Here is a 72,089-nt window from a genome sequence, read left to right as displayed (position 1 = left end):
CGGGCTGGCGACACGCACCACTGGTCTGGTGCGGGGAGCAGGTACGGGGCGTACCGGGCTGGCGACATGCACCACTGGTTTGGTGCGAGGAGCAGGGACGGGCCGTACTGGACTGGGAACACGCACCACTGGCTTGGTGCAGGGAGCAGGTACGGGGCGTACCGGGCTGGCGACACGCACCACTGGTTTGGTGCGAGGAGCAGGGACGGGCCGTACCGTACCGGACTGGGAACACGCACCACTGGCTTGGTGCGGCGAGCAGGTACGGGGTGTACCGGGCTGGCAACACGCACCACTGGTTTGGTGCGAGGAGCAGGGACGGGCCATACTGGACAGGGAAGACGCACCACTACCTTGGTGCGAGACTCAGGTACGGGCTGTACCGGACTGGACACACGCACCACTGGCTTGGTGCGAGGAGCAGGCACGGACCTTACCGGACTGGGAGCACGCACCACTGGTCTGGTGCGAGGAGCAGGGACGGGCCGTACTGGACTGGGAACACGCACCACTGGCTTGGTGCGGGGAGCAGGCACGGACCTTACTGGACTGGAAGCACGCACCACTGGCTTGGTGTGAGAAGCAGGCATGAGGCGTACCGGACTGGGAACCGGCGCTGGAGGTCTACGACTGTACCAGTCCTTTACTCTCCACGCCCAATCCTCCTCCAGTGAGGACTCCTCCTTGAGCCCCCACGAGTGCAGTGGTCGGGACTCTTCTCTATCGATCCCCGACCACCCTTTTGGCCCCCCCAATTTTTTTTCTTGGGGCTGTCTCTCGGGCTTCCTCCTCGGCCGGCGCCTTCTGTGTTGCCGTTGCTTCTCTCTAACCCGGGCTTCCTCTGTCTGTTCCCAAGGACGGCGATCCATCCCAGCCTGGATCTCATCCCATGTCCAAGATCCCTTACCATCCAGGATCTCCTCCCATGTCCAGGATGTCTGCTCCTGGCCACGCTACTTGGTCCTCGTTTGGTTGAATCTTCTGTCACGAACATTGAGAGACGGGTTGGACCAAGGTGCAGCGTGAAAAGCGTACATGTTTATTTTATAGAATAAACATACAAAAACAACAAAACGACGTGAAAGTCCTATGGACTATACAACAACCAGCCTAACAGGAACAAGATCCCACAACTAAGGTAGGCAAACAGGCTACTTAAGTATGATCCCCAATCAGAGACAACGAGGGACAGCTGTCTCTGATTGGGAATCACACCCGGCCAAACATAGAAATACAATTCCTAGATCATAAACATAGAATTTCCAGCATAGATTCTCACGCCCTGACCAAACCAACTAAAGACGACCGGCCTCTCAAGGCCAGGGCGTGACAGGAGGTAATTGAAATGTCGTCAGAAGGCTTTGATTTCACAGAAATCCAAAGATGGTGGATAGATGTTTCAAAGATGTTTCTTTGTCTTGATATCCATCCATGATTACTCAAGAGGCTACTGCACCAACTGACAATTATCAACCGTCAAAGCTCAGTCAACTCTAATAAACTTAGGTTGTTGCCATATGAAATGGTTGGCATTCTAGACAAGGTGTGTTATCACGGCACCAGCCAGACAGACACTACGTAATCTATTGCTCCAAGGCAAGCCACCAGGCCAGCGCATTACATGCTTAATGGTTAACTCCAAACAAGCATTTACAACATGCAATCTATTACAGGGCAGACTGTTGATCTAGCATAATGCACCCAACAGTATGTGACTTGGCTCGAAAGTCATCTTAATTCCCCTTTAATGATCTTTGATTATGACAGATGACATTACAGAGTTGGCTGCTGGCTATATGGGCGTCAGGGTATGGGCAATGTGAAGTTGAGCATAGGTTGGTCAACTATTTTCTACTCTAGTCCTTACAGTATAAGTAGGGCCAGGTGTTTTCCCTGTCCATGTGACCTGACCAGGAAAACTGTTTGAGTTGGAGGAAAATCCTAACCCTACTTATGAGCCTTCTAGCAGTATCCAGGCAGGTTCTATGTGGCAAAAGCATTAAGGCGTCTACCGGCCTTTAACTAACTAAGCACAGGCTTGACTTAACAGCTTCAGTGTCCCACTTTAGCTCAGGTGGTGAGATAAGATGAATCATGGCAGTGGCTTAAAGCCTGACTCCTCGAATAAAAGCCTTGAGAGACTGTGTGGGTGTCTCAAAAGCGTCAAGTGGCTTCCTTGATCCTTGTCTAATTTCCTTAATTTGGTGCACTAATGTGACAGGACTGGACAGGTGAAGGCCAATTCCCAGCAGAATTCAAATACATGCGTATTTAAATATTTGTATTTTAAATCAGGGGTTGGAACCGGTTCAGGAACAGAACCGAAAAACGACATTTTCCGAGGAACAGAATCAGAACCGGGAATGAAAGTCATCTATACTGTTCCAGAACAGAACTGTTATTTTTAAAAGCATGGGAACCGGTTAATAATATTATTTTACGTTACGGGCATTTTTTTCCAGTCCCACAAAAAACACAACAAAGTGCCTATGCAAAGCCTCACTCTGTCACTCAGAAACGTATTCCAGTGTCTGCCTGCCAGCTGAAAATCTTTGCCAGTATGTGTGCATGTGTAGACTACCTGCCCCTCCCCCTCCAAAGCATAGGCTACTGTAGCCTACTGACATTACAAGCGTGATTCAGAAATTAGGGAGATAGATTTTTTATTAGAATGGATTAACTTTTTCAATACAAGTGAAGGAAACTACATTTATCACGTTTCACATAGGATTTATTAACTACAAAAAGGTAAGATGTGTTTTTATTTTTATTCTAGAGCAACACACACAAGCTTGTTAGCTAGCTAGTTAGCTCTGGTCCAATGTTAAGCTAACTCTCGGAAGTTCAAAGACATTCAAAGCTCGTTCATAGAAGCCGCTTCTCCGTAGGTATAATTCTGTGGGCCTAATTCAGACAATGCATGTCATAACAAGATGCCCAGCACTTCAAGCCAATCCTCCTCCTCTCTCACTCTCTCCCCAGCTGCAAAATGTCAGTCGCATCACATGCCCTACATTTGTCTGTCCAATGCATGTAAACAACTATAGCCTGCCTTGCCCACTCCATAGCAAGCTGCTCTATCCGCACTGATTGGCGAAGCAATTTAATGTGTAAGGCCAAATAATCTACTTCTACTTTTATTTTAAGTATTACAAAATATTTTCAAATAATTTCCTATAAATACTATTTGAAACTATTTTCAAATACTAGTTTTCAAAAACATTTAAAGTACCCCTAGGAACAAACAGAAGTGGGTTCAAAAGTATAATGAGTATTTAAATATTTTTATTATAAAATACACTGTCTGTATTTGAGTATTTTCAAATACATGCCAATACTTTCCAAGTGTACACTACCAGTCAAAAGTTTGGACACACCTACTCATTCAAGGGTTTTTCTTTATTTTTACACTGTAGAATAATAGTGAAGACATCAAAACTATGAAATAACACATATGAAATCATGTACAGTGAGGGAAAAAAGTATTTGATCCCCTGCTGATTTTGTACATTTGCCCACTGACAAAGACATGATCAGTCTATTTCTTGTAGTTGGCCACCAGGTTTGCACACATCTCAGGAGGGATTTTGTCCCACTCCTCTTTGCAGATCTTCTCCAAGTCATTAAGGTTTCGAGCCTGACGTTTGGCAACTCGAACCTTCTGCTCCCTCCACAGATTTTCTATGGGATTAAGGTCTGGAGACTGGCTAGGCCACTCCAGGACCTTCATGTGCTTCCTCTTGAGCCACTCCTTTGTTGCCTTGGCCGTGTGTTTTGGGTCATTGTCTTGCTGGAATACCCATCCACGACCCATTTTCAATGCCCTGGCTGAGGGAAGGAGGTTCTCACCCAAGATTTGTCGGTACATGGCGCCGTCCATCGTCCCTTTGATGCGGTGAAGTTGTCCTGTCCCCTTAGCAGAAAAACACCCCCAAAGCATAATGTTTCCACCTCCATGTTTGACGGTGGGGATGGTGTTCTTGGGGTCATAGGCAGCATTCCTCCTCCTCCAAACACGGCGAGTTGAGTTGATGCCAAAGAGCTCGATTTTGGTCTCATCTGACCATAACACTTTCACCCAGTTCTCCTCTGAATCATTCAGATGTTCATTGGCAAACTTCAGAACGGCCCTGTATATGTGCTTTCTTGAGCAGGGGGACCTTGCGGGCGCTGCAGGATTTCAGTCCTTCACGGCGTAGTGTGTTACCAATTGTTTTCTTGGTGACTATGGTCCCAGCTGCCTTGAGATCATTGACAAGATCCTCCCGTGTAGTTCTGGGCTGATTCCTCACCGTTCTCATGATCATTGCAACTCCACAAGGTGAGATCTTGCATGGAGCCCCAGGCCGAGGGAGATTGACAGGTCTTTTGTGTTTCTTCCATTTGCGAATAATCGCACCAACTGTTGTCACCTTCTCACCAAGCTGCTTGGCGATGGTCTTGTAGCCCATTCCAGCCTTGTGTAGGTCTACAATCTTGTCCCTGACATCCTTGGAGAGCTCTTTGGTCTTGGCCATGGTGGAGAGTTTGGAATCTGATTGATTGATTGCTTCTGTGGACAGGTGTACTTTTATACAGGTAACAAACTGAGATTAGGAGCACTCCCTTTAAGAGTGTGCTCCTAATCTCAGCTCGGTACCTGTATAAAAGACACCTGGGAGCCAGAAATCTTTCTGATTGAGAGGGGGTCAAATACTTATTTCCCTCATTAAAATGCAAATCAATTTATAACATTTTTGACATGCGTTTTTCTGGATTTTGTTGTTGTTATTCTGTCTCTCACTGTTCAAATAAACCTACCATTAAAATTATAGACTGATCATTTCTTTGTCAGTGTCACGCCCTGACTCAGGGGACGTTGATTTGTTGAGTCAGGGTGTGTATATTCCGTGTTATGTTTAGTTCTAGATCGTTTAGATCTATGTTGGCCAGGGTGGTTCCCAATCAGAGGCAGCTGTAGCTCGTTGTCTCTGATTGGGGACCATACTTAGGCAGCCTGTTGGCACCAGTTAGTTTGTGGGATCTTGTTCTGTATAGGTTTGTAGTGTGTACCTTGAGACTTCACGTATCGTTTGTTTTGTTGTTTTGTCGTGTGTTCAGTACTTAAATAAACATGTACGCTTATCACGCTGCACCTTGGTTCAACCAGTCTTTAAACGATCGTGACAGAAGATCCCACCAAATGAGGACCAAGCAGCGTGTCCAGGAACAGACAGCCTGGACCTGGGAGGAGATCCTGGACGGGAAGGGATCCTGGACTTGGGAGGAGATTCAGGCCGGAATGGATCGCCGTCCTTGGAGGAGACTGTGGAGGCGCGCTATAGAGAGGAGCAGCGGCAACGCAGAAGGTGCCGGCCGAGGAGGAAGCCCGAGAGACAGCCCCAAGAAAATGTTTTGGGGGGGCTAAAAGGGTGGTTGGCGGAGCCTAGTGTTAGAGCAGAGCCAACTCCCCGTACTCATGCTAGGAAGTGTGTGACTGGGCAGGCTCCGTGTTATGCGGAGCCACGTACTGTGCCGCGAGTGTTCCGGCACAGTCCTGTACGTCCTGTGCGAGCACCACGCACGTGTTGTGCGAAGATGGGCATTCAGCCAGGACGGGGTGTAACAGCTCAACGCTTGTGGTCTCCAGTACGCCTCCTCGGTCCCGTATATCCTGCGCCGGTGCTACGTGCTGTATCGCCAGTACGAGTGCACAGCCCCGTACGTCCTGTGCTAATGCCTCACACATATTGTGTGGAAGTAGGCATTCAGCCAGGATGGGTTGTGTCAGCTCTCCGCTCCAGACCTCCAGTCCGCCTCCACAGTCCGGCCCGGCCCGTTCCTGCTCCCCGCACCAAGCCAGTGGTGCGTGTTCCCAGTCTGGCCCGGCCTGTTCCTGTCCCTCGCGCCAAGCCAGTGGTGCGCGTCGTCAGCCCGGTCCGGCCTGTTCCTGTCCCTCGCACCAAGCCAGTGGTGCGCGTCATCAGCCCGGTCCGGCCCGTTCCTGCTCCCCGCACCAAGCCAGTGGTGCGCGTCGTCAGCCCGGTCCGGCCCGTTCCTGCTCCCCGCACCAAGCCAGTGGTGTGCGTCATCAGCCCGGTCCGGCCCATTCCTGCTCCCCGCACCAAGCCAGTAGTGCGTGTGTTCAGTCCGGCACGGCCCGTGCCTGTTCCACCGGTGCCTGGTCCGGCACCGGTCAGCTGCTCCACTCCGGAGCCAGAGCAATCCGCTCCATCGGGGTCCGGTCCAACTCCAGTCAGCGGATCCACTCCGGAGCCAGAGCAATCCGCTCCACCGGGGTCCAGTCCAGCTCCGGTCAGCTGCTCCACTCCGGAGCCAGAGCAATCCACTCCACTGGGGTCCGGTCCAACTCCTGTCAGCGGATCCACTCCGGAGCCAGTGCAATCCGATCCACCGTCGGCGGGTCCAGCTCCAGTCAGCGGTGCCAGTCCAGACCCAGACGTCAGCCCCTCTCCAGGTTCGGGGTCTCCCACACCAGGGTCCAGACAGGGCTTGGTACTTCGTGGGAGGAAGGAGAGGGGAAGCAGCGCGCCGAGGTCCAGACCAGACCAGGGGCGCAACAGGGAGGTGGAGAGAAAGTGGTGGTCACGCCCGGAGCCGGATCCGCCTCCGAGGCGGAATGCCCACCCGGCCCCTACCCTGTTATGTTTTTGTGGCGCGGTCGGAGTCCGCACCTTTGGGGTGGGGTACTGTCACGCCCTGACTCAGGGGACGTTGATTTGTTGAGTCAGGGTGTGTATATTCCGTGTTATGTTGTGTTTTTCTATGTTTAGTTCTAGATCGTTTAGATCTATGTTGGCCAGGGTGGTTCCCAATCAGAGGCAGCTGTAGCTCGTTGTCTCTGATCGGGGACTATACTTAGGCAGCCTGTTGGCACCAGTTAGTTTGTGGGATCTTGTTCTGTATAGGTTTGTAGTGTGTACCTTGAGACTTCACGTATCGTTTGTTTTGTTGTTTTGTCGTGTGTTCAGTACTTAAATAAACATGTACGCTTATCACACTGCGCCTTGATTCAACCAGTCTTTAAACGATCGTGACAGTCAGTGGGCAAACGTACAAAATCAGCAGGGGATCAAATATTTTTTTCCCTCACTGTAGTAACCAAAAAAGTGTTAAACAAATCAAAATATATATTATATATATATTATATATAATATTTGAGATTCTTCAAATAGCCACCCTTTGCCTTGATGACAGCTTTGCACACTCTTGGCTGCTGTCCTAGCTTCAGGGGGAAGCTGGTTCCACCATTGGGTTGCCAGGACAGAGAAGAGCTTGGACTGGGATGAGCGGGAGTTGCACTCCCGTAGGGGTGGGAGGGCCAAGAGACCAGAGGAGGCAGAACGGAGTGCTCAGGTTGGGGTGTAGGGTTTGAGCATAGCCTGAAGGTAGGGAGGGGCAGGTCCTCTTGCTGCTCCGTAGGCAAGTACCATGGTCTTGTAGTGGATGCGAGCTTTGAATGGAAGCCAGTGGACTGTGCGGAGGAACGGGGTGACATGGGAGAACTTGGGAAGGTTGAACACCAGGCGGGCTGCAGCGTTCTGGATAAATTGCAGGGATTTGATGGCACAAGCGGGGAGCCCAGCCAACAGCGAGTTGCAGTAGTCCAGACGGGAGATGACAAGTGCCTGGATTAGGACCTGCGCCGCTTCCTGTGTGAGGTAGGGTCACACACTACGGATGTTGTAGAGCAGCTCCGTCTTGTCGAGGTTGAGCTTGAGGTGGTGGGTGCCGACATCCAAGCTGAGATATCTGCCAGGCAGATACTTACTTTAAAGTGTTTTTGAAAGTAATTGAAATACAATAGATAGTATTTGAACCCAGGTCTGATTCCTAGTAAGTTTCCACCATATTGCATTTCCCTGTCCTAGGCTCTTAGACCAACACGAAGGAAAGAAAGGAGATGAGGAGAGGAGGCCACTTTAGAGAATTAAGATGCACCCTGAGTGTGGCCGTGAGTGTCTGCACCTTGGTGGCTGTCTATATCTGAGCGTGGTGACAAGGAGGGGAGGCAAGGAGATTAGCTGCCTTCTTCGACTGGCAGTGATATAACAGTCTCTAATAATCCATTTCCTAGAAGAAGGAGATAGAAAAAGAAGGTTAGAGGCTTATAATCACTCTGACTGACAGGAGAGTAGATGATTAAGCCTGCCAGTGATACATGGAGCGATTGAATTATTTGTTTAAGAAAGGCTGTCTGTCAGGACGATTGAGGTCCTGTTCATTCTTCTGATCTAGGCTACATGTATGTGACTTATCTACTCCAATGCACATAGTTTCATTGATCTGACCAAAGACCGCAATGCATGTGTGAACTGTGAGCGACAGACAGAGCAAAGCATCAGAGAAAGATGTTGACGTCGTCCTGCCTCGATCCACACTCCAAGCTCACTTCAACGGGATTAAGTATGAAATCTGTGTCAGTTGGCATGTTAGGGTTGCAGTAGCTACATTCTAGGCTAACGAGGAGAGGGACTTTGTTCCGTAACGACTTCCCAGAGATCTGATTCTGAGAGTTTGCAATCCCACAGATATATCTGGCAAATATTAACAGAGTATTGTGTAATGCCAAAAGCCCCATCCATCCTCCTTCTATCAGGGCTTTTGAAGACAAGCAGTAGTCTGAATCTTTTACATATCCTAAACCCCCCAACGTAATGCTATTTTGTTCGTGTAACTATACTCAATGTATAGCCTGCTTTTGTGTCTCTATTATTGTTAAGAGAACGTTAAATTAACCTTTAAAGTTGACAGTGCAGTCAAAAACGTGATTTTCCTGTGTTTTATATTTATATTTCCACACTATGAGGTTGGAATAATACTGTGGAATTGTAAAAATTATGATAAATGCCCTTTTAGTGTAGGAGCTGTTTAAAAAGACTGCCTGAATTTCAGCCTGTTTTGGTGGGATGGAGTTTTGGCCTGCCTGGTGACATCACTAGGCGGTACATTAGTTAATAGACCAATAAGAAAGAGAGTTCCAAACCTCTCTGCCAATAACAGCTAGTTATCAGTTTTCCCATCTCCACTCAGATCACTCCCAGACAGTCCTAGCGAAGTTCTTGAGAAATTGCTCTTTGCTAAGAAGCTATTTTCTTTTTCTTTTTGACCATTTTAATTGAAAACAATCACTGTAAGGTACTTAATTGTTACCCAGAAATTATTGATATTGAGAAAGAAAACAGCTGCATTGGACCTTTAACGTAACCCTTTCTATGTTACATAAAACTGTAACCTTCTAAATGTATTCCAGTACGTTCAATATAGGTCACCAAACATGGTGCAATCAATATGGTGAAATGATTGGACACTTCCTCTAGTTTTAAGAGATAATGACCGCCTGAGACTCAACATAAAGTTATTTTCAAATATATGACAGGTTATAAGTTCAAAAAGTTGGCATTCTTAACTGGATGTACTTCAGCAATTTTTTATCTTCATGGATGAATTGCACCAATGTATCTTTCGCAACATGCCCTAACTAACCTCAGAGATGTAGTCCAGTTCATACTTCATCAATATACGTGTGGCAATAGATACTGGCAGCCCTCTAGCCCTAAGGAGGAACTGCCTGAGAAGTTCAAATTTACAAAACATTTTCAAGAAAGTACAGTAAAGTCTACATTATATGGGAAAATGTATTCACACACAATCGAGCCACACAGTATGTTCAGATGTGGGGATTAGGTGAAGCTTAAAGTAAGCATTTTTAATTGAATATTTTTTTAAACCCTAAATGTCAGTGCATATAGTACATAATGGGGGTCCCCTAAGATCCTCACTAAGCTATTTAAATCGAATCATTGTATGTTCAGGCAGGTTTCAAGTACTTGAAGAGTTTATTTCCAAAACAATATCCACAAATTTTTCACATTTATGTTTTTTCATCAGAAATGATTGCTTATGGGTACCTTCATGTGTGCGTAAAATATTACTGTCCTCAGATGTTTCATTCATGGATTAAAATGTTGTTTTTTCAAAACACTATATATCCATTGTTTAGCTGGAATAGAATGTTTGTATCCTGTATATTTGACTGTGATATGTGGTTGTCTCACCTAGCTATCTTAAGATGAATGCATTTACTGTAAGTCGCTTTGGATAAGAGTGTCACGCCCTGGCTCTGGGGACTCTTGTATGTTGAGCCAGGGTGTTAGTTTCTTTGTGTAGTGTCTATGTTTCGTTTTCTATGTTCTGTTCTAGGTTATGTGGTTCTATGTTGGCCGGGGTGGTTCTCAATCAGAGGCAACGAGAATCAGCTGTTGCTTGTTGTCTCTGATTGGGAACCATACTTAGGCAGCCTGTTGTGCACTTGTGTTTTGTGGGATCTTGTTCCGTGTAGGTTTGTGTTATTGACCGAGGACTTCACGTATCGTTTTGTTGTTTTGTATTTGTGTAAGTACCTATTAAAGTATGTACTCATATCACGCTGCGCCTTGGTCCACTCATTATGACGATCGTGACAAAGAGCATATTCTAAATTACTAAAATGTAAATGTTTTACATACAGATCTCATATTACTGTTTTTTCTTTCTTATTTGAATTAAATATTGATCATTTGTACAGTTCTTTATTAAAAATGTAGTTATTTGTTACATTTGACTATGTAAAACCTAGCAGTACTACTTATTTCTCTGAGAATGAGGCAGATGTATAGCATTTTGCAAAAAAACATGATTATTTGTCTCTCTGAAATGAAACTATCAATTGATAGAATTTAAACAAATACAGGTCTGTCATTGAACAACCCCATGCCATGATTAGATAGTGTAAAAACACACCAAATCTCTTTCATAATTTCTTTAAACAATAAAAGCTAATTTTCCAACATTTCTGAAAATGGATATGTAGCGTTTTGGAATGAAACTTTTGACTTACTCTCAAACACTCAAGCCTTCCTTGTTTTATGCCCACAGCCATAGAGATTAACATATGAATGAGTATGATAACAAATGGAGGCTCTTTCCATGATGAGCATGCTCAGGTACATGCTTTAGTTTTCACTAAATACAAATTCAAATCAGGGCTGGCATTAGATGGATATCACAGGATATAAAAGCATGCTGTTGAGACGTTATGCTTTTTAAATGGAAATGCAAACACTGACATGAAAACGTCCCTTAAATTGGACTGGAATGGGCCTATAACAGTTTTTTCCCCTACTATGAATGTGTGTATGTGCATGCATGCACGTGCACTTCCTTGTCTCAACGCATGTACCACTTCCGCCTACATACCAACCACAGTCAGAACACATAAATACACATCCCATCTCATTACAACAAGTACATAAAAAATACTTCACATGGGCCCACATCTCCTCTCTTTTTAACATGTACTTCGTAATACAAATCATTAAATGCGGCTGGCCTCATTTATAAGCTTAACCATTGTAAATCTCTGTCCTGAAAATGTCTCTGCAGATTAAGACCATTAATCAGAGATGTGGGAGCAGAGGAGACCATTAATGTCATCATCTGTGATCTAATGCCAGCAGAATCCACCTAAAGCAGCGTTATTACCTAGGGCCCAGCTGGGCGATAGTGCTGCTTTGCTGCAATGTCATTTTCTGCACTACATTTATGATCTCGGACCGTATATAGGCTACTGTATGAGACTCTTATCCAGGTGTTTCAATGTGAACTGTAAGATTCACTAGTAGATCTCGACTGCAAGACCAGGGTTGGAGACCCCTGCCCTCAGCTCTAACCAGCCTTCATACACCTAGTGCAGATCAAACTAATGGTGGCACAATCATTATGAACATTAGGTTGGAGTTGTTCATATAGGCAAATGTGTTTAGAACACCAATTTGAATTGAAGATGGGACACTACCTTGAACATATTAAGGCTGTTACTAATGGACACTCCCCCTTTGCCTTCTCATTTGGTTTAACGTTGATGCCATAATAGCTTTGTGCATATAGCTATCTTGGAGTTAGGAGTAGAACTAACATTGATAAGATTCCTTAATTAAAATGCAAATTATGTAAAATATTATTTCAGTATTATTAATTGGGTTTATGATTTACTACTTAAACAAGGTGTGACTAAATGCAGGCATAATCTAGTCTACTTCTGTCATGTCTGAAGATAAGCACTACATTTTACTATGGAAACATTTGCTCTATATATGTATTCTATTCGTATGTGTGAAAAAGATGCAGTCCGCTGAGGTGTGGCGAGGTTAAGGTCATGTGCTCTGTGGTTTTACATTTTCCGTTCCCCATGCTGACGCAAACAGCAGACACAGTGGTTGTCAGAGGATACGCTTGATCAACCTCATCTATATCCTACATCTCATAGCTACATCTGCATTCTGGCACTTTGGTTGAGAGGAAGTTCTAGAAGGTGTTCGAATTCTAACAAAATACCTTTCTTCATGTTTTAGAACTGATCATTCTAGAATTCTCCATCCTGGCGGTTCTAAATGCAGACTAAGGGCACTGTAATGGGCAGGAGGGTGGTTATTGTTTGCAATTCAAGGAACTGCAATGGGAAGAATCCGGTCTATATTTACTTTTGGTCCGCATTGCTAAAATGATCTACCTCTCTCACACGCCGGCTCTCTGCAGATGATCAATCAAGTTTGCTGGTATGGCCATAACCTCCAGTGAACTACAGTTGAAGTCGTAAGTTTACATACACTTAGATTGGAGTCATTAAAACTCGGTTCATCCTTGGGAGCAATTTCCAAATGCCTGAAGGTACCACGTTCATCTGCACAAACAATAGTATGCAAGTATAAACACCATGGGACCACACAGCCGTCATACCGCTCAGGAAGGAGACGCGTTCTGTCTCCTAGAGATGAACGTACTTTGGTGCGAAAAGTGCAAATCAATCCCAGAACAACAGCAAAGGACCTTGTGAAGATGCTGGAGGAAATAGGTACAAAAGTATCTATATATCCACAGTAAAACGAGTCCTATATCGACATAACCTGAAAGGCCTCTCAGCAAGGAAGAAGCCACTGCTCCAAAACCCATCATTATGTTTGGAAGAAAAAGGTGGTTGCTTGCAAGCCGAAGAACACCATCCCAACCGTGAAGCACAGGGGTGGCAGCATCATGCTGTGGGGGTGCTTTGCTGCAGGAGGGACTTCACAAAATAGATGGCATCATGAGGAAGGAAAATTATGTGGATATATTGAAGCAACATCTCAAGACATCAGTCAGAAAGTTAAAGCTTGGTTGCAAATGGGTCTTCCAAATGGACAATGAAAGTTGTGGCAAAATGGCTTAAGGACAACAAAGTCAAGGTATTGGAGTGGCCATCACAAAGCCCTGACCTCAATCCTATAGAAAATCGGTGGGCAGAACTGAAAAAGCGTGTGCGAGCAAGGAGGCCTACAAACCTGACTCAGTTACACCAGCTCTGTCAGGAGGAATGGGCCAAAATTCACCCAACTTATTGTGGGAAGCTTGTGGAAGGCTACCCGAAACGTTTGACCCAAGATAACAACTTAAAGGCAATGCTACCAAATACTAATTGAGTGTATGTAAACTTCTGACCCACTGGGAATGTGATGAAAGAAATAAAAGCTGAAAGAAATAATTCTCTCTACTATTATTCTGACTTTTCACATTCTTAAAATAAAGTGGTGATCCTAACTGACCTAAAACAGGGAATTTTTACTAGGATTAAATGTCAGGAATTGTGAGAAACTGAGTTTAAATGTATTTGGCTAAGGTGTATGTAAACTTCCGACTTCAACTGTATGTGCCTTTTGAGCTGGAGCAATGTTACATAACCCTGGACAAAGACTCATCGCTCCGAGTCAGTCATGTCTGGCACGGCCTGCTGGCACATCACTGGATGTCTTTGTAACACTTAAGACCTGTTAAAAGACTGTGATAAACTTGTTTCACACAATGGTGGATCGCAGCCAACCACTACTGGGTTGCAGCTTAAGATTGCGCTATTGATGGAACCAATAGTTTGTTAATATAAGGGGTGACAAGACTGTTTTGGTGGGTCAAGGCATTAATAAGTTAAGTAACCACAGCCTGGTTAAGGAACACTGTGCTTTTTGGGGAACATGACAAAAAAAGTCAAATCTGATAGATCCATTTAATTTAATAAAATGATGTCATTAACTGCAAGTAGAAATTAATTGGTGAAATGTAGGAACTGAAAGTCCATTCTAGAATTAAGTGATGAGTGATAAAATAGCTAAAACCACATACGCCTCTATAAATTCAGTCACAATGTGAATGTTCTCAGAGGGAACAAAGCGTTCTGACGCTCTCTGTTCTCATATTACCGGTGACATCAACACCATGCCATCTTGCCATACCCGGAATTTGCATAACCTCAAAGACACCCAACTGTACACAGAGTTCTGCAACTGAAAAGGAGCCTTCATTCTTTCTTCCTTTTTCTTTGAAGTCGTCTAGTTGTACTTTTCAGCTGGTAGGGGTCCATAGGTGTCACAATAATCTGGTAAAATTAGCAATTTACTTCAATAAAAACAGTTTCTTAAAAACACATTTTTATTTTCTTTTAACAAAGCCTAATACAGGTTTGAAGCAAAACTGGTGAACACTGGTCAATCTCAATCTCAACATCTCTGTCAGTCAACTCACAGATGAACGTGTCAACTGAAGTCATACAGTCATCGAGGGGTAAAAGAAAAGTCAAACCCTCAAAACAGTACAGTTTTTTTCCAAAGAACACAGAGCGTAGAGACGACACTTTGGACAAATGTGACACAAACAAGACCATGGCCACAGAGCCTGAGATCAAACTACAATTATACAACAAACTTGAAAAGGTACTGTATAGTACAATGGGTATTTGTCCCAGAGGTGACATAGTAGCTTGAATCCAAACTTGCTTTGTTTTAACTGGTTCTGTAGTTATTGTCCTCGAGTGAACCAATGTGAGTAAAGCAAAAGTTAACGACAATTATGTTAGATGGTTCCTCACCCTGAAAGTAGTCTATGGGCCAGGATGATACACTTTTTTTTATGTGTAAAAAGGAAAATTCTACATGATAACCGTTTTGGTCATACACTGAGGCAAGACTGCTAGACAGTGTGAAGAGCATCTCATAAACACTGCACAGACTATTTTGCTTACGCTTCGTCAAATTCCACTCCCATGGGGGCTCACAAAGGAAATGTGTCATACATGAAATGAAATGCATTGCTGTAAATAGGGATTTGAAATAGCTATTGACTCTCGACCAATCAGAATGACGCACATGCACATTGCAGCGCTAAACAGTGGACATGCTGCTTTTCTCCAGTAGTTTGGCTAAAAGCAGCAGCGAAAGAGAAGTGTATATTTAAACATCAACATTATTTTAAGGCGAGTAGGCCTACTTTTGAATATATATATATATATATATATTTACATTTTAGTCATTTAGCAGACGCTCTTATCCAGAGCGACTTACAGGAGCAAATAGGGTTAAGTGCCTTGCTCAAGGGCACCGACAGTTACTGGCACTACGCTCTTAACCACTAAGCTACCTGCCACCCATATATACACATACACACACACACACACACACACACACACACATACATATATATATATATACACACACACACACAACCAAAAGTATGTGGACATCTGCTCGTCGAACATCTCATTCCAAAATCATGAGCATTAATATGGAGTTGGTCCCCCCTTTGCTGCTATAACAGCCTCCACTCTTTTGGGAAGGCTTTCCACTAGATGTTGGAATGCTGCGGGGACTTGCATCCATTCAGCCACAAGAACATTAGTGAGGTCGGGCACTGATGTTGGGCGATTAAGGCTGGCTCGCAGTCGGCTTTCCAATTCATCCCAAAGGTGTTCAATAGGAAAGCAGTCAGGGCTCTATGCAGGCCAGTCAAGTTCTTCCACATCAATCTCAACAAACCATTTCTGTATGGCCCTCACTTTGTGCACAGGGGTATTGTCATGCTGAAACAGGAAAGGGCCTTTCCCAAACTGTTGCCACAAAGTTGGAAGCACAGAATCATCTAGAATGTCATTGTATGCTGTAGTGTTAAGATTTGCCTTCATTGGAACTAAGGGGCCTAGCTCGAAGCATGAAAAACAGCCTATTCCTCCTCCACCAAACTTTACAGTTGGCACTATGCATTGGGGCAGGTAGTGTTCTCCTGGCATCCGCCAAACCTAGATTCGTCCGTCGGACTGCCAGATTCATCACTCCAGAGAACACGTTTCCACTGCTCCAATATCGGCGAGCTTTACACCACTCCGATTGGCATTGCGCATGGTGATCTTAGGCTTGTGTGCGGCTGCTCGGCCATGGAAACCCATTTCATGAAGCTCCCGACGAACAGTTCTTGTGCTGACGTTGCTTCCAGAGGCAGTTTGGCACTCTGTAGTGAGTGTTGCAACTGAGGACAGGCAATTTTTACGCGCTTCAGCACTCGGCAGTCCCGTTCTGTGAACTTGTGTGGCCTACCACTTTGCAGCTGAGACATTGTTGCTAATAGACTTTTCCACTTCACAATAATAGAACTTACAGTTGACCGGGGCAGCTCTAGCATGGCAGAAATTTGATGAACTGACTTGTTGGAAAGGTGGCATCAATGACGGTGCCACGTTGAAAGTCACTGAGCTCTTCAGTAAGGCCATTTTACTGCCTATGTTTGTCTATGGAGATTGCATGGCTGTGTGCTTGGATGTTGTCTTTAGCTGATAGTGTAATTATTCAAGTTGAACATAATATGGGCCCTGTGTAGCTCAGTTGGTAGAGCATGGCGCTTGCAACGCCAGGGTTGTGGGTTCGTTTCCCACGGGGGGCCAGTATGAAAATGTATGCACTCACTAACTGCAAGTCGCTCTGGATAAGAGCGTCTGCTAAATGACTAAAATGTAAAAATGTAATATTTTATAATTAATATCAAATCTATTTATGTACATAAAAGTTACTATGTTTATAATTCTGGGGACTTAAAAAGAAATGTATCAAGATTATTATTTTTGTCATTTTAGGTCATACAATCTCTATCAATGTGAATTTCCACTGATACATGTTCACAGTGTAGTACAGATTAAAACCCTAATTTACACTCATGGACATTTGAATTTTTGAATAAAGGGGTGAAAAAACTAAAACTGCAGCAGTGACACTAATGTTTACTAGAGGGATGGCAGCAAAATGTTGGTACTTTCTCCAAGTAACAGAACCACTATGTATTGGCATACAATGTTGTACGATAATAAGCAATCACTAATCGAAATGAGTTGGTCCACTCCTATAAACACTCAAAAGATTTTCTGATACAGAAAAAAATACTATAGGGACAATGCATATGGGAAGATCAAATGTCTCCCAACTGATCTTTTTAATAACAATTTCCGTCATTTAAAAACACAGATTTGCTTCGATCTCCTTGTGAAGGGGAAAGGTTATATAACAAAATAAATCTATACTGTTGTTTCCATGGAGATGGTTGAAAAGTTGAGTACAACATGCACCATTATGATTGCAGTAATCAACAAATATTCCCATCATTCCATGCTAAGAGTGCTCATACTTAAGAGTCATAGTCTACGTCTCAAATGGCACACTATTCCCTGTATCCTCTAAGGAATAGGCTGCCACTTGGGATGCTACCATTGTTTGTTTTTCGACTAAGATCTAGAACATGTGGCTCTGTTAGAAATATTTATTGTGACTGAAGCAGCTGTCAAATACTCAAAAGGCTCTCTGCCTGAGAAGAACATCAGTTTCAAGTACTAATAAAATACTCATATTTTCATCAGTTGCTGATAAAGTAATTTGTAATAAAGTATATTTTCCTATTATTTACTTTCTTAAAAATCTGAAGCAGTTTTTATCTTGGCATTTTGACACAAAATATCCTCTTGGATATTTACATGGGAAAAATACACTTTTTCAAGCAAGCTTATATTATGGGTTTGCAACAGAATAAAAACACAACTTTGCAGAAATAAGGGAGACACAGAATTGCATAGCAGATTAGGATATAACTGAAAAGGAACTGAGCTTTTTTTGGTATGGTAGGTTTTCGTCGTACTGACATTCTCCTCTGTATATATACATAATTAAGTATTTCCATTTCAAGTCCATTTCATATTTTCACTCATCCACAGCAGAGAACAGTTGAGTCTCTGCACTTCTTAGCAAGGGAAAAGTCCGGAATTCTTGCCACCTTGTCCTCTCCTTTGCTCCTTTGATTCAACAAGTCCGTAGGAGTTTTTCATTAAAACAATTATACTTTGTCAAAAGTGCCATTTTGCTACATTTATCAGTTGATCCACGGTCTGTCACTGAACACTTAAACACACAGGTGTTTTAGACACCCCCAACACCAAACAGCTTTCAGATACTGTGAGTTTTGGTCACATGGACGCACACACACACACACACACACACACACACAGTAAAAACAAAAGGGGGAAAAGAGGAGGAGGAACGGTAGGAAAAAAATGATGCACTCAAGTTTTATCTGCGTTTTGACATTCCAGCTGGTAAAGCTTTGAAAAGATCAAGCACCATTAGGAAAAGGCCTCCAATGTCCTCCGCTCGGGGAGAGAGTTCAGCAGTTTCACCTTGACTCTGTGCTCCCACAATAAGCACGAGAGTAACAAGACTACATTCAGGCTCTCGCCACTGCTCACAGTCAGTTCACAGTCGCTGAAATGTTTTCAGGCTTCGTTTTGCGGTTGTCTTTAGTCCTTTCCTCTCTTAAAAAGGTATGTATGTTAGTAGGCAAGACACAGCCTAGCTTTTTTAAATCCTTGAGTCCAAAGTCCGAGCACAAGATATAGATGTTTCTGTCCGACTGAATGGCCGGTAGGGTCCTCACCGCCTCTGCTGTGTGTAGACGGGGTGCGCTAGTGTCACATTCAGAGAGTCATTGTGCTGGACCAGTGACGTGTGCTGGTAGTGGAGGACCAGTTCTTTGAGCGAGCTGTACAGGTTGTAAGGCTCAGCGAAGCCAAACCCTGAGGGCGTCTTGTTGATGACACAGTGCTTCACTTCACCTTCCACACTGGAGAGGAGAGACAGAGAGAAATGTCAAGTCATGTCCTGTTAGGTCAGGGTTGTACATTTTTGATCCAGCCCAGCACTAGGGTACACCTGACTCTACGACTCAACTAATCATCAAGCCCTTGGTCACGTGAGGTTCTACCCTACACTAGACTAGTCCATGGTTGAGCTGCAATGTCTACACTGAAGGCTACACCGGTCTACAGTGTCTGATGTGTGTTTGCAGTGCCAACGTCGATGTACTGAACAGTGTAGGAGCAGATAGCTGGAATACAGGTTGAGGTAAACAGAAACTGTGTAAAGCAGCACAGTCCCAACCTTCAAACCTGTACCCAAACGGTCTCTGAACTGTGTAAAGCAGCACAGTCCCAACCTTCAAACCTGTACCCAAACGGTCTCTGAACTGTGTTTGCAGTCCTTCCTAGGTAAATTATGTCAGTAACCAAAGCAGGTAATGTCAGTTCTGGACAAGGTAGATGTGTACACAACTGTACTATAATGAGCAAGTAGAATGAGTACAAGGTCTTTATACGTACACAACACTGCAGGCGTAGCACCCTGCCTTGCTGCTGTCTCGAACCAGGAATGTTCCGTCCCTCTTCCCCCGGAGAAGGGCCTCTGCCTGCAGCCGGTTGATGTTGCCCAGCTTCCAGGAGCGCTCGTCATGGTGGGGAAGGTCCTCATCGTCATCCACCACAGAGTATTGACTGAAGAACATAGATGGACGGAGGGAGGGAGTTAGATACTTAAGTTTGATATTCAATGGCAAACTTTTTCAGATGTTTCTACCCCATTTAAAAATGGTGCAATGTGATTCTCCTTTAGATACCAGGAACATAAAAAGGATGGAAGGCCAGTCTAGAATACTCACTCTTCTGTGTTCTCGTTTCTGATGTCCAGCCACTCGTTGAGCTTCTTCTGCCTGACTCCCTTCTGGGTCAACCACCTGCAACACAAGAACCATGACAACACCGATTAGAAACCCAGGGGTAGGGAGACCTTTACAAGATGTTCCCTCACAAGAACAAAGTTATTTGAATTTATTTGAGACTAGGAGGTGGATAGAGATGATACTTACATGAGATATTGATCCCTGGTCTTGCGGAGCTGGATGAGGTCGGGCTTAATGCTGTTCATCCGTTTGTCGATCTCTCGGTAGTCAGCAGCCTGCTTCTTTAAGTCCTCCTCCAGACGCCGCTTGCTGTCCACGATCTCACTGATACGAGACTTCAGCTTCTCATAGTTGCCCATGATCCTGAGAAAAACAATAATTCACATAGTTAAGAAACATTAAGAAATTGATCAGTTAAGAAAACGTTACCTTTTTATACGTTTTTTGGGGGTCTAGATCCAAGTTCTTACCTCTGGATCTCCTTGTCATTGCCTTCCCTCCTGAACTTCTCGATGTACTCCTTGCTGTACCGTTCTTGCGTTTGGCACTGCTCCTCGAAGATCTTGATGGTTTCGTTGAAGGCTTCGATTGCTGTCCTTTTCATTTGGATTTCCTGGGAAGTCCTGGTGTACTCCTCGTAGAGTCGGTCGTACTCTCGATTCTTCTCCTGGTACTGCTGATGGTACTCATGGAGCTTCTTCCCCACAGCATCGATGTTGTCCTCCTTCACCACCTGATCCTGAGGAGGAAAGGAGAAGAAATGGATTGGAACTTCAGATTTATGATGATGAATTTGCAAAGACCTTTTAGCTAGGATGTATTGTATGAAAAGTCCTAAACAAATAAAGTTGATGATTATGTTGATAGTTACCTGCTGGTGCTTGGAGACGGGAAACTGCAGCTTAACGTCTAGCTTGGGGTTGTACTGGGCCAGGGACTCGTTGCGGTAGTGGTTGATGAGCTCCACCACCGAGTTGAAGGTCAGGGGGTCAGAGAAGCCGTATTTCCCATCCCGGTGGAATATCTTGATCAGCTTATTGTTACCCCCTTTTCTGAAGATGGAAACCAATAGAGAACCAATTAAAAACTAAATTATCAACAAACACTTGTTATCAAGAATGCTGAGAAGAAGTCTTTAAGAGGAAGGGAAGGGGGAAGGGTAGTCTTACCTCAACGTGAGAGTGTAGTCGCCGTGCATCTTGGTGGAGGCGTCACGGACCAAGAACGTACCGTCGGCCGTGTCCCTCAGCTTCTCGTTGACCTCCTCGCGGGAGATGTCTCCCCAGTACCACTCGGCGTCCTGCAGTGCCATGTTGTTGTTCATACCGTTGTTAGTGACAGCAGGGGGCGTGGGTTTTGGTGGCTTGGGAGGTAGGGCTGTAGTGGACGAAAGGGGAGAGATGGTTGCTTAGTACATGAGATAGTGATACAGTCAAAAACCATAGTGCAATAAACACGATCATAAAGTTATCAGGAGGGATGTCAGAAAATCCTGGCGTAGTCTAAGAAAAAATATATAGGTATGTTTTATTGTCACATACACAGAATAAGTGCAGTAAAATGTGTGTTTTATAGGGTCAGCCATGGTAGTACAGCACCCCTGTATCAAATTAGGGTTAAGTGCCTTACTCTGTGTGGTCCTCTGTAGCTCAATTGGTAGAGCATGGCGCTTATAACGCCAGGGTAGTGGATTCGATCCCCGGGACCACCCATACGTAAAAATGTATGCACACATGACTGTAAATCGCTTTGGATAAAAGCGTCTGCTAAATGGCATATTATTATAAAGGCACAGACAGATTTTTCACCTTGACTGCTCGGGTATTCAAACCAGCGACCTGTCGGTTACTGGCCCAATGCACTAACTGCTAGGCTACCTGCTGCCCATTAGGCTATAATGTAATGCTTAGCCAGAGTATTCCAGGGGGAGCTGGAAGGGGGTGTTGAAATATCTATTACTCTATAGCTGCGAGTGGCAATATTATTCCATTTGCTTTTCAGATAATTCAATTGGCCCACAAATCTGTAGCGATACACATTCAACTGGATGTCTCTTTGCCTCGCGAGCAGGAGACCTGAACCCAATCAAACGTCTGCGGCAGTTAGCAGTATCCTCCCTCCATCATCCTCCCCACTATTCTCTCCACTTGAGAGAGCGAGAGAGTATGTGTCAGGGAAACTTGATTTCATTCAGGAAAAAGAAGCCCCTTCCCATCACTATCTCCAGTCTCCAGTGTTTGGACCTAACCATAAATAACGACTGGAAATCAACCCCATCTGTTGACCCAATTATACCATGCACAGATTATCTCTGCCTTTCTGCAGAATGGCCACACAATTTCAGACCTAAATGGAGCACAGCTGTGATCCAGCAGCTCAAATACAAATAGCGCTAAACCATTGGAGTATCATCCTGTAAGTCCTATAACTCAGCCACATATCTACCAATATAACTGTCTGTAGAGACAAAAATCAATGAACCCACTGAGATCCATTGACAAAAAAAATCATTGCGTGGCATTGAGCACATCCAGTCCCTTCTCTTCTAATGGCTTCTTCTCAGCAACAGCATTCTTCCTAATGCAGATTGCCAATCTGATTCCATGCTGCTAGCGTTGCTAGGGCTAGTGTCCATTGTCTCTGATGCTGATCCTTGCATAGCACCCCTTCGTAAATCATTCTGTGGAGATGGGCTCATCAAAAAGCCCTAATTTCTGCACTGGATTGGCTACTCACAAGTGACGTTAACCTGCCTCTCTCTCAGAGGAGCAGAGCTATTTTTAACACCGTCTCTCTCTCTCTCTCTCGGCTTTAGTATAGCAGGAGAGACACCGAACCATGGATATAATATAGATATTCATAACATGAGCCATATCTATGGAGATGGAATATTATATATAACAGTACATAAACATCAACACCGAACTGGTGGCAGCAGTGCCTAAAGCCACTGATCCCAAAGAGAGGAGCTCAGAAATAAAGCTTGGAGATGACCAGAGGGTATGGAAATGAAAGCAGCAGGTTTTGGGCTGACAGCCAAGGTGACATTTCACCACCACCACCAGAACACATCACATTGCCTTGTGAACTTCCTGAGCTGCTGCTAGCCCCTAGTCTCAGACTCATCTCCCGGTCATACTGAAACCAATGTCTCAGCATGCTACAAGACAGACTTGTCATGCAACATCCAACGTGACTGAGCGAGTCAGTTCGCCTACCTGGAAGGTCCATCTCTAGGTAAAAAAAAGGTTCTGAATCGGCGTCGAACTCGGGTCTCAGACACGAGTCCTCCAAGTCATCCATGCTTCAGAGATCACCTTGTTGCACATTTTAATGATAATAAAATATCGTAATACGCCCGGAAAGGAGCCCTGTTCTCTTTGTACGGGCACCTCGAAACCCATTTAAAAAAGCCATCATAAAGGGCAGTTTGCCTGCTTCCTTGCTCAGTAACGTGTTACATCACTTACCACAGCCAATCACACGGGGGGGGACTGTCACCGACCACTCCTGCATTTTTCATTTCCTGAGAGCGATGTCGTCATTTTGAAAGCTCACTTGCCTTTTTCTAGTTGCCGCTGCTATCCCTCAATGTCCACAGCCCATGCAGTGCAGATCACAGTATCTATATAGACTAGAACACGCGCAGGCTAAAATACCCCTATAACAACCTCTGTTCAGTACACAGCATCCTTTCCAAAGATAGATCTGACTATAGCTGCTGCGAAACCAAACCGTGCAACATCTTCTCTTAACTGTAGCACAATGTGAGAGGAAAAAACCTGCAGCCTCTCTCTTTCTTTTCTTCGCTTGCTCTGACTCTCAGCCCTCCCCTGCTGGTTGCTCGGCACCACCTCCCCTCACGTTGTGCGCTGGTTTAGTCCTGCCCACTGTTGGCACAGAGACAAAGCCAGCTCTGCATCACGTAGGCACAGTGGTGTAAAGTACTTAAGTAAAAATACTTTAAAGTACTACTTAACTAGTTTTTTGGGGTATCTGTACTTTACTATTTATATTTTTGACAACTTTTACTCCACTACATTCCTAAAGAAAATAATGTACTTTTTACTCCATACATTTTCCCTGACACCCAAAAGTACTCGTTACATTTTGAATGCTTAGCAGGACAGAAAAATATAGTCAAATTCATGCACTTATCAAGAGAACATCCCTGTTCATCCCTACTGCCTCTGATCTGGCGGACTCACTAAACACAAATGCTTTCTTTGTAAGTTTTGTCTGAGTGTTGGAGTGTGCCCCTGGTTATCTGTAATTATTTATATTTTTTTAGAAAATTGTGCCGTCTGGTTTGCTTAATATAAGGAATTTGAAATGATCTACTTTTGATACTTAAGTATATTTAAAACCAAATACTTTTACTCAAGTAGTATTTTACTGGGTGACTAACTTTTACTTGAGTCATTTTCTACGAAGGTATCTTTACTTTTACCCAAGTATGACAATTGGGTAATTTTTCCACCACTGCGTAGGCAGGCCGGGCAGAGCAGCTACTTCCTAAAGCCTGTGGCCCGGTCACAGTCTCCCTCCTACTGCCACCCGCCATCCGTAGGCTCCAAAATACACCAGCAATCCTCCAGGAGTGACACTCAGGAAATCCAGGCGGCCTTCTCTGCGCGGCTGAGGGACACTAAAATAGCCCCAGTTCTGGGTACGGGTTTAAAACTGGGGGCCAGGAGTGGAATGCGGTCATTGTCATCCCAGGACCGGCTTATGGGGAGGAAAAGGAGGAGGGAAGGGCATCTTTCCAAAGGTAGCTTGGTTATGATGAAATAGGCCACATTGACTGAAAGTCAATATACCTGATAAAAGCTTATCGGAGTGATGAGGACAGCTGAGCTTGGCTTTACCTCTTTAAGGACACGTGATCTCATTTCAACGATAGCTAGCTACGCACTAAATTCAAGTCATACACAAGTGTTTTTTTTGAGCTCGGTCGTAAACCAAATTCCATTTGGGGCCTCTAAAAATTGCCTCTCTGAAACGGTATAGTCTAAATGGAAAATTCTGCAATGTAGTCCTTAGATAAATCAGTGTGCCTTTCTGACCACACAGAAAGACAGTAATGTGATATATGGGGTCTGTAAGAACCAACAGCCAACACAGAGAGAGAGAGAGAGAGAGAGAGAGATCCTGTTCTCTTGACAGCTCTAGAAGACTGGCCATATATATATATATATATATATATATATATACATACATACACACACATACATCTGTCAGTCTCGTTCCTGTCCCATGTTGCCAAGTACAGTTATTCAAAAAAATATATAATCTGGCCTATTCATCTTTGTCTAAAGGTTTTGCTGAAGCCCTTGCATTAGCAATAAACCTTTAAGCTTTTAATGTATCCGATTTGTGAAGATTCAAGATCTCAAACTTACGTTGCAAGTTGTGCATGTTCTGGTAAAGGCACCAGTGGTGTCTCCGCTATGAGCTTTGTTTCATTCCCACCAAAACGATGTACAAAATCCAAACAGATAGAGCTCTAGATAGAACACTCAAGTCCTCCTGAAAAGTTCCATTCTGTGGCTTTATCCAGATTCTTTTACTTTAGTTCTCAGGGAGATGACGGCCTGTTCCGTGGTACTTAATGAAATCCTGGTAATCCGGTAACTCTTGGAGGCAGGTGCAGCATGCGACTGCTTGCTTGCCTGCTCTGCTTTCCTGACTGCCTGGCTTACTCCTTGGTCTGGCGCAGGTGGTGTGAGAGAGGGAGGGAAGCGTGCCTCTCTGTACGTCTCTCGCTCTACCTCACTCTCTCTCTCACCCCCCCAGTCTCCCACTCTCTCTCTCTACCCCCCCTTCCTTCTTTCTCGCTCTACCTCGTCTCTCTCTACCTACCCCCCTTCTCCCTCTCTCAATCCCCCCTCTCACTACCAACTCTCCCTCTCTACCCCGCCCTCCCTCTCTATACCCCTTCCATCTCTCTTCCCCCCTCCTCCCTCTCTCTATCCCCCTCCCTCTCGCTACCCCCCTCTCTCTACCCCCCCTCTCTCTATCCCCACCTCCCTCTCTCCCTACTTCCTCTCCCGCTATCTACCCCTCCTCTCTCTACACCCCTTCTCCTCTCTCAACCCCCCCCCTCACTCTCCCGACCTACCCCTCTCTCGTCCCGCGCCTCCCTCCCCCCCCCGGTTAATGATTAGCTGAGCTGCTGCCCCAGTGCTGGCCCTGAATGCCCACTCTGAAACCTGGCCATAGTGCCGACCGAGTGTGTGTGCGTGTCCCTCTCCCTCTCTGTGTTTGAAAGGAAGGGAGTAGGGAGAGTGTTCAGTCTTATGATTAACTCGCACAGGTTCAAATATTTGCTGAGCTGGGCACTTTGGTGCTGGGAGGGGTGTGTGGAGGGAGACAGGGGGAGGGAGGGGTTAAGAGTGGGAAGGGAGGGAGGGGTTAGAGGGGGAAGGGAGGGAGGGGTTAAGAGTGGGAAGGGAGGGAGGGGTTAGAGGGGGAGGATGGTGTCCCTAGGAAGTAGGAGCAGCCGCCGGGCTAACAAGAGGTGCTCTGTGGAACAGACAGTTTCCAGCCAACCAAATCTAAGTAGGCCTTTGGCTGGTTACTTAAAATAGGCCCCCAGTAACTGGGAGGAGGTGCACAGACACACAGACAGGTTATCATTCAGAGAAACACGCATGTGCAGACAGTATACATAAACACGCTTTCGATACAGACTCACGTGCTGTCAAAGACAGACACAGTCACACACAGGTGAAATTTGACGCAACTGACCGCCAAACGGCTCCCCTCCAAGTTCAACCTGCCTGGCGTGTGTGTGGATATGTGTGTACAAGTGTGTGTGTGTGTCTGTGCATGGAACATAGTATGTTTGTGTGTGTGAACGCACAAGTGTTCATTCGCACAAGAAGGGACCTGGCTGGTTCAGCAGAGAGAGAAGAGTCAAAGTGTGCGGTGTTGAGCTTGCCCTTGCCCGCCCGCCTCCCCCTGTCAGTCTGCCACCATCCCCGTCGGCCCATTGCTCCTGCAGGTGCGAACTCCTGACAGCTGAGAGTGGCCCATGCGAGGAGGACGTTATAAATAGTCCCAAACAGGTAATAAAACATTTCAACAGTCACAGCCAGGCACTGGGCCCCGGGCCTGCCCACCAAAAGCAGTTTTAACTAGCGACTGTAAAAACCCAACTGTGCCACGCAAACGGTCTGCACTCCCACACCATCCGGTCTGCTGGAGTCTAGAGAATGCTAGGCTAAGGCCACACTACTGGTTAGATGAACAATTAAATCACATTATATTGCTTAAATTTATTTTTATTAATACAATATAAGGTATTATTCCTTCATGACCTGAATTTATGAAATGTAAAAAATTCAGTTTGTGTATTTCCGGCCGCGGTACAACGTCTTACATAATTCATCAAGGGTAGCCTACTTCACTACACAGCACATTGGACGGAATCCACCTAGAGCCCTGTTACCTCAACTACTTTCACTTCGATCTCAACACGCCACTAATTTCCTGCTCAAAATAGGAAGAAGACTCTATCCTGGGCTACAAACCAAAAATGAAAAACCCATTTTACACAACACCGTTTTAGACCCCATCATTGAGAGACTACCATGGGTTAACGATAAACTCCTGCAGCCTATATGCTGCAATTTGCATAACTGTTCAGATGAGCCAAGCTAGTTCCTCCCCGTCCCAGAAGAATGAGAGATGAGTGACACAAACACAGCCAAGCCAAGATTCTTGTATTAAAGATTGAGTTATACAAGTATGGAAAAAATGTCCGCTATACTAAATTAAAGGCTGATATTTAAGCAATAAGGCCAGAGGGGGTGGTATATGGCCAATATAACACAACTAAGGGTTGTTCTTGTTGTTATTCAAGCCAAATGCTAGGCTAGAAGCAAGGATAAATAATGTGTTTAATAAAACCCTTATTGCTTTCCTTTTGTCATTTGCTGTGGTATATCAAAAACTGTGTAGTGATACTTCAAATAGAACAGTAAACATGTATTTTTGCGTCATACCCATGATATTGTCGATATAAAGACGACTGGAATGCTGTTTTAACCAATCAGCATCCAGGATCCAAACTGCCCGGTTTATAAATGAAGACACGCTAACTGCAGCCAATTTGCAAACATTGACTGGCATATAACAATAAAGCCTTTTAAACAAGTGCAAAAAACCTTAACTAAAGCTGTAATAAATTGAACCAGCCAGGTATGCAATGGGGCAGCTTTTGCCCCACAATGGTGGCCTGTTTCCGTGCAGCATAGCCAGTACATCCTGTGCTCTGTGGTACTGCTAAGAACAGCCCAGGTTCCCTGCTGTTCCCCTCGGCTCCCGCAGTCAGTCAGTCAGTACCATGGGCTTAGCACCACTGCAGTCTTAATACAGTGGGGAGAACAAGTATTTGATACACTGCCGATTTTGCAGGTTTTCCTACTTACAAAGCATGTAGAGGTCTGTAATTGTTATCATAGGTACACTTCAACTGTGAGAGACGGAGTCTAAAACAAAAATCCAGAAAATCACATTGTATGATTTTTAAGTAATTCATTTGCATTTTATTGCATGACATAAGTATTTCATCACCTACCAACCAGTAAGAATTCCGGCTCTCACAGACCTGTTAGTTTTTCTTTAAGAAGCACTCCTGTTCTCCACTCATTACCTGTATTAACTGCACCTGTCCACACACTTAATCAAACAGACTCCAACCTCTCCACAATGGCCAAGACCAGAGAGCTGTGTAAGGACATCAGGGATAAAATTGTAGACCTGCACAAGGCTGGGATGGGCTACAGGACAATAGGCAAGCAGCTTGGTGAGAAGGCAACAACTGTTGGCTCAATTATTAGAAAATGGAAGAAGTTCAAGATGACGGTCAATCACCCTCGGTCTGGGGCTCCATGCAAGATCTCACCTCGTGGGGCATCAATGATCATGAGGAAGGTGAGGGATCAGCACAGAACTACACGGCAGGACCTGGTCAATGACCTGAAGAGAGCTGGGACCACAGTCTCAAAGAAAACCATTAGTAACACACTACGCCGTCATGGATTAAAATCCTGCAGCGCACGCAAGGTCCCCCTGCTCAAGCCAGCGCATGTCCAGGCCTGTCTGAAGTTTGCCAATGACCATCTGGATGATCCAGAGGAGGAATGGGAGAAGGTCATGTGGTCTGAAGAGACAAAAATAGAGCTTTTTGGTCTAAACTCCACTTGCCGTGTTTGGAGGAAGAAGAAGGATGAGTACAACCCCAAGAACACCATCCCAACCGTGAAGCATGGAGGTGGAAACATCATTCTTTGTGGATGCTTTTCTGCAAAGGGGACAGGACGACTGCACCGTATTGAGGGGAGGATGGGGCCATGTATCGCGAGATCTTGGCCAACAACCTCCTTCCCTCAGTAAGAGCATTGAAGATGGGTCGTGGCTGGGTCTTCCAGCATGACAACGACCCTGACACACAGCCAGGGCAACTAAGGAGTGGCTCCGTAAGAAGCATCTCAAGGTCCTGGAGTGGCCTAGCCAGTCTCCAGACCTGAACCCAATAGAAATTTTTTGGAGGGAGCTGAAAGTCCATATTGCCCAGCGACAGCCCCGAAACCTGAAGGATCTGGAGAAGGTCTGCATGGAAGAGTGGGCCAAAATCCCTGCTGCAGTGTGTGCAAACCTGGTCAAGACCTACAGGAAACGTATGATCTCTGTAATAGCAAACAAAGGTTTCTGTACCAAATATTAAGTTCTGCTTTTCTGATGTATCAAATACTTATGTCATGCAATAAAATGCAAATTAATTACTTAAAAATCATACAATGTGATTTTCTGGATTTTTGTTTTAGATTCCGTCTCTCACAGTTGAAGTGTACCTATGATAAAAATTACAGACCTCTACATGCTTTGTAAGTAGGAAAACCTGCAAAATCGGCATTGTATCAAATACTTGTTCTCCCCACTGTATATGCACAGGGGCCATTCTGTCAATGCTCTTCAAAAACACAGTACAGTACGTGAGTGTAAATCGTTTCACAGAGGAAGGGATGGGCATTCGTTTGGCTTTAAATATAGTCGTTCTGTTTCTCTGCATACACCCCCAACCAGAACTTGAACAGATGATGAATAATAGAAAAGGACAATGTGTGTTTCTTACCTGGAGCCGCCTGTGCTTCTGTCCATTCGCTAGTCACAAGGGTCTCAATGATCTTGATGTGAGCATCCGGGCTGGGCTCGCAGCTGATGAAAGAGTGACAAAAGTAGAAGAGAAGAAAAAAAAAGATGAAGTCAAATAGAGTCAGCGATTTTCAGGCCAGCTGACTGGCCCTGCTGTTCTGGTTAATCTGTGCATGATCTCGCTCTCCCTCGCTAACTGATGGTACTGCTTTTATTGCTACAGCACAGCTGGCAAATAGAAAAGCTTCCCAGCCTACATCCTTTCACTGCAAATGTGTGTGTGGGTGCATGCCTGACAAGGCTGTGTGCAAGACGCTTGCCTGAGTGTCAATGTCCATGAGTGTGTCAGTGAGCGTGTGTGTGTCAGTGAGTGATGTGTGTGTGTGTGTCAGTGAGTGTAGGCTGCTTGCCTGAGAGTGTGTTTCCTTGAGTATGTAGAGGTGTCTGTCTGTCTGTGCGCGCCTGTCCCTCTCTCTTTCTCCTCCACCCACCTGGCAGCCTGCTGTCTGAAGAGCATGGGGCTGAAGATCTCGCCCAGGGCGCGGGAGCTGAGCAGGTTCTTGGACGCGTTGTGGCACACCCGGGACCAGTGGCGCAGCAGGCAGTGGAAGGTGAGCCAGTACTGGGCTGGCAGGCTGGGCGTGCTGGCGATGCAACGCAGCAGCTGGGCACACTCCTTGGGGCTCTGCACCTCTGTGGGACCAACACACACACAGGTGTCAGAGAGGGAGGTATGTCACACGTACACATGTTTCTATGGGCGTATGTGCTAACACTTACGCAGGTTACGCACAAATTCATTGATAAAGATCACAGAGGGAGATATACACATTGCATTGCCACACATGTATGACTATGAATGTGTGCACAGGTATGCTGCAGGCTACGCACTGACAAAACCCTTCAAAAAGCTCCCTCAGTTGAAGCTACAGAGGTGTTAGCAGGCTTCCCTTCGACCAATGTGGTGGCAGAAAAAGGAGCCCTGTGCTCAGTAATCGGGTTAGACAACTGCATTGAGATTGTGTGTGCTCAACAATAAGTGAGGAGTGCAAGGTACACTTGCAGGTGATTGGCTAGCACAGAGATGCAGGAGATAAACTTCTGTAAGTTGCTATTAACCACAGAGATCCTGTTTCTGGCCATGTGACAGAACGATTACTCTGACAGCACTGAAGAACATAACAGAGGGAGGTGTGGAGGGAGGGAGAGAGAGAGGAGAGAAAGACAACCCAAGACAGAGAGAGAGATAAAGCGAACCTAAGAACTGGAGGGTGAGAGAGAGAGTAAGAGAGAGAGCGAGAGAGGTAGAGAGAGGTAGAGAGAGAGAGAGGGGTAGAGAGAGGGGTAGAGAGAGAGAGAGAGAGAGAGGGGTAGAGAGAGAGAGAGAGGTAGAGAGAGAGAGAGAGAGAGAGAGAGAGAGAGGGAGAGAGAGAGAGAGAGAGGTAGAGAGAGAGAGAGAGAGAGAGGTAGAGAGAGAGAGGGGTAGAGAGAGAGAGAGGTAGAGAGAGAGGTAGAGAGAGCGGAAGTGTGTGTGTGTGTCTGTTCTCTCTCTCTCTCTCTCTCTCTCTCTCTCTCTAAGGGCCAATGGGTGGATATTGACACTTGCTCTAGGTACTCTGAGTTCCCTCTCCATGGTACAGAGTGTTCAACAGCCCGGCCAGTGGTAGATTAGGTTAGGACTGCTGCTGTAGGCCAATAATTAACTAGACACCATGTACCTTCGGGTTGAGGCACGTTCCACTGAAAGCCTATATTTAAATAGTCGGCGTGATTGCTGAGAGCTACAAACAAATTGAACGAACAGCAACCTCTAACCGACATGCTGATTTGGACTTGACCCATTTTCTAGTAGAACATTGACAGGAAGGAAACAACAGTGGGTGGTATAGAATATTGGTTATGTGATTGTGTGTACATCATGTGGTGTACTCTGATGAAAGTGAATGGGAGTGTTATAGTCACAGCGTGTGTGTGTGTACCTTGGGCGGTTTGGACCAGCTGAGTGTAGATGGCCGGTGGGATGACGGGCTGCGGAAGATCCTGCAGGTACCGACGTAGACCGTCACACAGCATCTGCAGGTCCATCTGGTCCAGGTCTGCTGATGGAGGATCTGAATACAACCACACACCATTAGTTCAAAGTCTAACTGTTTTTCCCAAGAAAATTGCACACAATAACATTGAACTTGGGTGGATATTCAGTGCATTCGGAAAGTATTCAGACCACTTGACTTTTACCACTTTTTGCTATTATACAGCCTTGTTCTAAAAATGATTAAATATATTTTTCCCCCTCATCAATCTACACACAATAACCCATAATTTTAGTGAGTTTATACAAAATAAAAAACAGAAATACCTTATTTACATAAGTATTCAGACCCTTTGCTATTTGACTCGAAATTGAGCTCAGGTGCATCCTGTTTCCATTGATCATCCTTGAGATGTTTCTACAACTTGGAGTCCACCTGTGGTAAATTAAATTGATTGGACATGATTTGGAAAGGCACACACCTGTCTATATAAGGTCCCACAGTTGACAGTGCATGTCAGAGCAAAAACCAAGCAATGAGGTGGAAGGAATTGTCCGTAGAGCTCCGAGACAGGATTGTGTCGATGCACAGATCTGGGGGAGGGTACCAAAACATTTCTGCAGCATTTAACGTCCCCAAGAACACAGTGGCCTCCATCATTCTTAAATGGAAGAAGTTTGGAGCTACCAAGACTCTTCCTAGAGCTGGCCGCCCGGCCAAACTGAGCAATCGGGGGAGAAGGGCCTTGGTCAGGGAGGTGACCAAGAACCCGATGGTCACTCTGACAGAGCTCCAGAGTTCCTCTGTGGAGATGGGAGAACCTTCCAGAAGGACAACCATCTCTGCAGCACTCCACCAATCAGGCCTTTATGGTAGAGTGGCCAGACGGAAGGCACTCCTCAGTAAAAGGCACATGACAGCCCGCTTGGAGTTTGCCAAAAGGGACCTAAAGGACTCCCATGAGAAACAAGATTGAACTCTTTGGCCTGAATGCTCATCACCTGGCCAATACCATCCCTACGGTGAAACATGGTGGTGGCAACATCATGCTGTGGGGATGTTTTTCAGCGGCAGGGACTGGGAGACTAGTCAGGATCGAGGGAAAGATAAACAGCGCAAAGTACAGAGATCTTTGATGAAAACCTGCTCCAGAACACTCAGGACCTCAGACTGGGGTGAAGGTTCACCTTCCAGCAGGACAACGACCCTAAGCACACAGCAAAGACAACGCAGGAGTGGCTTCGGGACAAGTCTCTGAATGTCCTTGAGTGGCACAGCCAGAGCCCGGACTTGAACCCGATCGAACATGGGGTATTGTGTGTAGATTGATGAGGAGAAAAACAATTTAATCAATTTTAGAACAAGGCTGTATAATAGCAAAATGTGGAAAAAATCAAGGGGTCTGAATACTTTACGAATGCACTGTAAGTGATAAACATGAATTCTATTCACCAGTGTCAAAGCACTGTCTAACATCCAGTCCACCATCGGCTGTGAAGGTCCTGTACAGCGTTGGGTTGTCCAGACCTACACAGAATCAAGGAGCACATGATAAGCCACTAGCTTAGATGCAACTGCTTCGATTCCTAGAAAGTCATAAAAAGTATAAAAAACATTCAGGGAATAAAGCGCACTACAAGCTACCAGACCCAGTCTCAGGGATGGCTAACTGGAAATCCCTTCGATCTCCACTGAGTTAGGTAAATCTGGTTTTAGTTTTTTTTGCACCTTACTAGTGGCATAATATCCCAAACTCTCTAAAATTGGATATTGTGATGCCTCTAGGGCAGGGCTCTCCAACCCTGTTCCTGGAGAGCTACCCTGTAGGTTTTCGCTCCAACCCCAGCTGTAACTAACTTGATTCATCTTATCAACCAGATAATTGTTAGAATCAGGTGCGCTAGATTAATAGGGTTGGAGCAAAAATCTACAGGATGGTAGCTTTCCAGGAACAGGGTTGGAGAGCCCTACTCTAGGGCAATTCAGATGGCTGATTGATGACTTTTTTACTGAAGAATGTATTTGTTTTCTATGATTTTGTTTTGTGTCTCTGTACTGCTTTTCATACTCTATTGATTTTTGTGTATTTTCGTAATTACAGGGCTCTTCTGAAAAAGAGACCTTTATCTCAGCATGACTTGTCAAAATAAAGGTTAAATAAATAATTACATAAGTAACTGAAACCATGTTGTTGATACACGAGGGGTGGATCTTCTAGAATATAAATCTAGGAAATGTTTAGATGACCATTGTGTGTGTGTACTAGTCCGTTCTGTACAGGCCAGCTCACCTTTCTTCTCGATGGCCTCCAGCAGCCTGGCCAGCATGGGAGGAGCCGTCTCTGGGAGGGCAAACTGCTCCGTCAGGTCCAGGAGGGCTGAGCCTGGAAGACGAGAGAATAGAGTAATAGCGGTTCAGTATTTCAGTTTTCAAGTCATTTTCACTTAAAAAGGTAGTTTTAGGATTCAATAGGTAACAAAATTGTGGAGGCTAACAAAGAGTGAGACAGGAAAGGGATTAGTTGTTCGGGTCAATTTTATTTCAACATTTCAGGAAGTGCATTGAAAATCAGTACATTCATTGAAAATTACCCCACCCTGGTTTAGCCAAGCCCTGGATTGTTATAGGTAACTGAGTCAATTCCTCCAACCCTCTCTAACACAACACAAAGGGGTCCATTTTGGACCTCCACTTCAGTCCCACCACCATGATGACCTCCACCCACACCCCTCGCCCTCAGGCAGCCTATTAATATTTCAATCCCACGTTGCCATGGGTTCACATGGTGTGACGTGTTGGGCAGGAGAGCGGCTTTGCATTTTTTTTTTATGGTCAAGAAGGGAGATTTGGGACTGGAGCGCAACTTCAAAAGGTATAGCAGACACCAGACCAAAGGACCGGTGGAGAGACCAAAAGGCAACTGTGCACAACCGAACGATTCAGGTTGGAAAGGTGCCGAGCAGTAGGATACCATGAAGGTAGCGTTGGGGTGGACCAAGGGGCTAAGCAAACACCATGAGATATGCATGAGGCAAGCCAGGTCTGAGGCTTTCCTCCCCCCCACTTTTTTTCATTAGATCTTAGCCTCCAGGTGTGGACATGAAAGGGTCTGTGGGCTGGCACCGGTTTTATTTGGATTTGCGAAAAGGTTATTTTGAAAGAGCACCTTTCTGAAAGGCCCAACTGTTCGAGGATTTCAGCGTGCCGTTTCAAACGCAGACGACCATGAATGGAGCCCCTTTCACGTTTTCCCTTTATTTTGCTCTAATTAAGAGATCTAGAGCGTCTAAAATAAATACATACATCTCAGAAGATTTCAAAGGGTTCCAATATTAAGGCAATGCAGTGGCAAAAAACAAGAATGGACTCTTCCTACATGTGTATTTATCCTACTGTTTTTACCAAACAAATGTCAATTATTTCGCTCTACCCTGAAATGATTTCACTTTTTTGTAAACGGGCACAAAACCGGGCATCTAGCGTAGCCATCTACGCATACACACCGGTCATTAGCCTGGAAACGTTCGCTCCCCCAGGAGGCTGCTTACTTGCCTAAATAATGATCTGCCATATTTAACGCTACGTCCTCGTTAGCGCACCGAACGCTGTGGATAATACTGTCTGGTTGCATGTGAACCAACTGGATTAGCAAAGAGAGCGACCTTCAGCCACTAAACACGCTAAACCCTGTGTAGGCTAAAGAGACAACTGTCATCTGGAAGACATTACTGTGTGGACCGCACCACACAGACCAGAAAGAGAGGCATTTTCTCAGAAGCAGTGAACTTTGAGCTACTGGAACACCAAAGTTTCCCCAAATAGAGAGCTAGGCATCCAGAGCCACCTCTGCACGGCTTGGAAGTGTAACCTTCCTACCCAGACAGACATCCTACACTGCTGTCCCTCTATTGCCAAAGCCCTGCCTGCATCGGCCTCCCGCTTCTGGGAAACTCACTTCACAACCTGGGGCTAAATTTACACCTGGCCTCATTGCTGCTAAAAGTAAATATGCAGGATAACAAGCCTAGCTAGGCCTAGAAACAATCATCATGTTCAATTTTTTCTACAATCATATTCTAGCATTCCTAGATTATAGATAAGACTGCATTTACCTTTGTGATAACTACAGATACATTGGGTTCTTAACAAAGGAAGTACACTACCTAAAGTGAAACGCTACCTCTGTGTGCTCATCTGTACACACACTGATTTTAGTATCATAGAGTTGAGTAGACCTATATCAGTTATAACAAAAATATATATACCCTACCCCCCCTCAAAATCGGTTGGTGGACATTCCCTCAAACCACAGTACTATTCAAAGTGTCCTGGGTCTGGGGCTGTGTTTATTTACTCTATCCATAGCAGCCCTGTGAGTGACACGGGGAGGGGGAAGATAAAGTTGCTTCTCAGTACCATCTGCGCGACCTGATAGTTCCAACGCCGACGGGCCGGTGTCGAGTGACACAGAAAATGTTTGGGCTGATCAGTTGGTGATTTCCATGAGGCACTGCCACGAGATCAAGAGACAGAGCAGAAGGGATCTAATGGAGGCAGAGAGAGAGAGAGCGAGAGCGAGAGCGAGAGCGAGAGAGCGAGGCAGAGCGAGCGAGGCAGAGCGTGAGGCAGAGCGTGAGGCAGAGCGAGAGAGAGCGAGGCAGAGCGAGAGAGAGAGCGAGGCAGAGCGAGAGAGAGCGAGGCAGAGCGAGGCAGAGAGAGAGAGCGAGGCAGAGAGAGAGAGCGAGGCAGAGAGAGAGAGCGAGGCAGAGAGAGAGAGAGCGAGGCAGAGAGAGCAAGAGCGAGCGAGAGACAGAGAGCGAGAGAGAGAGAGAGAGCGAGTGAGAGAGAGAGAGCGAGAGAGCGAGAGAGCGAGAGAGCGAGAGAGAGAGAGAGAGAGAGCGAGAGAGCGAGAGAGAGAGCGAGGCAGAGAGAGAGAGAGAGAGAGGCAGCGAGAGAGACGAGGGGGGAGAGAGAGAGACGGGGGGGAAAGAGAGAGACGGGGGGAAGAGAGAGACAGGAGGGGGAAGAGAGAGATCGGGGGAGAGAGACCGAGAGAGAGCAAAAAATTGAAAATATATTTGCCCCTTCGCTCTGCAGAGAGCTAATAGGGAATGCAAACATACAGGTAGGGTTAGTTCTTCTGCAGCTTTCAGCGCTGTCTCTCCCACAGTTCAAAAATGAGAAACATTGGTAGAGCACGGCTGGTAGAGCACGGCGCTTGTAACGCCAAGGTAGTGGGTTCGATCCCCGGGACCACCCATACACAAAAATGTATGCACGCATGACTGTAAGTCGCTTTGGATAAAAGCGTCTGCTAAATGGCATATTATTATTATTATTATTATTATTATTATTATTTATTTTCTCTTCCCGCATTATTAGAATGCTTGTGCACATAGCAGAACCCTTCAACCATGCTTGAGACAATTACTCAAAGCCAAAGGCATTTCATTTTAAGACACTGCAAGAAAATGTGAACGTTTAGAGTAGCAGCCTATTGCTAGATAGGCTATTCCCGAAAGAAAAAAATGACCAAATAAACTTTCCTCCTCTCATTCAGAAACACTTCAGAAAAGGGGGCACTGAATATGTTAAAATTCACCCTGATCTTGTTTTCACTACAGCTCTGCACAAATCAAAGCTCTCTGTTTAAATGTTCTCCCAATATGAGAAGCCGGTTTCCCTGGCAACTTGGGGAAGGAGTGCTTGACAGAGAGCGAGAGGGGCCTATTAAACAAGTCTCCACAAGCCCACGTGTTTAGCAGGCCTCCTCATAATATCCCAGAAGGCATCAGCTCAGTCAGCCAGTCAGTCAACCACAGGTTGAAGAAGTCAACGCAGCTGCCACTGGTGCTGTGGTGCAGCGGTGTAGGCTACAGGGGAACAATCTCTCCCCAGTTCAAACGGTACCTCTAAACTCCAGAGATGGCATGAGGCACCAACGCCGGACTAAAGATAGCTCTCACCTGGTTAAATTTAGGGTCCCGGTCATGTAACCAGCATTTTCAGAGGTTCTGGTATTTATTTTCTTCTGGGGAGGTGGTTATGTGGAAAAAGTGTGACTGAAAACTGATGACCAGTAGAGAAGCCATAGTGTCAGATGTCCATTTACTTGAAGGGGCAAATGGGTAAAAAAAATAAAAAATAAAAAACTTCCCTCACAGAGGTTGAACGCTTTGTTGAATCAATATTTATTTCCCTCAATTATCTGTAACAATAGTATTAGAAAGCTATTGGGTGAAATGCCCAGGTCAGTGTGGCTTATTACTAATATACCATGCAGTGTGTTGCATGTGAAATAGACTATATAACATGGAGTAGCCTTGAGCTTGGACACATGAAATGGGGCTGCAGGCATGACAAAAGTGAGACTACGTCTCCCCCTGCAGAGAGAAAATAGCAACACATGCACTCACTGAGAGCCAATGAATAGCCTGTTGCTACACTGGAGGAAAAAAATCCAAGAGAACCAAAAATGAAAAAAGACAAATAAAGAAATGAATAATTATTCATTTATTGGCGCTTTGTGCTAAATATTTGGTTCAACTGAAGGTCTATAATAAACCAGTATCATAATGTACAATTTCAAGACTCACAATTACAGATTCCACCATGAAATAATCAGACAGATAATGACAAGAACCATTGCCATCTAGGGAAATATTTGAACAAAAACAAAAGGAAACTTGTTTTGTTTTAGGCCTACATCAATTGATTAAAATCAATAGAGTCCAAAGCATTCCCATTATAATATATAAGAACCAAACTTCATCTACCTTTGTTTAGGCATTATGAAAAACCACTACAGTACAGAACCAGGGTAATGTAATGGGCAAAAAGAGGTGTCCGCTGTCTACTTTGATAAACAGATATAGCTAGTGTGGCAGCCACAGTATGTATTATGGGCTGGGGTATCAGCAGTAGGGGCCTGGGCGCATAAGTACCCATTCCTTTTACTGATGTTTGGCATATTTTACCTCTCTCTCGCTTTCCCACTCTCCATATCTTCTCCCTTTCTCCGTCCTTCCCTTTCTCCACCTCTCCCTCTGTATCCCCCCCCTCCCCCCTCTCGCTCTCTCTCTCTCCCCCCCTACCTCTATCCCTCCTTCTCTCTCCCCCTCTGCAACGAGTGGCTAATCCTGCTAGCAGACATGCTCCGCCTCCAGTAATAAGATTCACCAATTCAGACTCCAGTCTCTGGAGGCGATCAAGTAATGAAACTCACATGTGCGCGCTCTCATGCACACAGGCCCATAAAAAACAGGCCTTTTACTGGAATTCTGCGGGCCAAGCGCAGTTTGGTGGGGGTCAAATTACAATGTGGATAGATTTGATTGTTGCCCTCAAATTAAGTTCTGTGCGGTTTGTGCTTTGGTGTTTCAATGTGATCAGCTCTAATTTGATGGCCTGATATGCACTTAGCATGTAGGGGGAAATCCCAACGAGTGCAGCCTAAATGCAGAATAATCATAAAACCCTATAGGTCTGACTTTCACATTCTAAGTCTTTTCTACTTTAATACTGGTCTACTACATGAGCAGCATTAAAACATAAAGCAACCCCCTCCCCACCACCCCAACCCCCCCAGTTGCTCCATGCCTGATTTAAGGGAAAGTGTGCATTCTTTGTAGAACGAGGCAACAATTCTCCTTCAGAAAAAACGGCTCAATATAGCAATGCTCTTCGCCTGAGCACTATAGAGGCCACGAAAAGGGGAATGCAGGCAGCGTGTACTCTCCCCTTATTCACTCCCCTCATTCGCTCCCTCTTATTCCTGAGCCTCTCTCTTTGGTACAGCTACAAATGGGGCTAACTTTATTACTACTTTACTCTTAGCAGCTGGAAACAAACCCCCTTCCCTCTCCTACATGCTAACTCTTCTCTCTACTTTAATACTGTACAGCCGTAGTTATCTCAGGGTAAAGTGCCCTCTCCTCTCATTCTCTCGCTTTCTTCCTTTTTGTCTGCGTCACAAACTCTGTCGCTCTAGCCTCCTGCACTACATGTTGCAAACTGTCTGTCCACATCGTGCACATTCACATGTATGAAAGCATGACCAACTACGCAGTTCCAAAACAGCCAACACAGCATCCTAGCTAAGAAAAGGCATGAGTTTGCGCTTCGAAACGATCTGATAAAATGCAGTCTTAGAGAAAAGATAAGTTGACTTACATCTGATAAACATGAATGTCAAAAAAAGGGTGTTTAGAAATAAATCCACGGTAACAGAGTGATGCTGAGACTCAGATTTTTCACTTGAAAATGTCAAACAAAAAACAATGATTGCAAAGTTAAATAAACCATACAATTCCATGCACAAGGACTACTTTTAACAATGTCTACTGAACATTTAAAAAATACGAATTTACTTGAATAGTGCAGATGTAAAGTTTGGTAAAAGAATGACAGCACAAACAGCACAGTAGCTAGTATTAACATTATAATTAAATCACAATAGATTAGCTCGTTTCCATGAAACAGCTGCCCGTGTTAGCTGCCGAATTAGCGCAGTGTCCTTAGCTAGCAATGTTGTGCTAGCAAGCGAATATGCTAATGTTAGCTAGCTAGCTAACCATTTGGCAATGGGCTGGCACTGGCATTATGGGATTATGGAGTGTGAATTAAATTGTTTCTTCATCTTTCTAGGCCGTTATCTAGCTGTGGCCATCTGGCTAGGATCAACAAGGGCTTTTTACTAAATAGCAACATTAGCGCAGATAGCTTGGACTCTAGACCATAAGCAATACGCACGGATATGCACTGCTAAACAACACTACTGCCACCTTCTGGTTTGGAGTATTTTAACAAGGCTGAGTGGCTTCCGACTTCCAAGGTCTCTGCTGTGTGTGAACACAAAAGAGATTGACTGCCAACACTCTATTCAGAGGTGCTAAGTACTGTATGCAGGCTAACGTTTGACAATCCTACCGGTGTGTCTGCGCTTTTAGGTTACCTCCATTCCCTTTACATTAAGTTGAACTTGAGTTGCCTGAGAGGGAAATTTTCTCCAAAGAATAACAAACATGTAGGTCTACTTCGATAAGAATCAGGGACAATAACGGCATCAAATATTCTCTTGCGCAAGATGGAACACATAGTCTATGTGCCTTGTAGGGACATGTTGGGGCACAATCAGCTTGGCAGAATTCACTTCAACCATTTCGAAGAACATTCTGAGAAACTGTTGTGACTGATAAAAGCCAGCATGAATCATAAACATAGAACTTAACCCTAGAGCCCGACCGATATCCAAATTTAGGATCCGACATCGATTTTAAAAGTGGAAATATTCACCGATAACCAATATCTGCAAATGTTTGTATTATTATAGCTGGAATAAAAACATGTTTTCTGTATGGATTGTGCTTAAAACAGTCCTACAAAGATAAGAAAGCTGATTACTTACATTTGAGGAAAGAACATTAATGTAAGCACCACCACATTTTGGAGCACCAGAAAGACACAATGTTTTAATAGAAGAAACTGTGTGTTACTCTAGTGAAAGGAGGACAAAATGCACTGATTCCAGCAAAACATGTGCCTATAAGCACTGAAGCCTATGCTCAACGACATAGCTAAATACCAATACATTGAAGATGTGTCCTATGTTTTCATCGATTGTAGGGCTGTAGCCACTGAATTCTGGTAGTTGAAAGGAAAAAACATCACAAATTCCGCTGCCGGCACAGCGCTGCCTCTTGCCCCAAGCATTGCCTCAATGAACAGCCCTTGCTACCCTGGTTCCTTGGGGTGTCCCTACCCCATTGAAGTTGACATTTTTAATTATTACGGTAAGGGTCAAGGTTCGGGTTAGGTAAGGGTTATGGTTAGGGTAGGGGTTAAGGTTTTGCGTAGGGATGTCCCAAGGATTCCGGATAGCACTAACCCTCAGTGAACGTCGTCAAGTACTCACACTGCTAGTTATCTGGCGAAACATGAATTTGGACCAGTCTTTGACAAGAGACAACCCATACAGCAAAACGTAGATATGACGCGCTACCTTGTAACCTGCTATGTTCTTTTAGTGTCTCTGAAGACAGAGCTTGAGGAATACCCTTTGCAAAAAGCAAATATAAAAACACACCAGACTTCGTGGGCTTCACGTAAAGGGCTGTAATGTTAGCGTTACCACAGAGTTGAATGTTCTTAGCACGGCACTTGCTTTACATTTTGGCATAGTATCCACTGTTTGTCACGATGCCCAACCATGACACTTCGTAACAGTATATGGTCAGTGCGCACACCACATACCCCCCTCTAAATGGTACAGTTTAAAGACAAATGGCTCTCCAAAGCCACATGTCCCTGCAAGAATTAGGCCTACCTTACTTACCAGCAGACATTTTTGTTGTTAGCCAAATATAATTGTGAATCGTTTCATTAAATCAAGTGTGCAGAATTATGTGCAATATGGTTTACATGAGAAGCTCCTGTATAGTTTGAATAAATATCCTTATTTTGTTTGTCTATATACACTATGGTATTTATGGTATGCTAATAGCTGCACACACACGAAGCAGGAATGTGGCTTTGGCCACACCGTCTGCAATAAAGTACATAACAGATGTTATGTTTTTTTAAACCTATAGGCAAGCTATCAACCATCACACATTATTAAAACGTTGTCCATGGGAGGCAATTAGAATGTGAGCGATTTCACAATTGAATTGCGGTATGAATCGCAATAGGTTAGAATATGTTATGGTATCAATTGCCGATCCAATTGAATGACGACAGTAGTCAGCACTCTTGTCAGCTGGTCCCCACCACTAGGCCGGTAGTGACAAAGAAAAACTCAAACACAAGTATAGCTGGTTATAAACCAGAGGGACATTCTAGTGTGCCGTTTTGTCACACAAGAAACAACCTCAGCTGCTTAAAATGCCCTCACAACACAACCTGAATTGTAAACTGTCATGGTCAAAACATATTGATACAACAGTAGCTAGGATGGGGAGAAGTCTGTCTATAATAAAGCGCTGCTCTGCATTCTTAACAGCACTATCAACAAGGCAGGTCCTACAGGCCCTAGTTTTGTCGCACCTGGACTACTGTTCAGTCGTGTGGTCAGGTGCCACAAAGCGGGACTTAGGAAAATTGCAATTGGCTCATAACAGGGCAGCACGGCTGGCCCTTGGATGTACACAGAGAGCTAACCTTAATAATATGCATGTCAACCTCTCCTGGCTCAAAGTGGAGGAGAGATTGACTTCATCACTACTTGTATTTGTGAGAGGTATTGACATGTTGAATGAACCGAGCTGTGTGCCAGTAGTTCAAACAGACAGCTCGGTTCATTCAACATGTCAATACCCATGCATACCCCACAAGACATGCCACCAGAGGTCTCTTCACAGTCCCCAAGTCAAGAACAGACTATGGGAGGAGCACAGTACTCCATTGAGCCATGACTACATGGAACTCTATTCCACATCAAGTAACTCATGCCAGCAGTAAAATCATATTTAAAAAAACAGATAAAAATACTCCTTACGGAACAGCGGGGCCTGTGAAGCAACACAAACATAGACACATGCATACAAACACACGATAACATATGCACTACACACATATACACACATATTTTGTGTTATAGATATGTGGTAGTAGAGTAGAGGCCTGAGGGCACACACTTAATATGTTGTGAAATCTGTTATGAATGTATTGTAATGTTTTTAAAATGTATAACTGCCTTAATTTTGCTGGACCCCAGGAAGAGTAGCAGCTGCCTTGGCAGCAGTAGCAGCTAATGAGGATCCATAATAAAATACAAATACAACACCAGGATCACATTAACCACTGTTTAAAATGTGTTACTAGGGAGGAGTTAGTTGGAGCATTTTCTGGTTCGAGCCTGGCAGACAAAATAAGTGAATGGAAGTTGTGAACTGAAAGTGACGCTTCCTTCTTCTCAGTGGTTTTCAGGCCCAGAGTGAAGGTCCTCTTTGCAAGGCTGGTTGGCTGGTAACATGACTCAGTCGAGAGGCCTAGGAAAGGAGCAGCAGCATGCTGGTGTTTTAAAAAGACTGGGAGCTGGAATGAGCCGGAATGCTTCTCCAAGCCCGGCCCAGCCCTCTCTCGCTCTTTCCCTCTTTCCATATCTGCTGCTCTGAAGTAAACCGCTGTGGCTCAGTGAGAGCAGAGGCCCCTTTCCAAGTCTACGCTCTCCTCCCTCCCGCCCCCCCCAGTAGGGACCGACTCCAAGAACATTATCAAAACATTTTTAAAAAAGAGGAGGAGGGTGAGAGAAAAAAGCTGAAGCACTGGAGGTATTTTGGTATTTTATTAGGATCCCCATTAGCTGTTGCAAAAGCAGCAGCTACTCTTCCTGGGGTCCACACAAAACATGACATAATACAGAACTTTAATAGACAAGAACAGCTCAAGGACAGAACTACATAAAACCATTTTTAAAAGGCACACGTAGCCTACATATCAATACACACAAACTATCTAGGTCAAATAGGGGAGAGGCGTTGTGCCGTGAGGTGTTGCTTTATCTGTTTTTTGAAACCAGGTTTTCTGTTTATTTGAGCAATATGAGATGGAACGGAGTTCCATGCAATTTTGGCTCTATATAATACTGTACGCTTTCTTGAATTTGATCTGGATTTGGGGACTGTGAAAAGACCCCTGGTGGCATGTCTGGTGGGGTAAGTGTGTGTGTCAGAGCTGTGTGTAAGTTGACTATGCAAACAATTTGGGATTTTCAACACAATGTTTCTTATAAAAAGAAGAAGTGATTCAGTCACTCTCCTCAACTCTTAGCCAAGAGAGACTGGCATGAATAGTATTTATATCAGCCCTCTGATTACAATGAAGAGCAAGACGTGCTGCTCTGTTTTGGGCCAGCTGCAGCTTAACAATGTATTTCCTTGCAACACTGGACCATATGACTGGACAATCATTAAGATTAGACAAAACTAGAGCCTGCAGAACTTGCTTTTTGGAGTGTGGTGTAAAAAAGCAGAGCATCTCTTTATTACGGACATACCTCTCCCCATCTTTACAACCATTGAATCTATATGTTTTGACCATGATACTTTACAATCTAAGGTAACGCCAAATAATTTGTTCAACAGCCGCACCATTCACTCCCAGATTCAGCTGAGGTCTAGAAGTTAGGGAATGATTTGTACCAAATACAATGCTCTTAGTTTTATAGATGTTCAGGACCAGTTTATTACTGGCCACCCATTCCAAAAACAGACCGCAACTCTTAGTTAAGGGTTTCAGTGACTTAATTAGCTGTGGTTGCTGATGTGTATATGGTTGAATCATCAGCATACATGGACACACATGCTTTGTTTAATGCCAATGGCAGGTCATTGGTAAAAATAGAAAAGAGTCGAGGGCCTAGAGAGCTGCCCTGTGGTACACCAAACTTTGCATGTTTGACATTAGAGAAGCTTCCATTAAAGAAAACCCTTTGAGTTCTGTTAGATATATAGCTCTGAATCCACATTATGGCAGAGGTTGAAAACCCATAACACATACGTTTTTTCAACAACAGGTTATGGTCAATAATATCAAAGGCTGCACTGAAATCTTACAGTACAGCTCCCACAATCTTCTTATTATCAATTTCTTTCAACCAATCATCAGTCATTTGTGTCAGTGCAGTACATGTTGAGTGCCCTTCCCTATAAGCATGCTGAAAGTCTGTTGTTAATTTGTTTACAGAGAAATAGCATTGTTTTTGGTCAAACACAATTTTTTCCAACAGTTTGCTAAGAGCTGGCAGCAAGCTTATAGGTCTGCTGTTAGAACCAGTAAAGGCCGCTTTACCATTCTTGGGTAGCGGAATTTCTTTGGCTTCCCTCCAGGCCTGAGGACAAAGACTTTCCTCTAGGCTCAGATTAAAGATATGACAGATAGGAGTGGCTATAGAGTCAGCTACCATCCTGAGTAGCTTTCCATCTAAGTTGTCAATGCCAGGAGGTTTGTCATTATTGATCGATAACAATATTTTTCCCACCTCTCCCACACTAACTTTACAAAATTCAAACTTTTTTTATGCATGAATATGATGGCTCACTTTTCATTGTTGCCATTTCCTGTCTAAGTTTGCCCACTTTGCCAATTAAGTAATGATTAAAATAATTGGCAACATCAAATGGTTCTGATGAATAAGCCATCTGATTCGATGAAAGATGGAGTTGAATTTGTCTTTCTGCCCACAATTTCATTTAAAGTACTCCAAAGTTATTTTTTCCATCATTCTTTATATCATTGATCTTGGCTTCATAATACAGTTTCTTCATCTCTTTGATGAGTTTAGTCATATAATTTCTAAATTTGCAGTAAGTCAGATGTGCAGCCAGAGTTATTAGCCACTCCTTTTGCCCCATCTCTTTCAACCATACAGTTTTTCAGTTCCTCATCAATCCATGGAGCCTTAACAGTTCTAACAGTCAGTTTCCTAACAGGTGCATGTTTAGCATTAATTGGAAGAAGCAATTTCATAAATGCATCAAGTGCAGCGTCTGGATGCCCCTTATTAATCACATCAGACCAACACATTTTTTCATCCACATATGAGTCACAGCAAAATCTTTTGTATGATCTCTTATACACTATTTTAGGCCCAGCTGTTGGAACTTTGGCTTTCCTGGATATAGCCACTATATTGTGATCACTGCATCCAATGGGTACGGATACAGCTTTAGAAAAAACTTTTACAGTATTAGTAAAAATGTGATCGATACATGTGGATGATCTTGTTCCTGTAGTGTTTGTAAATACCCTGGTAGGTTGATTAATAACCTGAACCAGATTACAGGCACTGGTTACTGTGAGAAGCTTCCTCTTGAGTGGACAGCTTGATGAAAACCAGTCAATATTCAGGTCCCCAAGAAAGTAGACCTCTCTGTTTACATCACATACACTATGAAGCATTTCACACATATTATTTAGATACTGACTGTTCGCACTTGGCGGCCTATAGCAACACCCCAAAATAAAAGGCTTTAGATGTGGCAAGCGAACATGCAACCACAACACTGCTAAACACGTGTATGTGACAAATACCATTTTATTTTATTTTGAATAACACTTGACATAAGATCTTCTCTAAGCATTACAGGGATATGGCTCTGAATATATACAGCAACACCTCCCCCATAAGCATTTCTGTCTCTTCTATAGATGTTATATTCTTGTATTGCTACTGCTGTATCATCAAATAAATTATCAAAGTGAGTCTCAAAAATGGCTAATATATGAATGTTATCTGATGTTAGCAAGTTATTGATTTCATGAACCTTATTTCTAAGGTAACATATATTAATATGGGCTATTTTCAGCCCTTTCCTGGGTAGCTTATCAGAGATAGACAGAATACTGGAAAGAGCAAACAAAGCAAGATAAAAAATATATACATTCAGCAGTCCATTAATCAATTAGTGTGTGTGTGTGCTGCGGGGTTGAAGCTACGAACCCATAGGCTTGGCTCTCTCATCCCTTCCAGGCTTCTGGGAGGGAGGTTGGACAATGAGCCTGTCATAGCGGGTGTAAGCAATGTCCCCACGCACTCTGGCAGCTTTCATTGCTGGGATAAGTTCTTTCCTCTTCTGGCGCACAGCTTCAGGATAGTCCTTGTTGAGAAAGATATACGTTCCTCTCAAGTTCTTGGCACTTTCCAGAACAGCAGGACCTTAGCCGGTGGTGGGTTTTCCAGTCCTGTGTGCGCGCTCCACCTCAATCTTCCTGTGGTCATCTTCAATTTCTCGGAGATAATTTCCCTCACTTTGTCCTCAGACTCCGTCCAGGTCTCATGTGGAGATTCTGCAATTCCGTCCACAACCATGTTGTTACGCCTTGATTGTCCCTCGAGTCTGATTTATCCGTCATTGTTATCATGGATTCACAGACAGAACTGATGTCCTCTCTCAATGACTTACAGACTGCTGTAATCTTGCCGTTCTCCTGTTTCAACTCATCGAGCTGACCCTGGGAGAACTGCAAACTGTTCTTTAGGTCCTGGACCTCTCTGGTCAGGTCGTCCATTATTTTATTAGTCGAATCCACCAGTATTTGGACAATGCACTTGAAGCTATTTTCTTGTTGTAACAACTGCTTGTAGAACTATTTTTGCTCATTTAAAAGATCATTCACGTGTGATAGAGAGACACCACTGTCCTCGACAACGGTACTCCTGCCGGATTTGGTCTTTGTCATGGTAGCTAGCAACATAGGTTACGCTGTTACGCCTCGCAGTTCCAGACAGGGCAGGTCACAGGGAAGATTGAAAACAACAAACAGCAGGGATCTAGACATCCACAAACCCGGGACAATCCGCAGTCCCAGCCACAATGGCTAACCGCATCGCGGGCTGCGTTCAAGCCCTCAAAAAAAAAAAAAAGGAGAAAGAGGGGATCTGCCAGATCCCTCAGTGGCAGGCAATAAATCACAAACACTCTGAAGCAACAATACTCTCTCCAGCCCAGAGCCCTCCTCAGCCCCTCTCCCCATTAGCCTCCCCAGGCCTTCGCCCCCCCACCTCCCAACCCCTCTCCTCTCTGCCCAGCCAGCCTGCAGCCCTGATCACTCCGCTCACCAATCCCTTTCCCCAGCCTCCAGCCCCTTCCCTCCCTCTCTTCTCCCTCCCAGTCTCAAGCTCTCTCTGGGACACAGAGACTTTTCTTCTCCTAGAGCTACATTCACACTTGCTCTGGGCTCAGCGCTGCCACTCACTCAACCACGGCCATGCCCATGGCCATTCAACACATGTCCCCTTCACATATGGCTCCTCGCTCACCCTGCAAGCCCCAGCTAAAGAATTTCACAATCGCACCACAAAGGACAGGAAATGGAAACCAGGCCACCAGAGCCTGATGTATCGGTGAGCAGAGAGAGTACTACGCAAGTACAGAGAGCCTGAATATAGGCCACAGCATCTTTAAAAATGCATGTCTTTCTACTTACAAAGTCTTGCAGCCTCGAGTGGCCATATAGAGTTGTGTCGGTGTTGGCTGAAATACCCCGGGTTGTTTCGGTTTTATAATTGGTCGATTTAAAAAAAATAAAACATGATGTACCATCGTACATTTTTTTACAATTCACAGGTGTGATATGCAATCGCGTTGACTCAAGGCTTTTCCACAATTGAAAATGACTATCGTCATCTTTTGTTAATGGAATATCAAAAACCCCTGTGGTTACAAAAGGTCAGAATGACAGATTATTTTGGCCTGGCTAAAACGATCTCGCAAAAAATATACCCAATGCAAATAGACAGTCTTCCAGATCAGATCTGGGCCATGTACTTCACATGAATTAGTCAGTAGAAAATAGCATGACGGGTAATTTTTTAAAATAATAATTGTTCCTAAAGCGAAATGAAATGTTATCTATTTTCAATGCAGGCCGAGAGGAGTTTCAAAGAGGAGTGGTCCAGCGGTCCAATCACTGGGCTGGTACCAGGTGCTGCGCAGCACCACAATGCACTGGGCGCTGGACCGGAGCCAAGCCCCATTGTCCTCCGGGCCTGGTTAACATTCAGTGGGGCTATGTGAGCACTGTGAGCAATGCCACTTGTTATCAAAGCTGACATTGTAGTACCACCATGCGAGTGCCCTTTCTCTGCTAGTGTTTGACGCTAAGCCAAAGTAACCAAATGGACCAAACTGGATGGGCAAATGGGGTAACCGAAAACAAAAAGGAAAAAATGTCAACTGTCTTGCTTGGGCTTAGGCTTGCTGTAAAGAAATAAAGAAACTGTCAAGGAAATGGCTCCCTTGCAAACGTTGGCGCGTAAGCTACACCAATCTGACGTTTAGTAAACATTGTAGTAAACCGTTTAGAAATCATCACTTACTAACAAATCATAATTGGAAACTTCACAGGACTCAATTGTTTCGTTTAGCGTGACCAAAAAGCATACAGCCAGGTAGGCAACATAAAAGCAGCAATACTTCTTTACCAAATTCTCTACAATGAAAGAAAAACATGACTGTGACAATCATGTGGACCCTTAACTTTTTTATATTATGTTCTCTGCAATTACTGGGGCTCGAAAACATCTCCGCTTTTTTCCAACTCCATGGCAACAGGTTTCCACAGGCCCTAATTGAAAGATCGGATGCGTGGAGATCTGTGACGTACTTCTGCTAACCGAGTTAGCAATAAACTGGGCACTGGGCAGTGGTTCGAATGTCCAATTATGTAAGATAAGAGATAGGATAATATTAGACAAGAGATAGAATAGCCAAATGGGAAAATGGATTGCTTCAGCAAATGCATCCAACACAACATAAAGATAACATAAATCAGGCATCGTTTGCTTTGGTCTCTTACATAGATTTTATCATCCCTTTGGGGATCTATTTGTTGTAGGGAGAGAACAAATCTAATAAAGGTTAGGCTTTGGAATCCATAACTTTTTATCTTATGCGATTTCAAAATGAGGCGTCTACAATCGTCTGTGTGTCCTAGCTACAACACAACCAATGCATGTGCAACATGGGCTGTGCAACACAATACTACCCTGGAGCAGAGGTATAAATGGAACCATGAAGTGAGCCCAATGGGTTGAATTACTACTGTGGTTTGACCAAATGGAATCCAAACACAGATTCTCAATGGTGAAGGAACAAAGTCTGAAATGTCACAAATGCAGTAATGCATAACGTACATCCAACTCAAATGGGAAGTTCTGTGAATAAAATGCAATGTTATAACAAAAAGAAGCATTCACCACTGAGGGACAATAGAAATCTTTGCAAAGCAGCCGACCATCTGGATTTGCTTTGTGGGTTTAAAAGTATATTCGATTAAATCCAACAAAGGGGTTGTAAGGGCTATCTAAAACTCAGTGGTAATGTTAAGAGATTAGTCTGTGAAAGATGAACCATTCCACCACCTCTACAGCAAGGTTACATGTCAGCTTGGCTGCCTGCAAACCAATGGTGGATTAGCCTTTGGTTTGGCATTTTGTTTCAGCAACTGATTGTTAACGCAGGAGAAAAGTTTGGCTTAATTGCGTAGGGCCCTATTCAATCATAACCTGAGATGGGGTTTGTGGGGCATGTCAAAAATATAAAAAATAAAGAGCTGGGACGATAACCGAAAATTACTGACACTGACCAAAACAGACATTTTGCTGATTTCATTCATCACATCAAATAACCTATAGGGCCCTACTAGTGAAATGTGAAGTTTGAAATGAAATAAGTTTGCTAATATGGGTTATTGTTAATGGGACAATTGATAGCTACAACATTAAAGTAGTAGTAGTAGTTTTAAGGTAAAAATAAATAAATACTATGGTGCACAATAATGTTATAACTTATCATTCAATGTATCGTTAGTGATAATTCAGTAAATTTATCATGATATGGATTTTTGTCTATATCACCCAGCTCGACATTTTACCCATGCAGTGTGAAATGTTTGAATTGCTTCTGTTTAGTTTTTTTGTTTACACTGAACATTGTTTTGTTTAGTACTGTACAAATCACAACTGCATCCCAATACCAGGTCCCAGAAACCTTGTATTGGGGTTCGGTTGAAGAAGGTGCAGACTGTTTATCACTCACCTTGTTCATCACCAGAGTCAGCCATGGAGGAGCCCGGGGCCACGGGTAAGGGTCTGGGGGGTCTCGGCTTGGGAGTGGGAGGAGAGATCCTCTTCTTCCCAATGAACTCCACATATGTCCCTGGGAAGTCCCCCTTTTCCTGAGTGGTTTCATTAAAGCCAGGCAGCCAGCCAATGTCCTCTGGCCTTTCCTCCAGGCCGTCACTGTACCCTAGGGCCACCAGGGTCCCTTTGGTCACTGTTAAGATGTCCCCCACATGAAGGTCAATGTCCTCCACTCGCTCCTTCTTGTAGTCATAAAGCGCCCTGTACTGATATCCTTCTGCGGCCATCGTAGTAACTTTGTTTTGACAGGCGTGTTTAAAAAAATGTTATTTTTTATTTTATCAACACGGCTGTGAATAACTTGTTCGGGCAGGTTAGAGTTCCACCAATTGGTTACTCCTCAGGTTTTCCTGAGAATATATTAATGGAGCAAACTAAAAAAGCACAAAAAGCTAAACACAACACTTAATGAACATTCTAGTCCTCAATAGTTATTTGGGTGATTATGGTGTTTTAACTTGTCTTCAGGTTATTCTCAAAGCTTGGTTATCCACCGCACCCCTATGGTGCCTCCGGCAGTGTTTCCATGAGTATAAGGCCTGCAGCAGTGGCCTTGAGAAGGTACCCCTAACCTGCAATACAGAACAGAAGAAGCCATTTGCAACACGTTGCGTAAGACAATACTTTTGATCACATACAGTTTAGTGGTGGTGGCTACATGTACAAGAAAGGTACCAGCAAATTAGGGACCGTTTTACATTTACTGTGGTGTGGGTCCTAACTTTTTTTGTTGATGCTTTTGGGAGGGTTGTGTTTTTTTTTTATATTGAGCACAGGGGAGGGTAGTGCATTTTCCCCCTGGTTTATATTTGCCATTTTGTAGGTTTTACTATACATTTTCTTCCATCCTAGCCCAATTTCCTCATCTGCTTGCATGCGCCTCCCCTATACTTCCCTTATGCACTACGCTTTTCCATGCGCTTACTATACCACAGGTCAATATAGTCCACCAATCTAACTGTCTATCCTGCCCTCTATCGACCATTCAGTGACAATAGTGGTAGGTGGATAGTTTTTCCAGATCTGCAATAGGCAATCATACGACATATAAAATAATTAAAACGTGGTCTGCGGTTTTGAGTCCAGTTGGACATACTGCCAAATTCTCTAAAATTAAGTTGGAGGCGGGTTATGGTAAAGAAAGGAACATGAAATTCTCTGCCAAAAGCTCTGGGGGACATTCCTGCAGTCAGCATGCCAATTGCACACTCCCTCAAAACTTGAGACATCTGTGGAATTGTGTTGTGTGACAAAACTGCACATTTTAAAATTGCCTTTTATTGTCCCCAGCACAAGGTGCACCTGTGTAATGATCATGCTGTTTAATCAGCTTCTTGATATGCCACACCTGTCAGGTGGATGGATTATCTTGACAAAGGCTAAAATGCTCACTAACAGGGATTTAAACACATTTGTGCACAACATTTGAGAGAAATAAGCTGTTTGTGCATATGGAAAATTTCGGGGATCTTTTATTTCAGCTCATGAAACATAGGCCCAACACGTTACATGTTGCGTTTATATTTTTTCCCAGTGCAATTCCAGCATCCAAACTGTGCACCAGCCATTTGAGGAATGGAAAGAGACTGTTACGAATGACCTAAAAGTGTTATGACTTTCAGAGAGCCTTCCATATACAAGGTATGGAGGGATGTATGTTCTGTTTGTTGCGATCGACAGTCTATTTGATAGTGGTGATGAAAACGCAAACCATGATATTGAAACCTGTTGGTGGGAAATTAGTTGCATATACTTTATATAATTATAAATATAGCATAAAAATGTTGAAAATCTGATTCCCCACTAGCTGATCATTGTTTGCAGCCAACTCTGACCATAGTGTAATGAGACAGGCAGCGAGAGTCTCAACTGTGGGGTTTGGTGAACCCTCAACCTTCTGGCCCGTAGCTCTGCGTGGCATCGACTGTGCCACAAAAGCATGGCAAAGTGGTCAAGTCAATATCCATGATTATCAACACAGGATCATTAGTTACTGTTATTTGTGGTCGTAATACTTTTTTTTAATAGTACACCATATATACACAAAAGTATGTGGACACCCCTTCAAATTAGTGGATTCAGCTATTTCAGCCACACCCGTTGCTGACAGGTGTATAAAAAAAAAATTTTGCACACAGTCATACAATCTCCATAGACAAACATTGGCAGTAAAATGGCCTTACTGAAGAGCTCAGTGACTTTCAACATGGCACCGTCATAGGATGCCATCTTTCCAACAAGTCAGTTTGTCAAATTTCTGCCCTGCTAGAGCTGCCCCGGTCAACTGTAAGTGCCGTTAATGTGAAGTGGAAACGTCTAGGAGGAACAACGGCTCAGCCGTGAAGTGGTAGGCCACACAAGCTCACAAAACGGGACCACCAAGTGCTGAAGTGCATAAAAATCATCTGTCCTCGGTTGAAACACTCACTACTGAGTTCCAAAATGCCTCTGGAAGCAACGTCAGCACAAGAACTGTTCGTCGGGAGCTTCATGAAATGGTTTCCATGGACGAGCAGCTGCACACAAGCCTAAGATCACCATGCACAATGCCAAACGTCGGCTGGAGTGGTGTTAGGCTCGCTGCCATTGGATATTGGAGCAGTGGAAACGCGTTCTCTGGTGTGATGAATCACGCTTCACCATCTGGCAGTCCGACGGACGAATCTGGGTTTGGTGGATGCCAGGAGAATGCTACCTGCCCCAATGCATAGTGCCAACTGTAAAGTTTGGTGGAGGAGGAATAATGGTCTGGGGATGTTTTTCATGGTTTAGGATAGGCCCCTTCCAGTGAAGGGAAATCTTAATGCTACAGCATACAACATTCCAGATATTTATGTGCTTCCAACTTTGTGGCAACAATTTGGGAAAGGCCCTTTCCTTTTTCAGCATGACAATGCCCCCATGCACAAAGCGAGGTCCATACACAAATGGTTTGTTGAGATCGGTGTGGAAGAACTTGACTGGCCTGCACAGAGCCCTGACCTCAACCCCATCGAACACCTTTGGGATGAATTGGAAAGCCAACTGCGAGCCAGGCCTAATCACCCAACATCAGTGCCCGACCTCACTAATGCTCGTGGCTGAATGGAAGCAAGTCCCTGCAGCAATGTTTCAACATCTAGCGGAAAGCATTCCCAGAAGAGGCTGTTATAGCAGCAAAGGGGGGACCAACTCCATATTAATGGCAATGATTTTGGAATGAAATGTTCGACGAGCAGGTGTCCACATACTTTTGGTCATGTAGTGTACAAGGGCAGGGTCATGTGAAAATTATTTTTTAGGACACCTCAAGTTGGACCCCCCACTCTGGGTAAAAATGCATTTGGTGATGAAATTTCACTTCCTTATGTTATAAAAATACATTTTTACCAAGACAAATATGATTATTCAAGTTCTGAATCGCTCAGTGGGGTCTCTAACATATCATTAACATTATATCCCAAAAGTTGCATTTCGTAACCTAATACACATCCGATAATAAGCACAGAGGTCTTGACAGAGCGGTGCCATTTACCGCAGCGACTTGAGGATTATAGATGATGTGGTGGTCGTCTGCAAAGTTGTCGCAAAAAGAAAAATTAACATGACACAAGCTGAATTAAATGTAAAAGCTTGCGGTACGCTCAGTGCTCCTTTGACATTTCACAGAGATATGCTTGTTAATCGCATTAATATAAAAAGTGTATACTAAAATGTGAAAATGCTACATGTCAAGTCACAAAATCGACATCCATCTTACCTTTATATTGTTTTATGTCCTCCGGATTTGAGAAGAAAATGATAACGAGTTCAACAGTTTGCCTTAATTCTCGCACAGCACCCAGACTAGCTGACGCAAAGATATTTTCCTGATTTTTAACCACTTTTTTCTTCCGGCCTCCATTGATTTAGTCACCCTAATCTTGGCAATCCTACAATGGGTAAAAACTCCAATAACTTTTGGACAGATTATGAGAGACATGAGGTTTGGACCATTGCTTGTCTTAGAAGAGTATCTATACAATTAACATATTTTACTATTAGTCAAAATATGTGGTTTTGATTGGACACCCTACAAATTGTGGCTTCCTCACTAGTGCCAATGAGTAGTTCTGCTGAATAAACCCAATACTCAAACAAGCAGTTGTTGAATAAGCACTAATTAAAACCTTTTTAGGTTTACATTATTTATGAGATGGAATGCTAACAAACATAGCTAAATAAAAATAAAAAAGTGCATTGATTTACATTTGCTGATGCTTTTCATGTTGAATGCCAATGAAATACTGTAATGTTTAATGCAGTGGTTCCCAAACTGTTGTAATAGTAGAATGCACAAGGTGCAATTTCGAAATTGGGTAGTGCATCAGCAATTTTGCTCATCATGTCAGTCATTGCAGACCTTCGAGAGCTATGAATAACTTCTCAGAAATGTCCAGATCAACTAGTCTGCTAAATGTTTTTTAGCCCATTGATTTTGTTGTCATATTTGAGTCACCCAAATATGACATGAACACACATAAGACATGGCAAAATGTGTAGAATTGCAGGAAATTAGCTTTAAAACTGCAAAATGTTCTCTGCGCCCTATGACAAAAAGTGTACAATTGCAGGAAATGAGCTTTAAAAATTGAGGGGAAAAAAGTATCCATACCACGGCAAAATGTATAGAATTGCAGGAAATAAGATTAAAAGCCTGCAAAATTCTCTCCTCCAACAACAGGGGTGTGAACAGTTTGTGTCATGAACAGTGCTTGTGCCCATAGAAATAGTCATCGCGCATGTGCAGGGGGATGTTCCCCAATGCCGGAAGGGGGGCCTGAGTTCAAATGCTTGGGAACCCCTGGTCTAATGTAACCATGGTGCAACAACAAGCAATACAAAATCAGCTTTGGTTAGCGAGCTAGCTAGCTACATCGTTGCACTGTATTGCAGCACTATCTTCTAGGGGAGAGGCTATAAGGATACGCCTGGTGCCCAAATTGATGACGTATGTCGCGCTGTGAGACTCAAGTGGAGAAGAAAGGATTCGGTTCAGTCAGTCGTCCTGATGAACCCTTCCCAGCTAACTACAGTCGTGGTCAAAAGTTTTGAGAATTACACAAATATTTTCACAAAGTCTGATGCCTCAGTTTTTATGATGGCAATTTGTATATACTCCAGAATGTTATGAAGAGTGATCAGATGAATTAAAATGTATTGCAAAGTCCCTCTTTGCCATGAAAATTAACTTAATCCCCAAAAAAACATTTCCACTGCATTTCAGCCCTGCCACAAAAGGACCAGCTGACATCATGTCAGTGATTCTCTCGTTAACACAGCTGGAGATCACTCCGTCATGCTGATTGATTTAGAATAACAGACTGGAAGCTTTAAAAGGAGGGTGGTGCTTGAAATCATTGTTCTTCCTCTGTTAACCATGGTTACCTACAAGGAAACACGTGTCGTCATCATTCCTTTCACAAAAAGGGCTTCACAGGCAAGGATATTGCTGCTAGTAAGATTGCACCTAAATCAACCATTTATCAGATCATCAAGAACTTAAAGGAGAGAGGTTCAATTGCTGTGAAGAAGGCTTCAGGGCGCCCAAGAAAGTCCAGCAAGCGCCAGAATTGTCTCCTAAAGTTGATTCAGCTGCGGGATTGGGGCACCACCAGTGCAGAGCTTGCTCAGGAATGGCAGCAGGCCGGTGTGAGTGCATCTGCACGCACAGTGAGGCGAAGACATTTGGAGGATGGCCTGGTGTCAAGAAGGGCAGCGAGGAAGCCACTTCAGGGACAGACTGATATTCTGCAAAAGGTACAGGGATTGGACTGCTGAGGACTGGGGTAGTCATTTTCTCTGATGAATCCCCTTTGATTGTTTGGGGCATCCAGAAAAAAGCTTGTCCGGAGAAGACAAGGTGAGCGCAACCATCAGTCTTGTGTCATGCCAACAGTAAAGCATCCTGAGACCATTCATGTGTGGGGTTGCTTCTCAGCCAAGGGAGTGGGCTCACTCACAATTTTGCCTAAGAACACAGCCATGAATAAAGAATGGTACCAACACATCCTCAGAGAGCAACTTCTCCCAACCATCCAAGAACAGTTTGGTGACGAACAATGCCTTTTCCAGCATGATGGAGCACCTTGCCATACGGCAAAAGTGATAACTAAATGGCTCGGGGAACAAAACATCGACATTTTGGGTCCATGGCCAGGAAACTCCCCAGACCTTAAACCCATTGAGAACTTGTGGTCAATCCTCAAGAGGCGGGTGGACAAACAAAAACCCACAAATTCTGACAAACTCCAAGCATTGATTATGCAAGAATGGGCTGCCATCAGTCAGGATGTGGCCCAGAAGTTAATTGACAGCATGCCAGGGCGGATTGCAGAGGTCTTGAAAAAGATGGGTCAACACTGCAAATATTGACTCTTTGCATAAACTTCATGTAATTGTCAATAAAAGCCTTTGACACTTATGGAATGCTTGTAATTATACTTCAGTATACCATAGTAACATCTGACAAAAATATCTAAAAACACTGAAGCAGCAAACTTTGTGAAGACCAATACTTGTATCATTCTCAAAACTTTTGACCACAACTGTAGTTTATGCTTGTGGCTAGAAACTTCAGCGAGAATTTGAAACTTAGATGGCGAAGTTGGGACAAGGGATTGTTCAGAATCATTACATTTTTATCGGAGTAATTATTATTATTTTTTACAAAAATATAACGTTAGACGTTAATGCCGTAGTTGTACATTTTCGGTGAAAATCACTACAATAAATGTGCTTTAGCCATCACCCTGGCTTGATATCAGCTACAGTATCTAGCTAATTTCCCCTCCTTACTTCGGCAAGCGGGAGCTTAGAACACTGTGCCGTGTTGTTGGCTTACAGCGCAAACTCTCCCAATTGAGCAGTGTAGACTGTATCACGTGACATCCAGATGGTTACTACCAACATTACAAGTTATTTCTTGTGTAGGCTGCTATCATACTCTAAATAAAATCAAGTGGGATGGAACAAATTGGAGATGGTGACCAAATCCAGATGGTGACTACAAGTTATTTCTCCCTCGCCCATCAAAATAAACTTTATTTCACAAGTTTTAACTAGCGCCATGTTGTTGCTGTTGTTGCCAGCTAGCCAGCGTAAACTAGCTAGACAAGCGTTTACTCAAGGGCCCTTGAGTAAGCAAGGATTTACTCAATTCTCAGCTGTGCGACATACAGTATGTCATCCATTTGGGCCCCAGGCATGTCAGTATAGCCCATAGAGAATGATAGAGGCCTCTAGTGGCCAAGGCCAAAAATACCGTATTAGCATGGGCAACGCCATTGAGGGCTTCCACCATTTTAATGTAGTCAACTGGGCCAGACTTCCAACCAATGATTTATAAATGCACGATGACTGATTGGGGGCGCTGTCTTGAAGCCACCGTGCCTCCATCTTGGCACTCCCACACCATTGTAAACATTTTTTGAAAGTTAGAGAAATACATTTAAGGTCATTCGTTTTTACCACATGTATTCTATTACAGACACCTTAATGCATACTTTAAAATTATTTTATGTGAGCTAAATATACAAATAATTTGCATTTATTTTTTAATTCCTCAAAGTATAATTTTTAGATTACTAATGTTACTGTCCACACTACAACAACAAAATACTGTAGAATTCCATTCATTCCTATGGAGGACTGGATTGTGCAACATTTGCCCATTATTCTTTTCCAAATTCTTCAAGCTCTGTCAAATTGGTTGTTGATCATTGCTAGACAAACATTTTCAGATATTGCCACAGATTTTCAAGTAAATTTAAATCAAAACATATATATTACTCTTACTGAATTTCCACGTGGGCGAGGATATTGGAAATGTAATCAAAGCCTATTGGATGATAACTTATTTTTAACTAGGACAGAGGAATTTCTAAGTGCATTTATTCAACATAACATAGGTACAGCAAATCCCCTTATTGTATGGGACACTTTTAAAATGTGCCTTTAGAGGCCATGCAATTCAGTAATCATTTCGAAAACAAAAGCAATTTAGGTCAAAAGAGTCCATACTAACAAAGGAAATAGAAGGTCTAACGAACAGATAGATAGCAATAAAAACTGTAACAGAGGCTCAGAATAAAGTAGAGGAAAAACAAAAAGCTTATTCAACTTATTCAAGAAAGATCAAGTGTAATATATTATACAAAATAGAGCAAACTGGATGGAATATGGGGGAAGAAATGCACCAAATTCTTTTTTAATCTTCAACATACAAATGCTACCAAAAATAATTTACTGAAACTGGTTACAAATAACATATTCACCCATGATTCAGCAAATTATATTTTGAAGGAGGAAGCAAAGTACTTTAAGCATATGTTTTCGTTTCAGTCGCCTCCATCTCCTCTAACTGAAGCTAATTGTAGGGATGTTAATAGCCAAAAAGAAAGACTCATGTGAAGGTGAAATTACAGAGGAGGAACTACTGGATGCAATTAAAGACTTTAAGTCCGGGTAAACTCCAGGGTTGGATGGCATACCAGTCGAGGTATACCAAACCTTTTTTGATATACTCAGAGGACCGTTATTTGCATATTTTAACCACTCCTATGTAAATGGTAGATTATCAGACACTCAAGAAGAAGGTCTGATTTCATTATTACTGAAACAGGATACAAGCGGGAAATATAAAGATCCAGTCCATTTAAAAAAAATTGGAGGTGCCTTACACTTCAGTGTTGTGATGCAAAAATTCTAGCAAAATGTATAACGCATATAATTAAAAAGGTCTTTTAGGACATTATTCATTCTAATCAGACAGGTTTTTACATGGACGATGCATTGGAGATAATATAAGGCATGTACTGGAAACAATAGAACACTATGAAAAATCTGGTGGTGCCCCTTGCTTAGTGGTGTTGCAGACTCTGGGGCCTTTCAGAACAGGTGTAAATATACACACTGAGATCATGTGACAGATCATGTGACACTTAGATTGCACACAGGTGGACTTTATTTAACTAATTATGTGACTTCTGAAGGTAATTGGTTGCACCAGATCATATTTAGGGGCTTCATAGCAAAGGGGGTGAATACAAATGCAAGCACCACTTTTCCGTTATTTTTTGTTTTAGAATTATTTGAAACAAGTTATTTTTTTAATTTCCCTTCACCAATTTGTACTATTTTGTGTATGTCCATTACATGAAATCCAAATAAAAATCCATTTAAATTACAGGTTGTAATGCAACAAAAAGGAAAAAAACGCCAAGGGGGTTGAATACTTTTGCAAGGCACTGTACCTGGAGCTAACCTTGCAGATAGCACTACTGGGTGAACTGAAAAGTCATAGTCAATCGATCAATAATATGATAATACTTTTAGGAAAAATGTTTATTTTCAATTTACAATCTGTAGAAACAATGAGAATAGAACGGTTCAGAACTTTTGTGAAACATCACAGTACAGTTGAAAAATATATGGCAAATAGAAATCCAATATGTATGGTGTTAAGAGATAGATGGGAGGTGTTGAATGGAGCTGAAGGACAGGACTAATCACAACAAGATAACTAACGTAAAGCATACTGTTTATAGTTTATACGTTGAGAGCTTTTGTGAAAGAGCACAGTTAGAAAGATATGGCATATAGAAGCGAACCGGATGGACATCATGGAAATGATTGGAGAGGTTGAGGGTAGAGGAAGTTCAGGAGTAAAAACAAACAAAATAGAATTATTGGAATATGTACTGTGTCCATAAAATGTATACAGTGGGGAAAAAAAGTATTTAGTCAGCCACCAATTATGCAAGTTCTCCCACTTAAAAAGATGAGAGAGGCCTGTAATTTTCATCATAGGTGCACGTCAACTATGACAGACAAATTGAGAACATTTTTTTCAGAAAATCACATTGAATTTATTTGCAAATTATGCTGGAAAATAAGTATTTGGTCACCTACAAACAAGCAAGATTTCTGGCTCTCACAGACCTGTAACTTCTTCTTTAAGAGGCTCCTCTGTCCTCCACTCGTTACCTGTATTAATGGCACCTGTTAGAACTTGTTATCAGTATAAAAGACACCTGTCCACAACCTCAGTCAGTCACACTCCAAACTCCACTAAGGCCAAGACCAAAGAGTTGTCAAAGGACACCAGAAACAAAATTGTAGACCTGCACCAGGCTGGGAAGACTGAATCTGCAATAGGTAAGCAGCTTGGTTTGAAGAAATCAACTGTGGGAGCAATTATTAGGAAATGGAAGACATACAAGACCACTGATAATCTCCCTCGATCTGGGGCTCCACGCAAGATCTCACCCCGTGGGGTCAAAATGATCACAAGAACGGTGAGCAAAAATCCCAGAACCACACGGGGGGACCTAGTGAATGACCTGCAGAGAGCTGGGACCAAAGTAACAAAGCCTACCATCAGTAACACACTACGCCGCCAGGGACTCAAATCCTGCAGTGCCAGACGTGTCCCCCTGCTTAAGCCAGTACATGTCCAGGCCCGTCTGCATTTGGATGATCCAGAAGAGGATTGGGAGAATGTCATATGGTCAGATGAAACCAAAATAGAACTTTTTGGTAAAAACTCAACTCGTCGTGTTTGGAGGACAAAGAATGCTGAGTTGCATCCAAAGAACACCATACCTACTGTGAAGCATGGGGGTGGAAACATCATGCTTTGGGGCTGTTTTTCTGCAAAGGGACCAGGACGACTGATCCGTGTAAAGGAAAGAATGAATGGGGCCATGTATCGTGAGATTGAGTGAAAACCTCCTTCCATCAGCAAGGGCATTGAAGATGAAACGTGGCTGGGTCTTTCAGCATGACAATGATTCCAAACACACCGCCCGGGCAACGAAGGAGTGGCTTCGTAAGAAGCATTTCAAGGTCCTGGAGTGGCCTAGCCAGTCTCCAGATCTCAACCCCATAGAAAATCATTGGAGGGAGTTGAAAGTCTGTGTTGCCCAGCGACAGCCCCAAAACATCACTGCTCTAGAGGAGATCTGCATGGAGGAATGGGCCAAAATACCAGCAACAGTGTGTGAAAACCTTGTGAAGACTTACAGAAAACGTTTGACCTGTGTCATTGCCAACAAAGGGTATATAAAAGTATTGAGAAACTTTTGTTATTGACCAAATACTTATTTTCCACCATAATTTGCAAATAAATTCATTAAACATCCTACAATGTGATTTTCTGGAGAAAAAAAAATCTCATTTTGTCTGTCATAGTTGACGTGTACCTATGATGAAAATTACAGGCCTCTCTCATCTTTTTAAGTGGGAGAACTTGCACAATTGGTGGCTGACTAAATACTTTTTTCCCCCACTGTATAGTATGTATAAAATGGAAGTAGAGGCCTAAGCGTTATTGTTCACTAGTTTCCTCCAATTAGTATGAAAATGTATGCACTCACTAACTAACTCGCTCTGGATAAGAGCGTCTGCTAAATGACTAAAATGTAAAAGTAAATTAGGGGAGGGGTGGTGGGATTGGAAAGTAATAAAGGGAAATATATATTTTTTTCAAGGATAGATTGTGTGTATATATATATATATATATATACACACACACATACACAATCTCTCACACACACTTGAAGAAGTCGGAAGTTTACATACACTTAGGTTGGAGTCATTAAAACTAGTTTTTCAACAACTCCACACATTTCTTGTTAACAAACTATAATAATAATAATAATAATAATAATAATAATGCCATTTAGCAGACACTTTTATCCATAATGCTCTGTTCATCTTTCCCTCAATCCTGACTAGTCTCCCAGTCCCTGAAAAACATCCCGACAGCATTATGCTGCCACCACCATGCTTTACCGTAGGGATGGTGCCAGGTTTCCTCCGGACGTGACGCTTGGCATTCAGGCCAAAGAGTTCAATCTTGGTTTCATCAGACCAGAGAATCTTATTTCTCATGGTCTGAGAGTCCTTTAGGTCCCTTTTAGCAAACTCCAAGCGGGCTGTAATATGCCTTTTACTGAGGAGTGGCTTCCGTCTGGCCACTCTACCATAAAGGCCTGATTGGTGGAGTGCTGCAGAGATGGTTGTCCTTCTGGAAGGTTCTCCCATCTCCACAGACAAACTCTGGAGCGCTGTCAGAGTGACCATCGGGTTCTTGGTCACCTCCCTGACCAAGGCCCTTCTCCCCCGATTGCTCAGTTTGGCCAGGCGGCCAGCTCTAGGAAGCGTCTTGGTGGTTCCAAGCTTCTTCCATTTAAGAATGATGGAGGCCACTGTGTTCTTGGGGACCTTCAATGCTGCAGAAATGTTTTGGTACCCTTCCCTAGATCTGTGCATCGACACAATCCTGTCTTGGAGCTCTACGGACAATTCTTTCGACCTCATTGCTTGGTTTTTGCTCTGACATGCACTGTCAACTGTGGGACCTTATATAGACAGGTGTGTGCCTTTCCAAATCATGTCCAATCAATTGAATTTACAACAGGTGGACTCCAATCAAATTGTAGAAACATCTCAAGGATGATCAATGGAAACAGGATGCACCTGAGCTCAATTTCGAGTCTCATAGCAAAGGGTATGAATACTTATGTAAATAAGGTATCTGTTTTTTATTGATATACAAATGGCAAACATTTCTAAAAACCTGTTTTCACTTTGTCATTATGGGGTATTGTGTGTAGATTGATGAGGATTATAATTTTTTACATCCATTTTAGAATAAGGCTGTAACATAACAAAATGTGGAAAAAGGGAAGGGGTCTGAATACTTCCCGAATGCACTGTGTGTTTGTGTTGTGTCGGTATTCGTGTGAGTGTGTGTGTTATGTGTGCGTATGTAGGTTGTATGAATGTGTGTGGGTTTTGCCTGTGCTTAGCTCGATTCCGTTTCTTTTTTATCTTGAAAAACTCCCCAGTTCTTAATGACAACAAGCATACCCATAACATGATGCAGCCACCACTATGCTTGAAAATGTGGAGAGTGGTACTCAGTAATGTGTTGTATTTGCCCAAAACATAACACTTTGTATTCAGGACAAAAAGTTAATTGCATTGCCACATTTTTTGCAGTATTACTTTAGTTCCTGGATGCATGGTTTGGAATATTGTTATTCTGTACAAGCTTCCTAATTTTCACTGTCAATTAGGTTAGTATTGTGGAGTAAGTCACCATTGGCCTCATGGCGAAATCCCGGAGCGGTTTCCTTCCTCTCCGGCAACTGAGTTAGGAAGGACGCCTGTATCTTTGTAGTGACTGGGTGTATTGATACACCATCCAAAGTGTAATGAATAACTTCACCATGCTCAAAGGGATATTCAATGTCTGCTTCTTTTATTTTTACCCATCTACCAATAGGTGCCCTTCTTTGCAAGGCATTGGAAAACCTCCCTGGTCTTTGTGGTTGAATCTGTGTTTGAAATTCACTGCCCGACTGAGGGACCTACAGATAATTGTATGTGTCAGGTACAGACAGAGATGAGGTAGTCAATAAAAAAATAATGTCCATGCAATTTATTAAGCACATTTTTACTCATGAACTGATTTAGGCTTGCCATAACAAAGGGGTTGAATACTTATTGACTCAAGACATTTCAGCTTTTTATTTTTGTAAAAAAAATCTAAAACAATAATTCCACTTTGACATTATGGGATATAGTGTGTAGGCTAATGACAAAAATCTCAATTTAACCCATTTGAAATTCAGGCTGTAACACTATAACATTTGGAAATAGTCAAGGGGTGTGAATACTTTCTGAAGGCTTCCAACTTGTTTGGCTGATCCCTCCTTGTGACCCTGTTGGATTCATGTCCAACCGGGTCACAGGCGTGATTAGCCAATTGTGAAAAATTGACTACTTTAATTTGCCTATGCTGTCACAGACGCTATAATGGCACAGATACAAAGATGAGTCCTCTATCTATCTCTATGGTATACAGTAACCTCTCCCATCTTCTAGATTGTGAATCGTTTTTTTGTTGATGTTGTTTAAACTTCTGACTTTTGTTTATTTCACTTGCTTTGGCAATGTAAACATGTTTACCATGCCAATAAAGTCCCTCTGAATTGAATAGCTACAGTAGGTAACTGACGTCAACTAGTGGCTAGGTAGCTTTACCAGAGACAATGGGCTTTAGGTTGAACTAAAATGTCGCATGAAATAATAATAATAATAATAATAAATAATAATAATATGCCATTTAGCAGACGCTTTTATCCAAAGCGACTTACAGTCGTGCGTGCATACATTTTTGTGTATGGGTGGTCCCGGGGATCGAACCCACTACCTTGGCGTTACAAGCGCCGTGCTCTACCAGCTGAGCTACAGAGGACCACAGAATGTTGACAGCTAGTTAAGTTTTAGCTAAATTAACATTAACTAGGCTGAAAAGCTTTCCCCCTAAGTCTAACTTCGTCATACTTGAATAACAACATTTAATGGAATTACCACTGAGGACGATCATCGAAGACCAGCAGTGGTGCAGTGGTCGGCTAGCCCCTGTCGTCCCGAGCAAGTGAAACTGGGTAACAAATTCCGTTGTATTCAAACTTGTACTACTTTATTTAATAAGCAATACGACGTTATATGGCATGCCAATAAATTCAGAGATCTTTAATTACGTTAGCATACTGGCTTACGTCTTAGCCTTGCTAACTAACTACTGTACATACATAATAAAAGCGCACGGCACGAGAGCACAACTCACTTGCATGAAGGGGGCCCAGGTTGAATCGAATGAATCCTCCTTCCTTCCCGTGTGGACACGCTATTCCACTCCGATACCAAACATATAGCCACACAAAGACAACGCCAAAAGTCTCTGACAGTAGCGATAAAGTTTTCGACCAAATTAGTCCAGGATTTAAAAAGTGGGTTTTAATCTTCTTTGATACGTTTCGTACTCTGTCGACAGGCGGGATGACTCCCCCCGAGCGAATGCATTGGTTTAAGTTTCAACGAGGGGCATGGCAGTGGACTGACAGGATCACTCGTTCATTGGCACGTCAATCAAAAACGTCATCATAAAACCAGCGATACCCTGCCCTCTCCGGGTAACATGTCAAGAGCTTGGAATGTGATTGGTTATTGAGACTGCACACAAATGAAACACCCGTAAGATAATTACATAACTTCAACATGCGAACAGGTTAACATTTCAACTGTCTTATAGCCTAGCTATCTTTGTAGAGAACTAGTATAGGTCCATGACACTATAGAAACAAATAATGAATACAAATAGCTGGTAATGTTTCTTTTCAGGTTATTTGGCTTTATGGATTTTTAGAAGCTTACATCTGAGTGATGATTAGTTTTCACATAGGCTGCCTAGGCTGTTTTTACACATGCAACCCAATTCTGACCTATTGTCCACTAATCGGTCTTTTGACCAATCATACCAGATCTTTTCACATCAGAGCTGATCTGATTGGTCAAATTGGGGGGGCAATGCAAATAGTCTGGGTAGCCATGATTAGCTGTTCAGGAGTCTTATGGCTTGGGGGTAGAAGCTGTTAAGAAGCCTTTTGGACCTTGGCGTTCCGGTACCGCTTGCCGTTCGGTAGCAGAGAAAACAGCCTATGACTAGGGTGGCTGGAGTCTTTGATCATTTTTAGGGCCTTCCTCTGACACCACCTGGTATAGTGGTCCCAGTGATGTACTGGGCCGTACGCACAACCCTCTGTAGTGCCTTGCGGTCGGAGGCCGAGCAGTTCCCATAACAGGCGGTGATGCAACCAGTCAAGATGCTCTCGATGGTGCAGCTGTATAACTTTTTGAGGATCTGAGGACCCATGCCAAATCTTTTCAGTCTCCTGAGGGGGAATAGGCTTTGTCGTGCCCTCTTCACGACTGTCTTGGTGTGTTTGGACCATGATAGTTTGTTGGTGATGTGGACAACAAGGAACTTGAAGCTCTCAACCTGTTCCACTACAGCCCCGTCGATGAGAATGAGGGCGTGCTCAGTCCTCTTTTTTTTCCTGTAGTCCACGATCATCTCCTTTTGTCTTACTCACGTTGAGGGAGAGGTTGTTATCCTGGCACCAAACGGCCAGGTCTCTGACCTCCTCCCTATAGGCTGTCTCATCGTTGTTGGTGATCAGGCCTACCACTGTTGTGTCGTCGGCAAACTTAATGATGGTGTTGGAGTCGTGCCTGGCCATGCAGTCATGGGTGAACAGGGACTACAGGAGGGGACTGAGCACGCACCCCTGAGGGGCCCCCGTGTTGAGGATCAGCGTGGCAGATGTGTTGTTACCTACCCTTATCACCTGGGGGCGGCCCATCAGGAAGTCCAGGATCCAGTTGCAGAGGGAGATGTTTAGTCCCAGGGTCCTTAGCTTAGTGATGAGCTTTGAGGGCACTATGGTGTTGAACGCTGAGCTGTAGTCAATGAATAGCATTCTCACGTAGGTGTTCCTCTTGTCCAGGTGGGAAAGGACAGTGTGGAGTGCAATAGAGATTGCATAATCTGTGGATCTGTTGGGGTGGTATGCAAATTGGAGTGGGTCTAGGGTTTCTGGGATAATGGTGTTGATGTGAGCCATGACCAGCCTTTCAAAGCACTTCATGGCTACAGACGTGAGTGCTACGGGTTGGTAGTCATTAAGGCAGGTTATCTTAGTGTTCTTGGGCACAGGGACTATGGTGGTCTGCTTGAAACATGTTGGTATTACAGACTCAGTCAGGGACATGTTGAAAATGTCAGTGAAGACACTTGCCAGTTGGTCAGCGCGTGCTTGGAGTACACGTCCTGGTAATCCATCTGGCCCTGCGGCCTTGTGAATGTTGACCTGCTTAAAAGTCTTACTCCTGTCGGCTACGGAGAGTGTGATCACATAGTCATCCGGAACTTTGCTTCCCTTTGTAGTCTGTAATAGTTTTCAAGCCCTGCCACATCCGACGAGCGTCAGAGCCGGTGTAGTACGATTCAGTCTTAGTCCTGTATTGACTCTTTGCTTGTTTGATGGTTTGTTGGAGGGCATAGCGGAATTTCTTATAAGTGTCCGGGAAAGCGGCAGCTCCTTGAAAGCGGCAGCTCTACCCTTTAGCTCAGTGTGGATGTTGCATGTAATCCATGGCTTCTGGTTGGGGTATGTACGTACGGTCACTGTGGGGATGACGTCATCGATGCACTTATTGATGAAGCCAGTGACTGATGTGGTGTACTCCTCAATGCTACCGGAAGAATCCCGGACATATTCCAGTCTGTGCTAGCAAAACAGTCCTGTAGCTTAGCATCTGCATCATCTGACCACTTCTTTATTAACTGAGTCACTGGTGCTTCCTGCTTTAGTTTTTGCTTATAAGCAGGAATCAGGAGAATAGAGTTATGGTCAGATTTGCCAAATAGAGGGCGAGGGAGAGCTTTGTACGCGTCTCTGTGTGTGGAGTAAAGGTGGTCTAGAGTTTTTTTTCCTCTGGTTGCACATTTAACATGCTGGTAGAAATTAGGTAGAACGTATCGAAGTTTCCCTGCATTAAAGTCCCCGGCCACTAGGAGCGCTACCTCTGGATGAGCGTTTTCCTGTTTACTTATGGCCTTATACAGGTCATTGGTGCAATCTTCGTGCCAGCATCGGTTTGTGGTGGTAAATAGACAGCTCCGAAAAATATAGATGAAAATAGTTTGGTCTACAGCTTATCATGAGATACTCGACCTCAGGCGAGCAAAACCTCGAGACCTCCTTAGTATTAGATTTCATCCACCAGCTTTTGTTTACAAATATACACAGACCGCCACCCCTTCTCTTTCCGGAGTCAGCCGCTCTATCCTGCCGATGTAGAGTATGTCCCGCCAGCTGTATGTTATCCATGTTGTCGTTCAGCCACGACTCGGTGAAACATAAGATATTACATTTGTTTATGTCCCGTTGGTAAGATAACCTTAATCTTAGGTCGTCCAATTTATTTTCAAATGATTGAACATTGGCTAATAGGATTGATGGAAGAGGCAGTTTACTCGCTCGCTGTCGGATCCTTACAAGGCACCCCGACCTACGTCCACGATATCTCTGTCTCTTTCTCATGCGAATGACGGGAATTTGGGCCTTGTCGGGTGTCTGTAGGATATCCTTCACATCTGACTCATTGAAGAAAAAATATTTGTCCAATACGAGTTGAGTAATCGCTGTCCTGATATCCAGAAGCTCTTTTTCGTCATAAGAGACGGTGGCAGAAACATTATGTACAGAATAAATTACAAATAACGCAAAAAAACACACATAATAGTACAATTGGTTAGAGGGCTGTAAAACGCAGCTCTAGACGCTATTTAATTGATTCCAGACATTGAAGAGGACTAGCTACATTATGGTATGAAAATCACTCCCATTGTAGCCGAAGCATAGGAGTTTATGGAAACTAAACTGAAGCACGTTAGGGCTTTAAAATTTGCCTATATACCATATATGGATTTGTTTATTTATTTATCTAAACCCTATTGAGATCAAATATATTTTACAACGAGACCTGTCCCAAGAAGAACTATCTACAAACTATAACAGATTACAAAGGGAAACCCAGCCGCGATTTGCCCAATGATGTGAACCTACCAGAGGCGCTAAATGCCTTCTATGCTCTGAGCTAAATGCTTTCTATGCTCGCTTCGAGGCAAGCAACACTGAACCATGCATGAGCGAACCAGCTGTTCCGGACGACTGTGTGATCTTGCTCTCCGTAGCCGATGTGAGTAAGACCTTTAAACAGGTTAACATTCACAAACGGATTACCAGAAAGCGTACTCAGAGCATGCACTGACCAGCTGGCTAGTGTCTTCACTGACATTTTCAATCTCTCCCTGACCCAGTCTGTAATACCTACATGTTTCAAGCAGACCACCATAGTCGCTGTGCCCAAGAACGCCAAGGTAACCTGTCTAAATGACTATCGCCCCGTAGCACTCACATCTGTAGCCATGAAATGCTTTGAAAGGCTGGTCATAGCTTACATCAACATCATCATCCCAGACACCCTGGACCCACTCCAATTCACATACCGCCCCAACAAACTCTATTGCACTCTACACTGCACTCTCCCACCTGGACAAGAGGAGCACCTACAGTGAGGGAAAAAAGTATTTGATCCCCTGCTGATTTTGTACGTTTGCCCACTGACAAAGACATGATCAGTCTATAATTTTAATGGTAGGTTTATTTGAACAGTGAGAGACAGAATAACAAAACAAAAATCCAGAAAAACGCATGTCAAAAATGTTATAAATTGATTTGCATTTTAATGAGGGAAATAAGTATTTGACCCCTCTGCAAAACATGACTTAGTACTTACTTGGTGGCAAAACCCTTGTTGGCAATCACAGAGGTCAGACGTTTCTTGTAGTTGGCCACCAGGTTTGCACACATCTCAGGAGGGATTTTGTCCCACTCCTCTTTGCAGATCTTCTCCAAGTCATTAAGGTTTCGAGGCTGACGTTTGGCAACTCGAACCTTCAGCTCCCTCCACAGATTTTCTATGGGATTAAGGTCTGGAGACTGGCTAGGCCACTCCAGGACCTTAATGTGCTTCTTCTTGAGCCACTCCTTTGTTGCCTTGGCCGTGTGCTTTGGGTCATTGTCATGCTGGAATACCCATCCATGACCCATTTTCAATGCCCTGGCTGAGGGAAGGAGGTTCTCACCCAAGATTTGACGGTACATGGCCCCGTCCATGGTTCCTTTGATGCAGTGAAGTTGTCCTGTCCCCTTAGCAGAAAAACACCCCCAAAGCATAATGTTTCCACCTCCATGTTTGACGGTGGGGATGGTGTTCTTGGGGTCATAGGCAGCATTCCTCCTCCTCCAAACACGGCGAGTTGAGTTGATATCAAAGAGCTCGATTTTGGTCTCATCTGACCACAACACTTTCACCCAGTTCTCCTCTGAATCATTCAGATGTTCATTGGCAAACTTCAGATGGGCCTGTATATGTGCTTTCTTGAGCAGGGGGACCTTGCGGGCGCTGCAGGATTTCAGTCCTTCACGGCATAGTGTGTTACCAATTGTTTTCTTGGTGACTATGGTCTCAGCTGCCTTGAGATCATTGACAAGATCCTCCGGTGTAGTTCTGGGCTGATTCCTCACCGTTCTCATGATCATTGCAACTCCACGAGGTGAGATCTTGCATGGAGCCCCAGGCCGAGGGAGATTGACAGTTATTTTGTGTTTCTTCCATTTGCGAATAATCACACCAACTGTTGTCACCTTCTCACCAAGCTGCTTGGCGATGGTCTTGTAGCCCATTCCAGCCTTGTGTAGGTCTACAATCTTGTCCCTGACATCCTTGGAGAGCTCTTTGGTCTTGGCCATGGTGGAGAGTTTGGAATCTGATTGATTGATTGCTTCTGTGGACAGGTTTCTTTTATACAGGTAACAAGCTGAGATTAGGAGCACTCCCTTTAAGAGTGTGCTCCTAATCTCAGCTCA

General features: G+C 43.8%; 1 protein-coding gene across 4 annotated transcripts; it reads right to left on the bottom strand.

Annotated features, from left to right (window-relative positions):
• Positions 1 to 17,282: 17,282 nt before the first annotated feature.
• LOC121582619 (phosphatidylinositol 3-kinase regulatory subunit alpha-like) lies at positions 17,283 to 66,466 on the bottom strand. 4 transcript variants are annotated; one of them, XM_041898549.2, is made up of 14 exons: positions 66,380 to 66,466; positions 51,614 to 52,289; positions 34,366 to 34,458; positions 33,528 to 33,602; positions 32,022 to 32,153; positions 30,534 to 30,735; positions 30,023 to 30,105; positions 21,051 to 21,258; positions 20,753 to 20,933; positions 20,352 to 20,620; positions 20,068 to 20,244; positions 19,861 to 19,935; positions 19,526 to 19,696; positions 17,283 to 18,990 (listed from the first exon to the last, which is right to left on the bottom strand). In XM_041898549.2, the coding sequence occupies exons 2-14, from the start codon at positions 51,942 to 51,944 to the stop codon at positions 18,801 to 18,803; spliced, it is 2,187 nt and encodes a 728-aa protein (XP_041754483.2). In that variant the 5' UTR covers positions 51,945 to 52,289; positions 66,380 to 66,466; the 3' UTR covers positions 17,283 to 18,800. The 4 variants fall into 4 exon arrangements, with proteins under 4 accessions (XP_041754483.2, XP_041754485.1, XP_041754484.2 ...); XM_041898551.1 differs by lacking the exons at positions 30,023 to 30,105; positions 30,534 to 30,735; positions 32,022 to 32,153; ... (2 more) ...; positions 51,614 to 52,289; positions 66,380 to 66,466 and adding an exon at positions 25,284 to 25,624; XM_041898550.2 differs by lacking the exons at positions 30,023 to 30,105; positions 30,534 to 30,735; positions 32,022 to 32,153; ... (2 more) ...; positions 51,614 to 52,289; positions 66,380 to 66,466 and adding an exon at positions 23,352 to 23,822.
• Positions 66,467 to 72,089: the final 5,623 nt, after the last annotated feature.

This window comes from Coregonus clupeaformis, chromosome 15, assembly GCF_020615455.1.
Source record: "Coregonus clupeaformis isolate EN_2021a chromosome 15, ASM2061545v1, whole genome shotgun sequence".
Lineage (NCBI taxonomy): Eukaryota > Metazoa > Chordata > Actinopteri > Salmoniformes > Salmonidae > Coregonus > Coregonus clupeaformis.
This window is presented reverse-complemented; position numbering and strand designations above follow the sequence as displayed.

Coding starts and splice junctions, on each gene's coding strand:
- LOC121582619 (XM_041898549.2), bottom strand. CDS start 51,944: ATGGCCGCAGAAGGATATCAGTACAGGGCGCTTTATGACTACAAGAAG. Junction 19,697..19,860: donor AGAAACGAGAACACAGAAGA/GTGAGTATTCTA, acceptor TATGTTCTTCAG/TCAATACTCTGTGGTGGATG. Junction 18,991..19,525: donor TGCTACGCCTGCAGTGTTGT/GTACGTATAAAG, acceptor TCTCCTCTCCAG/TGTGGAAGGTGAAGTGAAGC.